Consider the following 72,089-nt stretch of genomic DNA (forward strand, 5'->3'; position numbering starts at 1 on the left):
AACTTGTGGGTATTACATTATAGACATTTGATATTAATGAATTAATATGTAAGCTAATTTTTACAACCATGATTTAATTATACCATACATTAGCAACATGTATACATTTAAAACAATGTAACAGTATATGTAGCTTGTGCATCTTTATATGTTATTAAATTTTCTCCTACAACACCAATTATATATCTACACATTGGTCAAATATTTGGATATACCATGAATTATTTAACCCATCTACTATTTTTACAAATGTAAATGGTTTGCAGCTTTTTGATATTATAAACAAGGCTAAAATATACATTTTAATGACAGTTTAGGATATATTTCTAGAAATGGAATTGAAGGGTATGTTGTATAAAATTTGAGACATATTTCTAAATTTTATAGCCTTTAAAAATGAGTAAAATTAATAATATAATCATAAATTGCATTTAGACAATGCATCAGAAATCTGGCCACAGATATGTTCTCTCTCTTGGTTTTGCCTCTGACCATTGATAGTGTTATGTGGATAAATTGTATAAAGTTGAAAGGAGTTATTAATAGTGCAGGATTATCATCCTTTGTTACAATACTTGAATCCTAATACTCAACCAGTTAACATGTAAACATATTCAATGGTACAAAATGTACTGCCTCCCAGGCACACCATTTTAGAATGGGGAATTCGTTCACCACATTCTTCCTTACTTATATACATTATCCTTTGTCTGGTCCTGTCTATTGTTTTGGGGACCAACAAAACAAGTTTATTTATCTTCTGCATAATAGATAAATTTATTTACTGGGGGTTTGGTTTCCCCTGCTTTTCTTCTTTTTTGTTTTGTTTTATTTTGTTTTTCTTTGCTTTGCTTAGTCTACCTTCATATAACATGATTTTAAGTCCTAACAGAGCCTGGTCACTTTTCCCTTTGCACACTGTTTTTTTTTTTTTTTTAAATATGGCACCTATAAATCAAAGCAATATTCCATGTATAAATTTATATTTATTTTATTGGTATAAACATCTAATTATTAAACTAGTTTAAACTAGTTTTGACTAACTATGATTTTTTAAAAATTTATGTATCTCTATTTGTATTCTGTGCCTATTTGACCTCTCTCTCTGTGACTCTCTCTCCCATTTTCTGCTCTGTTTTTCTTTGTAGCATGAACTATAAAGTCAGAGAACAGAAATATAAGAGTGAGTAGTTCAGTACAGGATATCCCAATTTTTAAGAAAAATGTTAATTTTTCTTGCCTACTTTATGTGAGATTGGACCACATTTGATGTACTATTTCCCGTAAATTGAAGATGTTACAACTGTAAATTTTTAAAGAAATATTAAATTATGTAATATCCCAATTAATCATATGATTTTAATATAGCAACAGATAATATACATAAATTGATGATTTTATCTGTAAATTCACCTGGACATTTACCCTGTGAAAAAGTCCCTGATTGACTGTTTCATGCTACCTCATTTCCATTCTGAGATTTGAATTTTTTCCATCTCATTTGGTCATTCAATAAATATTTACCTCAGTAAAGCAACTTCGTAACAGTTTTCTAGGTACTGGAAATGAATTAGTAAACAAAATGACTCAATATCCCTATACTTATGGAGCTTGCAACCTAGTAGGGAGAAATGGATAATAAACCAACAGTTGAAATCTGTAGTCTGTCATGTGGTGATAAAGACTTGGGAAGAAATTCAGCAGGGAAGAGCATTAGAAATGCAGAGTTCAGGATAAAATTGTTAATAGGGTGCTCAAATAAGACTTAGCTGTCGAGGTGTCATTTGTGTAAAAACCTGAAGGAAAGAGGAGGGAAATGAACCATACAAAGATCCAGCTAAACAGCATGGGCGTCTTAGGAAAGAGCCGGCACATAATCCACGAGGTAGGTGCCGCCTAGCAAGCAAGCCAGTAGGATTCTGGAGAGAATGTCGTGATCGATTAGAGAGGTAGATGACTAAAGAGTCACATTCCTGTAGGTGACTACCTGTAGGTCTTAGGCTTTTACTCTAAGTGACATCTAGGTGACATGGGAATCTATTGGGAGTTTGAGAAACAAAATGCCATTATTAGCCATATTTTTTTCAGCTTTATTGAGGTATAACTGACAAATAAAATTGTAAGATATGCAGTGTACAGCGTGATGATTTGATATATGTACATATTGTGAAAGGATTCCCTCTATCGGGTTAACACATCCGCTACCTCACATACTTACCTTTTTTTTTTTTTTTTTGATGAGTAGTCATATTTTTGAAGGAATGCTCTGACACTGTTGTCTTAAGAATAGGCTCTAGGTTGGCAAGGGTAGAAACTGATGCAGTAATAAAGTGTGGTGTTTTATTTTTGCAGCATTTCTATGCTTGGAAATCATCTTGCCAAGTATTACCCTATATTGCTACTTATTTATGGCTGCATAAAGTCCTTTTCCCCAATTACATCACATGGTATTCTGTGGTTTTCTTCAACTTTATAACTGATAAAAGGCATGGTCCCCTTGAAGAAAGTTAAATGACAAAGGTGAGTGGCAAGGTTATTGCAAAGAGGCTTCCTCTATGTTCTATAAGCTTTAATGAAGTTCTACAATGTCCTTCTGTAATGCACAAATATTATTAAGCCTATTTTGCAGAGGGTGAAAAGGAGGAAAGCCTAAAAGTAACCAATCCAAAAAGTTTCAAGATCAGAATTATTTTTCTCCATAAAAAATGTGCTCATACTTTTTTCACAGATAAAAACTATTTTTATCTGTGCCATTTATTTCTTATTATTTTCCCCGATATTCTGGTTTTGGCTTATAGACTTTCTCCTCCAGGAGAGAATTAGGATGTAGAGTCATATGAGGTGTTGAATTGAGCTCTGAAGTTCATCCATGGTAGGTGAACTGTTGGAGATTAAATGCTTACTGTCGCCGTCACTGCTGAGCACTCAGGATGTTTTAGCTTTTCTGGTTTCATTAAATCTGTAGTAAGAAAAGCATTTGGGCTATTGGCAAATTATTCATGCAGCCGAAGAAAGGATAAGGATGTGAAGAAACAAAATTAGTAGCAAACCAAGAGACTGTGAGGTGTCTCATTGTGAGAGGCAGTTGAAATGATATAAAAGACCCTTGGAAATCGCAGAACATTGATTTATTGTCAAGATTTTTTATGCATTGTACCAAAAATATTTTAAGCATGTCCTTCATATTCATATCTGTGCTCTGCACACAAGAGATGAAAAGACTGTCACGTAAGGTCGTAGATACAGCACAGCACAGAAGTCAGATCCCTTGTGTTTAAATGTAACCTCTGCTATTGAATAATTGTAGTCCCTTGTGAACTTGACTAAATCTCTCTGTCTCATTTCTTTAGCTATAAAGTGGGGATAATACTAATAACATCTACTTCATTTGGTTTTATAAGATATAAAAGAGACAATATACGTAACTAGAACATAATCAGTGCTCAGTAACGTTATGAGTGCTACTGTTATTGGTATTGTTATTATCTTCATATATAGCATGCCCTTGCTTCAAGAAGTTTACAGTCAACCCTGAATTTAAAAACTAAAGACTTTCAAAGTTAGTGTGACATATGTGGTTAAAATCATTAGCTCTGTAGAAGTTCAGAATAGAAGGGGATGAGTAATGGAGTACAATGACCAGAAGAGGATATAAAAGACTTAAATGAGACCTAAATCTTAAAGAGTGAATTTTATTAGAACTGTGGTAGATAGAATGCAGTCCAGGGAAAAATGGTAACTCATAGGCAGAAGGAATGTGAAAAAGCTGTGATGAGTTTGTACATTTTTTTAAGACAGGGAGAAAATAAGATCATATGTTAGACTATGAAGAGCTTAGACTATGAAGAGCACCAAAGGGTACATGGGTAACTTTGAAGATGAGAGACAACTAGAGACACCGGAAGCTTTTTAACAGAAAACTCACATAATGAGAAAAGTAAGATAGCATGGCATCAGGAGTACTGGAGAAATGAGTAATTGCAACTTGAGTAAATAGCTCTTAAATTGTCTCAAGAAAAGAGTTTCCAGGTATGAGGAGGGAACACTACAATGAAGGCAGAGGTACTAAAGATTAGAAATACTTGCAAATGGAATTCTCTACAGGCTATAATGACTGACAAATATAGAAAGGAGAGATCAAGGAAGACAGGGATGAGTGGGAGTGGCTCCAACATTTTAAACAAAAACATGCTAGAAAATATTGATAGAGACTGGGAAAATATGAGGAGTTACTGGAAGGAGGGGTAATAGAGTGTGTCATCCAGAAGAGTATGGAAACCCAGTTAACTATAATTAAAACCTATGAACCCCTAGTGAAATTTTTTTTTGCATTATCATATTAAGTAAAGAATTTGAAAAATAAGTATTTTAAAAATTCTCTATTTAAAGCAACTTTTCTTCTTTATCTATGTCTATGTATAAATTTAATAACCACCACAGATGCCTTCATACTCATATTACTATGCTCAGAGCTGACTTGGAGTTTTAGTGCTTTGTATCTAAATTGAATATCCAGACAAATGTTCCATTGGTACTTCAAACTCAGTACTTTGTGTTTTTTTTTTTTTAAATTCATGTTCATTGGTGTGATAGTGGTTAGTAAAGTTACATAGGTTTTAAGTGTACAATTCTGTAATATATCATCTATATATCACATTGTGTGCTCACCATCCAGTGTCATTTCTTCTTCCATCACCATATATTTGATAAACTCAGTACTTCTTAAAGTTTACTCATCAGTGTCCTCTTATTCTAAGCTCCATTTTCTTTGTATCATGAATGACACCATCACATTAGAAATCTGAGAGTCTTTCCTAGTTCTCCCCTTTTCACCTCATATCCAACTCATCTAGTTCAACTAACACTATTTGTCACATACATAAACTTGTCTCTATTGCTTTTTTCTTATAATTTTTAACTGGTCTCACTGATTTCCCATTAGCTGCCCTCTAATCCATTTTTCATATTGCAGTCCAAGTTGATATTTATGTAACAGGAAAACAAATTATGTAATATTTTTTCCTGAAAATTCTTCAGTAATTTGCCCTACCCTAACATGTTGTAATGTCTGGTTACCTTACCTTTATTAGATCTAGAGAGTAAAATAACAAGGTGAAGGCCATGCCTTTCTGTCATATTTCTAATATTTCTCCAAAACTAAACTTAGAATCTAGCACATATTATGTGCTCAGTAAGTACATATTAAATAAGTGAATGAAAAATAACAAATGCAAAATTATTCAAGTTAAAATGACCAAGTGTAAAAGAAATAAAATATATGTTGAAATAACCTTAATTGGAAGAAGAGCATTAGATGACCTCTAAATTTCCAATAAATTTGAATTGAACCAAAGATATTTGTAATAAATGAAAGGTAGAAGAAAACCATCTTACTAATGCACATAAAGTTTATTGTTTATCTCTTAAAAATCTAAATAGAAACAATTCTATTCAGTAGTTTGGACTGAAAAATAAAAATGAATCTATTTGAAGAATTGACATGGAAAACTAGTTTCACACTGTTATTTCATTACAATTATTGGTCGTTATCTCCACAGAGAATTGAAATAAATTTTTTATTTTTTCTGAAAATTAGTTCTCCCCTGTGGGGCCTCGAAACAAAAGTGCAGGTAGACGGAGCAGAGATAATGATTTACACTAAATGGATATAACCAGTTATGTTTTTCAAGTTTTTGAGCTTGCTCTTTACCATTTTTCTTAAAATGGTGGTTGATGTCTCCTCAGGGAAGGTAATGCTGATAATCAAGTTTGTTAGATGTGTATATAATTCAAGTTACTAGTCCTTCATCAGGGTTTTGAGGACCCTTCAGTGGAGGAAAGGTCATACGATTTTAAAGGTTAGACTTCATAAAATTTCTTTTGGTTACTCAGATATATTTTGTAGTTTCTTTTTGTTTCAGGATAAATTTGAAACAAATTTATCTCAAGTAGAGTGCTACTGTAAATACATCTAGAAATTTCTTTTTTATTGCCATGATATATACATTTTTAAAATGTCCTTTAAAATTCTCAAACTATATCTAATACATGTAGAACATATGAAAGATTTTAACATTTAAATTAATACTTAATTCATTAACAATGTTAAATGTAATATAATTATGAATCAAAATTTAAAAGCGTAATTTAGGACATGTCTTGAATTATTTAGAATTTTACTAAGATTTATTTAATGCGATTTTGTAAAATTAAGAATGAATGAATTCTATTTAAAGCTAATAAAAAAAATGCATGGAATTTCTCATGCAAGAGTAGTCCCTCACTTTATAAATTCAGCTGTACAACTTCAAAACCCATCTTTTGAGGTTGAAGAAAACATTAGCTTCAGACTTTTCGGCTCCACCCCATTTCCTCACAAATGTGGCTAGATTCTGGGAGACGTGAATAGTACCAATTAATTATTTAAGGTGTGTGTGGCATTAGTCTAGATATGTCAATAAAAGACAGGATTCCCTTGTTTCTGGGCATGATATTTATAGTACTTCACCACACTCAGGGAACCACTGACATTTCCTCTTCATTCGCACACCTGGGGTATGGGAAAGTCTGTGAGGCTGTTTATGGTAATAACTGTCTAAATGCACTACATTTGACTATCAGAAAATTCTACCTGGGAAAGGATTACAAGTATACCTGTACCATTTGTCACACAGCACTCTTTACCCTTCTACTTCTCCTCCCCCTTGACCAGCAAATCTTTATTTATAATGGGATTTTAGGTAGAGTGGCAAGCCCTATCAACTTCTCTTGTTTCTTTCAAATGTTTTTCTTTTCTAGAAATTGAATCCTCTTAGTTCCAGTAAGAGCTTATGAAACAAAAGTCACAGAAATGAAGCTTCTTTGAACTTTTCCCCATACAATATAGCTTCCTCTTGGCAAAAAACACAGAGCCCAGTCCTAATTATCTGTCATTATTGGAATAGAAACAGGGGACAGGACTGTAGAACATGAAGGTTATACATTGAGAGTAGGGGGGAGTAAAATGAATTGATATTCAGAAATGTTATGTGTGTCAAAATAAGATTGGGCTTAAATATATGTTAGATTACGCATGTACTTTTTGATTCAGCACGTTCTCTAAAACTCTATTTTTTAAAAAAACACTAGTGTCATTATTTTACATGTTTGTCCTTGTATTTTTGTAGGTAATAGTGTTTAAAATATTATGTTATGACAAAACTATCATTAGAGAAAATATTATGTAGGGAACTTAGTATGCATAAGAATTATTTTGACCATATTTAGTTTCATTCATTTAGAAGCAGAATCTTAAATCAATGATTTTCAATCTTGGAGATTTACCCTCCCATAGTATATCAGAATCTTTAGAGTTCATGTTTAAAAAGACATGCTTTAATGAAACATTGCTGGGCTTCCTGGGGATGCTTTGCCATCACAGTATTACTTTCCATTTCCTTATACTTCTCTTTTGAGGATCTCAGAGGCTCAAAACGTAATAAATAGAAATAATCTATATCCATATTTCTATCTATCTATCTATCTATCTATCTATCTATCTATCTATCTATCTATCTATCTATCTATCATCTATCTACCTACCTACCTGTCTATCATCTAACTAACTAGTTATCAATCATCTATCTACCTATCATCTATCTATCCATCGGTTTTTAAATAGGAAGCATTAGATGACCTGAGATAATTTATGGTTTTAATAGACAGAAGATCAACAGTTGTATGTTAAAATGATTCTATAAGATTAGAATAGCATAAATGAGTGGTCTCGTGGTGGAAAGAATGGTACTAACAAAAATTCCAGAAGTAGATGTAAAAAATACTGTTTCTTGTTTCTCATTTCTCTTTCAAATCATCTGAAATTAAAGGGGGAAAATACCAACTGTAATGTTTTACTTATTAGCAATAAAGCCAATTTGGCTTTTGACTGAAATTTAAATTAATAAACTTTCTAGACCAGGTTCCCTGCACACACATACGAGGTATGACAATTAAGTTCATGAACTTGTTGCTATGATGCCGCTCACCTTTTATTGATATCAGAGAGATTATTCATTATGAATTTGTACCAACTGGACAAACAGCTGACCAACTTTACTATTTGGAAGTGCTGAAAAGGCTGCATGAAAAAGTTAGAGGAAAACGACCTGAACTTTTCGATAATGGTTCATGATTCTTGCATCACGACAATGCACCAACTCACACGGCACTGTGAGGGAGTTTTTAGCCAGTAAACAAATAACTGCGTTGGAACACCCTCCTTACTCACCTGATCTGGCCCCCAATGACTTCTTTCTTTACCCGAAGGTAAAGGAAATATGAAAGGAAGACATTTTGATGACATTCACAACATCAAGGGTAATCCGATGACAGCTCTGATGGCCATTCCAGAAAAAGAGTTCCAAATTTGCTTTCAAGGGTGGACTAAGTGCTGGCGATGGTGCATAACTTCCCAAGGGGAATACTTCGAAGGTGACCATAATGATATTTAGCAATGAAGTACGTAGCACTTTCTCTAGGATGAGTTCACAAACTTAATTGTTCGACCTCATATACATACATACATAATGGAGAATTAAACCCAAGAGAAATAATTTTATTGTTATTTTATTATTTTCTCCTCTTTGATGTTTTTGAATTGATAATACTGTATTCATATACATATTTGCATTTATGTTTGCAAGTGAAAATGTCTCTATTTTTATGTTCTTAAACTGTCCATATCTAATTTGGGTACTGAGAACATATTAACCTTGTAAAATGAATTAATTCCTGTAACAAATTGTGTAATATGGAATTGATTTGCCCCTTTGCGATTTGGTGAAACTTCACTATAAAACTGTTCCTGCTGTGTTTTATTTGTTTAATTTGTAAGAGTTTGGCTGCAGAACAGGCAATTTTTAACTATCAATTTAATTTCCTCAAATAAGTTTATTCTATTACATTTTCTATTTATCCTGATAATTTGAAGGTTTATAAAATTTTCTGAGTTTTCATATTTGTTGTTTTAACTTGTTCATAAAATTCAGTTGTGATTTTTAAACCAATAGCATATCTACAGTTATGTTTATTTTTAATAGTCATAATATACCACACTGCATTGCTGTGGACATGAAGCAGTATTTCTGGAAGTTTACATTATGAAACTTTTCAAAGATTCAGCTCTGGGATTTGTTTATTATAACTAGTTTGTTTTTTTTCTGTATTTCATTTCTGCTAAATATTTTGCAATAAAAATGCATGTATAATAATTGTGCAATATAACTGATATGAATGTAAGTATGTCAGTATCATCTTGTAATTTGGTCTGATTTTGCTTGCTATAGAGTATATATATATACATACATATATATATATATATATGTATATATATATATACTAACTATAGCAATATATATGTATATGTGTGTATATATATATAGCTAGCTCAAAATTTCTGTCTTAAAAATATATCACAGATTTTTGTAATTTTTCCTATCTCTTTTTAATCAAATTTGAGATCTTTTGAAGGCAGGAATTAAATATTCCTATCCTTAGTGCTTAACATAATACATAAACATAGCATATTCTCAATATGTTTCTTGAAGTGAATGAATAACATTAATAAAGAAATTGTGTAAATTTTTCTTAAAAACACCCTTTCTGTGAGATTTTAAACAAATAATCTTGTATCTCCATCTCACATATGATGGGTAGTCCAAAGGTTTCCTCCCAATATCTGTAAATTGCCAATAGTTTATACTAGCCGGGTTAATTCTGGCTCTGATTTTTTGACTGATGAAATGTGAGCTATTCATATTTCAGCCCCGCTATTGTCTCTGGCATAAAGCCTAAAAATGCATGTTATACAGCCCTTCTTATTTTATTTGCTACTCTCACAACTATTCACACAATTCATTTATATTTGTGGCAGACTTTACTGAAAATTTAGGATAATGCAGTTTTTGCATATAGCAATACATAGAGCTTTAAATAAGTTAAAAAAAAAAATAGTAAAGCCCAACCCATATAACATCTACTCATCAGCCTAAGTGATTTATGCATTTTAGTTTATTTGATTCCCACAACAAACCCATGAGGTAGATATATAAAGACTTTTCTTTTTTTTCACATGAAGAAACTAAAACACAAAGTTAAAGCAGAGGTCACACAGTTAGTAACTGTCATCCTGGGATATAAAGTGTGCTTTTTATTAAAAGCTTTTGGAATATAGTCTGATTTTGCCACCATTTTGAATTTTTCACTGGTTGACTTTTCCCAATTTGGCAGCCTCCTGCCATGTTTTGTTACCCACTCTCCATTATTCTCCAGTCTCCTCTCTACTCTCTTCTCTCCCCAACCCTGAACATTTGTGCTGATTAAATAGAGAACTTCGCTGTCTCTTCTTTGTTCTATCTCCTTCCATACGTCAGAGGTTAAGTCTACACTGAACAGTAATTATAAATTTATTTCCTATACAAAAAAGATCCCCTGCCTATGAATATTTGAGCATTAGCTGTTAAAATACTTTTTTTTTTCTTCCACCTACAACACATGGGTATGACTCACATTTTATTCAAGACATAGTTAACTATATTGTAACAATATAGGTACCTGAAAAACATTTTTTTCTTTAACTTCCTGGGATTTTGGGAAATATGGTTGGTTAGAAATTGTGCCAGGTCTTTTATTTCCTAGATGTCCAATACACACACAAACTATTGAAATTACTTAAAGTAATATCCACATCCATTTATACTGCCATTGCCCAAATGAATATGAGGATTCTTTTTGTTTCAGCTGAATAACCTTACAGTTATTATCAACAAATTCTATCACATGTAGCATTAACAATCTTCAATTAAATATATTGAATAAAGGAATATGAGTTTTTAATACTGATACAAATATGTTGTTTATTGACCTGCGTGGAAGAATTTTGTTTGAAAATGTATGTACATATACATACTTAGGTTTTATGAGTACTAATGAGGTTCTACACTGAGACAAAAAAGGAAACCAGTTTGTTTACAGTATATTTCATAATAAGTAGGTCTAAACCATATGTGGTTGTTACTCTATGCTAAGTAGAAAGTACCTTCATTTGATCCAGAAATAGAAAAGAAAGAAAAAAAGAGAAAAAACCAAGAGGGGTGATTGGGAATAAGGCCAGAATATGACACTGAGCAAAGTGTGGATTTATACTTAATATTTCACAGTTTTATTTTTTGATGTGCTCTCCACATAAATGTTGACCTGACCCTCAAAATGACTGTATGATAGTATGACTAACTTAACATTCTCTTCATTCAGACAGTGCAGGTTAAGGTCTTAATGGGTATCCTTCCTTAGTTTCCCTCATGTTCATATGTATAGATATGTATAAGATATAAACCTATATAGATATAAACCTATTATACATATATTATAACTATATAGGTTTTTGTCATAATTTCTCTTTCAAAATGGGTTATTTTATACACATTTTTTTTTTTTTGCATTTTACTTCTTTTATAAGATCTTACAAAATCTGACCCATTCCTACCTCCAGTCTGTTAACTTGTAGAGCCCTAATTCATTCTTGTTAATAGCTGTATATTATTCCCTGGTGGACGTATAACACAATTTATTTAAGCATTTCTCTGTTACCGATCGTTCTCTTTCTTTCTTTCTCTCTTTCTCTCTCTCTCTCTCTCTCTCTCCCCCTCCCTCCCTCCCCCTCTCCCTCTCTCTCTCTCTCTCTCTCTCTCTCTCTCTCTCTCTCTCTCTCTCTCTCTCTCTCTCTTCCATTCTTTTTTTTGCCACAAGAGACAAATATGCTTGAACAAGTAAACTTTCAAACTAATGTGTTTATTTCTAAAAGATTTCTAGGAATAGATTCCTCTGTTGAAGGGGTAAGCATTGTTTTATTTAAAGGATGTTGCCAGAATGCTTTCCTAAAAGGATGTAAAAGTTAGTTTTTACCAAGTGTATAGTATGCCTTCCCCTAAATCATCAGCTACATGTATTTTAAGCTTTTTCCAAACTAAAAGGTGTAAAAAATTTTCATTATTTCAATTGCATTTCCCTTAATTCTAGTAAGTTTGTTCATTTTTTTTATGTTACTTCACCATTTGCTGTCCTGTAATTCAATATTCATGTGCATTGCACAATTTTACCTTGGATTACTTATCCATTTATAGACTATAATTTCTCATTTTATATTACATGGATCATACCTTTAACTGTCATTTTTGCTGAACATTTTTTCAAATCTATCATTTTTGTTGGCTTTGTATGGTATGTTTTACCACACAAAATCTTTTCGTGTTTACATGGGAAAATATGTCCTTTTTATTACATGGGTTTTGTGTTTTTAGCATTCTGAGTATGAATCACAGATTTTTGTTTTCTATTCTAATCTATATGGAATTGATTTTGTAAATGTTTTAAATAGTGCTACAATTTTACAGTCTTAAATGGATAGCCTATATCATTTTACTTCTAAATAAACTATCCTTTTCCCACGGAATTGAAATTTCACATTCGTCATATATTAGAATCTCATTTTGGGGGATCTATTCCAGTATTGTATAGTCAGTTCTACACATCACTGGTTTTAGAGCTAAGTTCTAATAAATGAAAAGGACACTAATCATTCGTTACTTTATTTCTTCACATTTTTGACTATCACCAGCATTTACTCTTCCATATGACTTTTAAGAAAAATGAATTCTGTTCAGAACAAAAGATATTTTAAATAGAATTGTTTTAAATTTGAACAGCATATCAAATTTAGTTGAATCATTATAATAATAATATAATTTTCACACCCAAGAAAATTATAAACATAGTATGCACTTTTCACTTGTTAAGACAAGATTTCTGTCAATAGAATTTATACCTTTCTTTATAGGGCCTACGCTCTTATTAAATTAAATCTTTAAATATTATGTTTTTTCACCATCATGAAAGCAGTATTCCCATTTTGCTTTTCAGTGCTAAATTTAGTATGCACTTCTAATTTTTCTTTGATTTATTGAGATGTAATTGTTTTATAACATTGTGTATGTTTAAGGTATACAACATGATTTGATACACATACATATTGCAAAATGACTACCAAAAAACCTTAATTTCCAACTTTGTTTTTTTTTTTTTGGGTGTGGTAAGAATATTTAAGATCCACTCTCTTAACAGCTTTCAAGTACATAATATAATACTATTAAATATATTCCCCATATAGATCCCCAGAACTTACGTATATTTAACTGGAAGTTTGTGTCCTTTGAGTAACATCTTCTGATTTCCCCAACCTCTAGCCCCTGGCAATCACCATCCTATTCTCTGTTTCTATGAGTTCAATGATTTTAGATTCCACATATAAGTTAAATCATACAGTATTTGTCTCTCTGTCTGAATTATGTCATGCAGTAAAATGACCACAAGGTCCATCCACGTTGTCACAAAAGCAGGATTTTCTTCTTTTTAATGGCTGAATAATGACCCATTGTGTGTGTGTGTGTGTGTGTGTGTGTACTACATCTTCTTTATCCATTCATGTGTAGATTGACACTTAGGTAGTTTTTATATCTTGGCTATTGTGAATAATGCTGCAATGAACACGAAAGTACAAATATCTCTTCAAGATGATGATTTCATTTCCTTTGGATATATACCCAGAAGTGAGGTTGCTGGATCATATGGTAGCTATATTTTTAATTTTTTCAGGACACTCCATACTGTTTCAAATACGTGTTTTTTCCTGAAAATAAGACCTAGCTGGACTATCAGCTCTAATACATCTTTTAGAGCAAAAAGTAATATAAAACCTTATAGTAAAATAAGACCGGGTGTTATATCATATGATATTATATTATATTATACCCTGTCTTATATTAATTTTTGCTCCAAAAGACGCATTTGCGCTGATGGTCTAGCTAGGTTTTATTTTTGGTGAAACAGCGTTGTGGCTACATCAACTTACATTCTCACCAACAGTGTATAAGGGTTCTCTTTTCTCCGTATCCTTGTCAGCATTTGTTATCTCTTTTCAATAATAGTCATTCTAACAAATGTAGGGTGATCTCATCGTGGTTTAGATTTGCATTTTCCTGATTATTAGTCATGTTGAGAATCCTTTCATGAACCTGTTGGCTATTAGTATGTCTTCTTTTGGAAAATGTTTATTTATGTCCTTTTCCCCTTTTAAAAATCAGATTGTTTTGGTTTTATTTAGCTATTTAGTTGTATATATTCCTTATATATTTTAGATATTAACCCCACATCAAATGTTTGTAAAATATTTTCTTCCATTACGAAGGTTGCCTTTTTATTTTGTTGATTTTTTCTTTCAAGTGAAGAATATTTTAGATTGACACATTCTCACTTGTTTATTTTTGCTTTTGTTGCTTATGTTTTTAGGGTCATATCCAACAAAATCAGTGTCTAGACAAACATCAAAAATCTTTTTCCTGATGTTTTCCTCTAGGAGTTTTGCAAGTTAAAATTTTTTCACTGCCTTGGTTAAAAGTATTTAATCCATTTTGAGTAATTATAATATTTGTGAGTGGTGTCATATAGGAGTTTAATTTTATTGTTTTGCATATAATTTCCGTTTTTCCCAATACCATTTGTTAGACTACCCTTCTCTGTTGAGTATTCTTTAGTCCCTTGTCAAATATTAGTTGAGTGTATATGCAAGGTTTTATTTCTGGACCCTTGATTCTGTTCCATTGGTCTATCTGTCTTTTATACCAGTACCATACTGTCTTGATTACCATAGATTTGTAATATACTGGGGGTGCCAAAAAATGTATACAAGTGGACACTTTGGTCAGCATTGCTCAAGCAGTAGTTCGTCATAATCAGAAGTGTCTGGACACTGATGGTAACCACTTTTGAGCCCCTCTTGTAATTGCAGAAGTCAAACGTGACTTGTATTCATCTTTTGTTATTGGTATATATTGAGTATTACAATTTTAATACAGTTTTTTCCCTTTTTTTAATGTGTATACATTTTCTTGGCACCCTCTGAAGTTTGAAATCAGGAAGTGTGATGTCTACACTGTGTCCTTCTTTCTAGGGATCTCATTGGCTATGTTTAGGATATTTTGTGGTTCCACACTAATTTTCAAATTTTTTTCTATTTCTGTGAAAAATGTAATTGTAATTTTGATAGGGATTGGAATGAGTCAGTGATGCCTTAGATAGTATGGACATTTTAACAATATTAATTATTTCAATCTATGAGCACAGAATATTTTTTATATATATGTGTGTTCATATTTTTCCCCCCATCAAATTGTTATAGTTTTCAGTGTACAGATTTTTCACTGCCTTGGGTAAATTTATTCCTAAGTATTTTATTGTTATTGATGTATTGTACATGAGATTGCCTTCTTTATTTCTTTTCCAGATATTTTGTTAGTATTTAGAAATGCAACTGATTTCTGTGTGTTGATGTTGTATCCTGCATGTTATTGAATTTATTACTTCTAACAGATTGTTTTGTGGAGTCTTTAGGATTTTCCATATATAAGAACATATCATCTGCAAACAGAGACCAGGTTACTTATTTCATTTTGATTTCTTTTTCTTGCCTGATTTCTCTGACTAGGGCTTCTAGTATTATGCTGAACGGGAGTGATCAGAGTGAACAACCTTGTCTTGTTCCTGATTTTAAAGAAAAAGCTTTAATCTTTCACTATTGAATATGATGTTTCCTGTGGTTTTACCAAAGAAGACTTTCATTATGTTGAGGTACATTTCTTTTATACACAGATTGTTGAAGTGTTTTGTCATGAATGGATGTTGACTTTGTCAAGTGCTTTTTCTGTATCTATTGAGATGATCATTTCATTTTTGTCTTTCATTCTCTTAACAGTGTATATTATAGTGATTAATTTGAATATGTTGAACCATCCTTGCACCTCATGGATCAATGTAACTTGATCATGATGTATGATGATTTTAATGTGCTGTTGAATTAGATTTTCTATATTTTATTGAGAATTATTGCATCTATGTATATTAGGAATATTGGCCTATAGTTTTCTTTTCATGTATTTTCCTTATCTGATTTTGGTACCAGTGTAATGTTGGCTTCGTAAAAGGAGTTTGGAAGTCTTCCCTCCACTTCAATTTTTTAGAAGAGTTTCAGAAGAATTGGTGTTAGTTCTTCTTTAAATGTTTGGTTGAGTTCACCACTGAAAGCATCTAGTCCTTGGTTTTTATATTAGCAGGGTTTTTGTTATGGATTCAATCTCCTTACTCATTATTCGTCTGTCCAGATTTTCTATTTCCTCATGATTCAGTCTTAGTAGTTTGTATTTTTCTTGGAATTTATCCATTTCTTCTAGGTTATCCAATTTGTTGACATATAATATTCCATTGTAGTCTCTTATCCTTTGTATTTCTGTGGTACCAATCACGATGTCTTCTCTTTTATTTCTAATTTTATATATTTGAATTTTTTCTCTTTTTTTTAGTCTAGCTAATGTTTTGTCAATTTTGTTTATCCTTTCAAAAACCAGCTTTAGCATTATTTACAATAGCTAATATATGGAAACAACCTACATGTCCATCAATGGATGTGGAGAAAAAGAAGTGATATATATATAAAATGCTAAAGCTGGTTTTTGAAAGGATGACAATTGTGTGAACTCATCCTGGAAAAAGTGCTACATACCTCATAGCTGAATATCACTATGGTCACTTTTGAAGTCCCTCCTTGGGAAGCTATGCACCTATACCAGCGCTTAGTCCACCCTTCAAAGCAATTTTGGAACTCTTTCTGGAATGACCATTAGAGCTGTCATTGTATAACCCTTGATGTCCTAAATGTCATCAAAATGTCTTCCTTCCAATATTACCAAAGAAGTTATTGGGGGCCAGCTCAGGTGAGTTATTTGTTTACTGGCTGGAAACTCCCTCACGTAAAGTGCCATGTGAGCTGGTGCATTGTTGTGATGCAAGAGCCATGAATTGTTGGCGAAAAGTTCAAGTTGTCTAACATTTTTTGCACAGGCTTTTCAGCACTTCCAAATAGTAAACTCGGTTAACTGTTTGTCCAGTTGGTACAAATTCATAATGAATAATCCCTCTGATAAAAGAAAAAAGTTAGCAACAAAATTTTGGCACCCTCTGTATATATACAATGGAAGACTAAGCTATAAAAAAGAAGAAATATTGTCATTTATGATAACATGGATGGATTGAGGGTATTATGCTTAGTATTACTAGTCAGACAGAAAAGGATAAAAACCACATCATGGATTTAACTCATGTGTACAATATAAAACAAATGAACAAACAAAACAAAAACTCATAGATATAGACAACAGATTGGTGGTTACCAGAGGGGAAAGGAGTTGACGGGAGAATGAAATGGGTAAAAGTGGTCAAATATGTGGTGATGAATGGAAACTAGACTTTTGGTGATGAGGACATTATAGTGTATATAGATATCAAATTATAATGTGCACCTGAAATGTGTATAATATTATTAACCAAGATTACCTCAATCAAAACAAAAAACAAAAATACAGCTATTAGTTTCAACAATTTTTTTTCTATTGTTTCTGTTGTTTTTCTGCTCTGATCTTTCTTTTCTTCCTTCTGCTATCATTGGACCAAGTTTGTTCTTTTTCTAGTCTCTTGAGGTTTAAAGTTGGTTGTTTACTTGAGATCTTTTTCTTAGTGAAGACATTTATCACATAAAACATCCCTCTTAGGAATGCTTTGGCCATATTCCGTAAATTTTGTATGTTGTGGTTTTGTTGTTATTTTAGATATTATTTGTTTTACTTTTTGATCTCTACTTTGACCCATTGGTTTTTCAGGAGAAAGTTTTAAACTTTTCTAAGTTTAACTTGTATGTACCTCCTTTGCTAAATTTTCTCATTGATTCAATCTAGTTGGATTTTTTTTTCTAACTACAATGTTTTCTCTGTGTTGTCTAGATTACAATGTCTATCCAGTTGTATAACTCACATTATTAAAAAGTCAAACTTTTGTATTTATCTAACATGCCCACCTTGATTGTATGTTATATTTCTAAATGACTTGAATCTATTTGTGAGCATCCTATTCTGTTCCATGGGTTTGTTTCTTCATGCAGAAAAACTGCACTATTTTAATATAGAGATTTTATTACATAATATCTGTTAGGATTAACTCCCTCACATTGTATTTGTCTCAGGAATTTTTATTGAAAGATGGTAAATTTGTAAATTAACTTAAGGGGAATTGATGCATTTGCAGTATTGAATCTTTCCATGAAGTTAAAAGTTTTACTCTTTATGCAATTCTACATTTTTGTATTTCTAAAATATTTTAAAGCATTCCTTAGAGGCTATATGCATTTTCAGGTTTATGAGACTCTATCTGTCTATCTATCTATCTAAAAGACACAATAAAATATGTACACATGCCCATGTGTGTATATACATAGGTTCTGTAGGCTGTGATAAGTGGACTCTTCTTCATTTTGTCTTTTCTTAGTTATATGTATAAATATATATACTTACATAAAATATATATCATCTGTTTTTATGTTTCAATATTAATTGTATATTCTGCTAATGAGCTAAATTATTTTACTTTAAGTAGTTTATTTATTCTCTGATATATTATATTTATACAATTATGTTCAAGTGCAAAACAAATACATTTTCCTTTCTGATTCTTGTTCCTCCAATAGATTTCACTTTTTTAATTGTGATGCTTTCTATCCCACAAATACAAAATAGTGTGGCAATAATGAACACTTACTTTCCTTCTGACTATAGCAGGAAAACTTTTATTTTTTTCCTTTTAAATACATTGTTGACTTTTGAGATTTATGTGTATTTTTTGTATTAAAGAAATATCCGTTTCTTCCAATTTTTCATAGTAATAGAAGTTGAATTTTCTCCAGTGGTTTTTTCAACATTTCTAAAGACAAGTGTGTGTATATGTATATATATATATATATATATATATACACACACACATATATATGTACATATATGTATATGTACATATATGTATATATACATATATATGTACATATATGTATATATGTATGTATGTATATACACATACATATATTTTTAAAATATGTATATTATATATTTATATACGCTTTATATATTTATATATACGCTTTATATATATTATATATATATTTCTCATTAGATTAATTAATATGACTAGCTATTGACAGATTTCTTAATAGCAAATCATGCTTGTTTTTCTGGATGAATCTCACATAATTGTAAGGTATTGTTTTAGAAAGTATATTTGATTCTATTTATTAATATTTTACTTGAGATAGTTGCAACAATATTAGTAAAAGAGATTAGACTACTTTTTGTACAATGTTTATCAAGTTTTTTTCATTAATGCTGTACTTGTTTCCTAAAAAATAATTTGTAGTTTTCCTTTTTTCTCTATACTCTTGGTAAGAATATTGAGTTATCACTCCTTAAAAAAGTTTGGTCACTTTAACTTGGAAATTACCAAGGCCTGATACTTAATTTTATATTATAGAAACTGATGTAAAACTCTACTTCTATGACAATTTTTTGTTTTGACTGTCTATTTCTAGTGTGTTAGTTTAGCAAAATTGTATTTTCCTAGAAAACTTCAATTTCATTAAAATTTTCAGCTATATTCATATAACAATGTGAAAATATTTTTTTTTTTATTTTTAAAATTTATCTTGGAGGGTTACTTTCTTTTTGCCATTTCTCATTTTTTGTATCTGTGCTTTCTCCCTTTTCTCTTTATTTGTGTTGAAATAGTTTGTTGATTTTGTCGATGCAATGGGTTTTCAATTGATTAGTTTTGCAAGTTTTATTTGTTTTCTAATTCAAGAATCTATTTATTTTACTCTTTCCTTACTTTGGCTCCTCCCTCTCCAGGAGAGATAATTGTTCTTTTTATTTTCTCTTTCATTTTGAAAAAAAGTTTTATTAATTTCTAATTTTGTTGCTGTCATAGATCAGGTGATCACAGATATATCTATATACCTACCTATCTATATCTATATCTATCTATCTATCTATCTATCTATCTATCTATCTATCTATATCACTGCCAACATACAATAGAGATAAGGTAGAGTCCATTGGGGAGGGTGTGACGTACAAACAGAGTAGCAGCATACATAGTCCTGTGAACTCTCATTTCATAGCATAGGCTGAGCATAGCTGTGCTGAAAGCACTGTGAACAAGGCTTTAGCAGCCTAGGCATCTTACTGAGAGGGCTCCAAGATCAAATATGAGCCCCACCGGACATTATTTTTGTGCCTTAGCCTAAGGCGGACGTAGGACGCCTATTTCTCTAAGTAATAAAGAATTGATAAAGTAACTTCTGGGCCCAGGGAAGAAGCTAGTAATTCTATATTCAAAGTTCCAAGGTCTTCATACCAAAGTTCCCAAGAAATAACCTTACATGCCAGAGATGTTGATATTGACCAATGGTTATGTCTCTGCACAAATATTCTCTGTCAAATTGACCAAATCTCTGCTAAGCCACCAAAAGGAGGAAAGAAATGAGCCTCTGATGCCATTCAAATGTTTCTCATGTAGTCAGAGAAAACTGTTACAATATTTACATATTTTGCAATTTATTAAAGTTTTCTTTGTCCCTGAACATGTTGTCAAATTTCACGTTCTTGAAAAGAAGGTTTATTTCTCACATTGGAATATAGAGTTCAATATGTACTTATAAAATCTACCTAATAATTTATGTCTAGATGTGAGACAAGTGCATTAAGATCTCTTTTTTTTTTTTTTTTTTGGTCTGTGTCTATTTTTCCTTTTGTTTACTTCATTTCTTTTTAATAAATATATAGCTAGTTTGGTACACTGATATTAATAATTGTAATATTCCATTGGTAACTATAGCCTTTAGAATCAAAAAAGTTTGTATTCTCTAATACTTCTGTATCATTTAATGTCTTTTGTTTGTTTGTTTGTTTATTTTTTAATCTTGTCTGCTGTGCTCTTTTCTAGTAGAACAGCAAGGAGTGGGTTCTGGTGAAAGGGCTGGGAATGAGCCAAAGTAGCTCTTTCAACTTTCTACTTTCATATTGTCTTTACAGTGAGAAAATCAAAACATGAAATCTTGTTGTTACCTCTTCTTTGTCTTTCACAGCTAAGTCAAATTTAAGAATATGTCTCCCTGCCTTCAGATGTGTGTTTTCTAGAGTCATTCAGGCCTTATTTTCCAAACCAATTCTTCCATTTTCAGATGTTTTCTTTTACTGTTACAGTAATTTCTGGGCTTTACCCTCCTGGGTTTCTCATACCTTAAAATCTGAACCTACTCTGTCTCCCACCCACGGTGGTTTAGCTCCGCTCAACGTGGTTCTTCTTTCCATAGCCCCGCTAGATTAGCTCAGGCCTATAGGATGAAGTATTTTCTGGATATTTCTGAAAACCATAGCACTATTTAATCTTCTTATGTTAAATAGTGAATGCTTTGTTGTTTTTTTGCCCTTTTTTGTCTGTTTGTTTGTTTGTTTGCCCTTATTTTCAATTTAGGGCTCATGAGAAAATAGCTCAGATTTGCCTGATGCCCTTTGACTCAATCAGGTTTCTACTTAAAGTTTATTTTTTTCCCCATTTGGGTTTTATTTTATTTATTTTTGACAATTTTATAGTTCCACAGCTCAGAGGGCCAGTCAGCTCTCCTTATCCCTACTACTCCTGCCAACAAACTGCTCATATTGTGCTGGTTTTGCTGTTGGTGGTTTGGCCATATAGCCTCCCTCTCCAAATCCTGAGGTTCATGGAGATGCCTTGTTTCCTAGTTTTCACTGAAGATATTATCTGTGGAATTTTTCTTTTGCTAGTCAGGTTGATCTTTTTTGACTTTTAAGAGGCATTTTGGGAAATTCCAAAATTATGCTGCCACAGTGATCCACCAACTACAATAAAAATGTTTTTGGCTTTGTAATTTTGGGAGATTTACAGTAGCAAAATAAGAGATTGTATTTTTCCCACACAATAGAGAAAGTTTCTGGGTTCTGTTCCATGCAATAATTTTGAAACTATACCTCCCATCCTCTTTCCCTTAAGTTGTTCAATATCATTAAAAGGAGTGTGCCATAGTCCTCATATTTTTTTCATGACTTTCATACTGTTTCATGTTCAGAGTCTTGTTCCTTACTTAATAGCTGGTTATTCTCCTTTTCTCCAGCCAAGTGAAAATTCCCTCTAATCCCTGATGATCTGTTGTTACAATTACCAGTGGTAGCATTTTTGAATCAGTGACGTTTCTTCATTTGAAAGCAAATGAATGTAAAGCCACCCAATTGCAAGCAAGATTTGGTTTATTAAAATGATAGTGAGAAAGCCGCTTAATTTCTTAAAAGAATAGAAAACTGTGCTTAGAAACTATGTAGCCAGGAGCGATGCCCCCAAATCACACAGATTTGTTCAGTGAAGACGGTTCTGCCAATGCACCTGGGGAGAGTTATTGTAGCGTGCCCTGCTGATATCACATTGGCACTAGAATCTGCTCCTAGAATCAATTCACTGGTACCTCTGAAAAGTGATTGCAAAGGGAAGTGCTACTGCTATCCATTGCCTACGAGGATCTTCATGGTCTTCTGACTCTATTGCTGGATTGGGCCATCTCACTGAGCCTATGATATATACTTATTTTGAGCTATAAGAAAAAAAAATCAAAATATTTTATTTTCAACTTCTTTAGTGGGAGATGGTTATTGCCTATCCCACTAAAAGTGGCAGTATATTCACATTTTGAGCAGAGAAGAATGAAGAATGCCTCTAGAACCATTACATTAATTTGCTTCTCCATATTCTAATTCATTAACAGAAACATGGACTCTATAAGGTCATTATATGTGGAGTGGCATTGAAAGAAGACTATGTGTTTCTATATGTGTTCATATATATATATATATGTGTATATATATGTATTTATATTTATTTGTTAATTATATTTTATGTTTAAAGACTATCAAAAGCAATATAAGATTATAAATAAACAAATTTAAATTATTTTGGAATACAAAATATCCATAACTCAAAGTACTTTTAAAAAACAAATTTAAATACATAAGATTTAACAATAACCAAAAATGCAATTATTAATATTTTCATTTTTCATATAGTTAGCACTACAATTTTTAAAAACCCAAAATATAAACTATTATGCCTCTGAAATGCAGAGAATATTAGCAGTCAGGATAGTTATGAAATTTAATACTAATGCTGCAAAGACACTCATTTTAAAGCTTAAAGTAGATATTTTTAAAATCCATTTCTAGAAATTTTCTCTAAATACGGTTACAATTTTTCTAGTTTGAAAGCCTTGATATTTTTTACTAGTGAAATATAATTATTTTCAAAACATGTCATAAATGTAATAAATTGGATTCAAAATAAAATGGGACAGCATTTGTCGTGGTTGTGGTTGTTTAGCCAATATTTGATTTCAGTAGCCCATTTTTTCCATAGTCTCTGTTTACTGATGTTATACTTCATTATGTACTCCAGGTCACAAGATGTCACTTAAACAAAATAAGTCCTAGTTGACTTCTTTTGCCGTTGTTCCAATTCCTCATCCTTATTCTCCTGTTGACTCAGGAAATGGAGAAACGGGCTCATAGGAGTTGTCACTTACTACACTAGTGTCATAACTGATTATTGTTAAATACTATTTTCTTCACTCATTTCTTTCACTTTGTTTCTTTACTGGTAGAGGTTATAAAAAAAATTGCCCATAGATCAGAACCAGTTGAACAGGAATGGAATAGGTCATTGGTTTAGGAACATTATCTTCAGAAAATCTGATAGCTTTTATTATATCCAGAGAGATAATCTATGTTCAGTAAGTGAAACAAGTGGCCAAATGACAGTTTAAAGTTTATCAGATTTGGTTAGGCATGTGAGTGTGTGTGTGTGTGTGTGTGTGTACGTGTACATATGCACATGTGTTTCCAGCACTAGAAAGGGCACTCTTGTCTTCAGACAGGTTACCCTCTGTAATGTAAAAGTACCACAGGCAATACACACTAGATTTGAATGTGTGTGTGTGCGTGTGTATAAATTAGATACCAAATTTCAAGTTATATTGTTAGATAATTGTATTTTTTTATCCACATTTTATCTCCCAGCCAAAAATTGTGTGTTTATATTATACAACGTCCAATAGATCTTGGGAAGATTAATCACAATAAATCTCAAAGTATTGAATATGGAGGAAATTTATCTATAATATCTGTTGCACTTCATTGTGTTTTGTAGTATATTTCTGACTTTGGAGTGGAAACATGATCTGTTCCAGTAATTAAATAAGATACACAGACTTAATTTATGATAAAAATACATTTATTTATAATTTTATATGTATATAACCCTAGTTATAGACACATGTTATAGACACATTAGTTATAGACACATTAAACTCCAATACATATAAATTTATAAATGAATTATATTTCATGACTTTACAAATCATTAGCCTTTAAACTCAATTTACATAAAATGATTCCCATGAGCACTTCCTTAAATTCAAAAAGGGGTTAGTAACTAAAATCAACTGATTTTTACTTACTAGAATCTAAGAAACTTCTTCAATGTGGGAGGTATCTGATCAATACTGATGTCAAATAGCATCTCAATAATCTGTTTTTTATTAAATGGTTTAACCTCTTGTGAATTTTTAGTCAACCCTAAGTCATAAAACAGGCCATATCAACTTGGATATTTTTCTAGCTGCTGTGAACATAGGAATCTTGCATATCCATAAATATACATATATAGATATATAAATATACAATCACAAATCACCAGGTCAGGACATAACCTCTTCTCACTCCTTAATAGCTATAGAAAAATCTTGATTGCAGACAAGTGTAAAAAGCAATTCACTGTTATGATATAATCAGATGATTCTATTGAATGATGGTAAAATATAGTCATACATAATAATATATTTTGTGTGTAGGCAAAAAGCAAAAGTATCTTTTTTTTCAGTAATATTTTACCCATTAGTGTTCCTACTACCAGGAGAGCATGTAAACGGTGTGTAGGATATCTGAAGTTCTCGTTGGTATCCCAATTTTATTCCCTAATAGAGGTTAGCATGCAGTACTTTACTCTTTATCAAATGGCAGAATGATAGAGTGAAAATAAACACATCGGTTATCCTTAGATTTCTATTTCCAATGAATCCCTACAAAAAAATAAAATAGAAGGCAGTTGCAGATTTTCATTTTACTTCATAGTTTTTCCAGGTAGTGTTCCATATTGCTAAAAGATTGCCAGAAAACCACACTGGCCTGATCTCCGCTCTTTGGACCTCAGAGATACCTTACCACTTTTGTCAAATTAATGCATCAGGAAATGCAAGTATCCTAACAGGAACAAAAGGCTAGCAGAGCAGATTTAACCTCAGGGCTGGCTATACAGGCAGGAGATACATGCAGTCACACACGGCTGCACGCTTAGACAGACACACCACACTCGGTCAGTGCTATGCTACTGCTATCTTGAAATTCTTAATAATTTTCCAACAAATGGCCTATATTTTTATATTGCATTGGACTTTGCAGATTAGGTAGCCAGTCCTGTTCAACCACTATAGAAAATCAGCAACCTTTACAGAGAGCCTTTAGTTGGTAAATTGCCACTTGATGGAAGTGTCACTTGTTGTGTCCTTATTCTTCATTTTCCTCTTGAGCCTTCCTTCATCCAAAAGACATTGAACCGCTCCTTTAAGCTGGAATTTTATAAACCCCATGACTGGTATATACATATGATGAGTGTTTATTGAAAGCTTGCCTAATCAAACTTAACTAATTTGTAAAGTTCAGAGGGCATTTATTATAAATGATAATTGTACTTTTATAGGCTTATTTTTAGCACCTTGAAATTATGGTAATAAAGTTTACATAAAATGTGCACATTTAATGAATAGATAGCAATAGATAGATATTTTTAAGAATGTACATGATAAAATGACAAATACCATTTCTGTTTTTTGAAACTATTTAAATGGAGGCAAAAGAATAACAAAACTAAAATTTTTAAATGAATATATATAACTTCTCCCATGTGGAGACTAAGAATGTGTGTGTGTGTGTGTGTGTGTGTGTGTGTGTGTGTGTGTGTGTGTCTGGATGTAATTCTTTAGTAGAACTCAGAATTTGAGGATATCATTCCTACTGGAAATTGTTTGATTGTTTCCTGTGAGTTTAAACAAGCAAAGTAAATATTCATAATCCTTACTATAGTCCCATTACAAAGGTTTCTTTCCCGGATTCCTTGAATCACAAATCCTCCTGAGGTTCCATCAACACATTTCTTTATGAACAAGTACCTTAATAGTCACATCAAAAATAAACAATTTTGAAGCAATTTTATATTTGATTTTCCTTGTTCAATTTTTTTTGTGTGTGTGTTACAGAAAAGTTAATCAACTCATTTGAAGATCAGTTTATCCAACCAATGGTAAACTTTGTTCAAATGAGTTGATCAATAGTATGTTTTCAGCTTATTGAGGTATAATTGACAAATAAAATTTTAAGATATTTAAAGTGTACCTCATAAAGATTTGACATGTGTATACATTGTGGAAAAGATCTTCTCATCTAGTTAATTAAAACATCCATCATCTCACATATTTATCTTGTTGTTGAGAACATTTAAGTTCTCCTCTCTTAGCAAATTTCAATTTTACAATACAGTGTTTTCAAATGTAGTCACCATGTTATACAATATATTCTAAGATCTTATTCATCTTATAGCCAAAAGTTTGTGTGCTCTTATCAACAACCTCTTCCAATTTCCCCAACTCCCAACCCCTGTCAATCACTTTTCTACTCTCTGTTTCTATGAGTTTCACTTTTGTTGTTGTTGTTTTTTTTTTTTAAAGATTCTACAGATAAGCAATACCATACAGCTTTCTGTCTTGGTTTTTTCACTTAGCATAATGCCCTCAAGGTCCATCCACATTGTTGCAAATGGCTATATTTCCCTCTTTCTTATGGCTGAAGAATATTCCATTTTATGTACATACAACATCTTCTTTATCCACTTATCTATAGATGGAAACTTAAGTTGTTTCCATATCTTGGCCATTGTGAATAATGGTGCAGTGTACATGGGAGTACCTATCTCTTGAAGATTCTGATTTCATTTTCTTTGGATATATACACAGAAGTGAGATTGCTAATTCATTTAATTGGTCCATTTTTAATATTTTCAGGAACCCCCCCCCCATACTGGTTTTATCAGTTTCCATTCCCACCAGCAGTGTACAAGGGTTCCCTTTTCTCCACCTCCTTGTCAGCATTTATTGCTTGTCTTTTTTATTATAGCTAATTATGGTCTTTCTAACAGATTTCAAGGGATCTCGTTGTTATTTTCATTTCCATTTTCCTAATGTGTTGAACATTTTGTGGTTGTTTTAACGTACCTGTCTTCTTTGAAAATATGGATTCAGGTACTCCGTCCATTACATAATTAAATTGTTTGGTTTTTTGCTGTCGAGTTATATGAATTCTTTATATATTTTGGCTATTAATCTTTTATCAGATATGTGATTTGTAAGTATTTTCTCCCATTCTAGAGTTTGCTTTTTCATTTTGTTGATGGTTTCTTTTGCTGTGCAGAAGCTTCTGAATTTGATGTAGTCCTGCTTGTTTCTTTTGGTATGTTGTCTTTGCTTTTGATGACAAATTAAAAAAAAAAAAATCATTGCCAAGACAGATATCAAGAAGCTTTTCTCTTATGTTTTTCTCTAGAATTTTTATGATTTCGAGTCTAATACATGGAGCCACTGTTTTTCTAGTATGTGTATTTCATTTAATTAAAAGTGAATATGTTATATATTAAGAAATTTAGAAGAAAACTCATAATATAATGGAACATATCTTTACACAGTTTCCTAATTATCCCTTTTATAGTTTCAGTCTTATGTAATAGGACTTGACAAAATAAATACCAGGAGGAAGTGCAGGAGGAGGAAAAAAAGAAAAAGAGAAAGAAAGAGAGAAAATAAAAAGACCAAAATCACTACCAGTCATTACATACACAAGTCGGCATGTCATTACAAAATTAATCTACATGTTAATTATTAATTTTCACTTCCTTTTAATTGTGTTCTTCTAAAATTGGTCATTATCAGATAAGGTTATAAAATAATCTTCATGAACGTTCCTTTATGTGAACTAATTTATAGGGAGTAATGCCCTTGAGACAAACTATATTTTCAATCATAATTTATTGAATTAAAAAAGGTTTCATTATGAGCATTAATTTTAATGTGAAATACAGGCACATGTATAATTTTATGATTTGCATACTTCTATAAAATTATTCATCTCTAAGGATTTTCAAAAATCACTTTACTTAATTCAGAGGAGATTGGGCATGACTATGTTTTCTGAAGAGTCATCTGGAACCATGCCAGTTAGGAAAATAATGGACAAATAATAGACAATTACTTCCCCTACACTGTTAAAACAACAACAACAACAACAAAAAAGCCACTCACTGTTATATAGTTATGTATTTTTATAGCACCTGGAATATTTTATATATTTACCCTAGAGGTCAAAATGTACACACACACACACACACACAAGATTTGGCAATTAAGTTCGAGAACTTGTTGCAACGATGTTGCTAACTTTTTTCATATCAGAGGGATTATTCATTATGAATTTGTACCAACTGGACAAACAGTTAACCAAGTTTACTATTTGGAAGTGCTGAAAAGTCTGCCTGAAAAAGTTAGATGAAAAAAACCTGAACTTTTCACCACAATTCATGGCTCTTGCATAACGACAATTTACCAGCTCACAAGGCACTGTCTGTGAGGGGGTTTTTAGCCAGTGAATAAATAACTGTATTGAGAACACCCTCTCTACTCACCTGATCTGGCCCCCAATGACTTCCTTCTTTATCTGAAGATGAAGGAAATATTGAAAGGAAGACACTTTGATGACATTCAGGACATCAAGGATAATCCAAGGACAGCTCTGATGGCCATTCCAGAAAAAGAGTTCCAAAATCACTCCGAAGGGTGGACTAGGCGTGTTGTCAGTGCATAGCTTCCCAAGGGGAGTACTTTGAAGATGACTGTAGTGATATTCAGCAATGAGGTATGTAGCACTTTCTCTAGGATGAGTTCGCAAACTTAGTTGCCCTAACTTGTGTGTGTGTGTGCATAAAATAAATAAATAAATACACACACACACACACACACACACACACACATATAATGAACATCTATATATAGATAGACAGATAGGTAGATAGATAGATAGATATCATCCTAGATGACTCTCTGATCCAAATGAGTCATAGGATTTCCTCTGCACCCTAGATTTCTAGAGAGACCAGTTTGATTCTTGAGAAAACAGCAAAACCACTACTGATAGGAAGTAGATCTCCCTCCATACATGAAGAAAGAAACGTAATGGGAAAGGGAGATTAGCATAGATTTACTTTATCATATCGCATACATACGACTATCAGGACCATAGAAAAAAATAAATGCAAATGAATTCAGGATAACACTGGATATACACATGAAGTCCTGTGTTCAGAGAAAAATCAGTTGCCACAAGTCTTTGATAAGAAGTCGACATAGAATTTAGATGCCCAAATATATTTCTGACTATAATTAATGAGTTAAATTTAGGGAAACCTATCCTCATTTTCAAAAGCCCCTAAAACTGAATAGAGCTTCATTCCCCGTAACTACAACAAATCAAACTTTTATATTACCACTGAAACTCAGTTTGGGTGACCTTACTTATTCTGCCAAAATCACAAAGATATGCTACAGTAAAAAGCTGGATATATATACATATGCATATATATGTACATGCATATACTTGCATATGTGTGTATAGATAGATAAATGATAGATAGATACATACATACATGATAAAAACATAGATAGATACATAGTTAGATGCATAGATGTAGGTAGGTAGATAGGTAAATAGATAGATATATAATTTTGTCATTTCGAACTTAAATGTACTCACCCTTTTCAAACCCCAATCCTAGCTCAATTTCTTCCTCTACACTGTTAAAACTAAAAAATAAACTTGTTATTAGTTATATATTTTTATAGTAACTGGAATAATTTATATATTTACACTAGAGGTCAAAAACTTTGCTTAGAGATAGAAGTATGCCTATATTAACACCTTGCATCTTTTCTTTCCACTCCAATTCTAACTTCAGTTTTCAATATCTAGCCCTTGGTGGCTTCATTTTATTAAACTGTTGAAAAATAAATAGAGATTAGTGTATTACTTAAGGCACTAATAAAATAATATAAGATAAATTAAGTCCAATGTATTATCAAGTAAATAAAATAGGAAAACAACAATACATCCTGACATTTTCATCTGAGAAACTAGCAGAATTTTCAAGAACCTCACCACCGGTAATTATTGTAATTCCTAGACGGTAGTTGTCGAAATTGCAACAAAAGAAGGTAGCTATATCTTATGCATGGCTTGTAACATATGTTCTCCAAAACTATTTTTAATTGGTAGTAAAACTTGGTTACCAATAGCAAATAACATTGCCCACAAAGAGTCTTTTCTTAGAAGTAGGAATTCATATCAGAGTAAAAGAGTATATTTCCTATGCCATTAAAAATAATCAACTAAAATGTGACTCATATATGCAACCAGGTTTTACCATGTATATTCATGAAGAAATCATACCTAATCATTAGAACATGTCATTAATGTTTGTAGAAATCATTAATTACCAGCCAGACCTGTCATCTAATATTGATTAATTGTTTATGTGCCTTTTGATTAAAGAGTCCTCCAAAAGAAAACTGATTAACTAGGTAGTAATTGAGTAAAGTTTAATTCTAAATTCTAAATATTGAATAAAGTTGCGATTTGCAAGCAATGACAAGTATGGAAAACTGTGCTTCTTGACTGAAGAGGTTAAGATATGTTTTAACGATTTGTCATAGTCAACCTTATGCCCTTGCCTTTGTGAAAGATCAGACATTCACAGCATTATTATTTTTCCATTTTTTATGTGATTGGAGGAAGAGGGGCAGAGAAGACAGAGAAAAAATGTGAAAACTTTATCCAAAATGCATCCAAAATCCAGAGTTCTACATACATATATATATAAATTTTCTGAATGGTTTTCTTAGGTATGGAGTAATGTGAAATTAATGGAATAGACTTAAGCCACACAAATTTCAAAACAGAGTAGAAAAAGGAGTAGTATGGTTTCCTAAAATAGGATGCAGATAAAGTTTCATCCAATAACTTTATTATCACAAAGGATTCATCTTTAAAAGCCCACTGAACAAATTGTACATCAAAAATAAAAGATTCAGTTAAGTAAGAAGCTATTATTGGAAATACACTGTATCTTCCAGTACTACTTTTGGAACCATGCCATTCCACAAAATTAAAAATAAAGTCATTATCCCTATATTCAAGAAGCTTAAATCTGGCTGGGCCAAATACAATAAATGTAATGAACTTAAATAAATTAGGGGCTTAAATAATTCAGATAATAATTTCAGAGAAGTGAATTAATATCAATACCAATACCAAATTTGGCACTGATACTGTCATTTGTTATTTAGGATAATTTTATTTCTTAGTGACAGGATGTCAAATACTTTCAAACCAATATGACACATGACAAATCCTAGTATGAGGTTCACATTAAGCTACATTTATGGAGGGATCTGATTTCTTTACATATTTGAGTACACTTGTACCTTAATAAGAATTAATAGTGAGGGAGATAATGAAGTTGTTGCTTTCAGTACTCACCTAATAAAATTAATTCTAACATTAATTTATTCAACAAATTTCAATACAAAGTGCTTACTATGAGCAGATATTGAAATTGGCTCTGGAGAGAAAGTAATGAACAAGACAGTTCATGATTTGTGAGGCACAGAGGCTAGTATCTTTTCAAGGACAGTGTTTGTATAAAGGCAACAAGTAGGTGAATTTATATATTTATTAGAAATAACCACTTTTGCTTTGGAGTTTGACTTGCCATAAAGGTACAGCTAAGAACTTGGAAATAAAGAGATAAACACTGCCCTATGAGCTAAAAGTTAATTCAATGTACTCAATTAGATAAAAGATCAGCAAAGTTATCTTAAAAATAAAGAATGGCTCCCAGGACTTCAAGACAAAACTGCAACCTGATTGAATATGTTCACAGATCAGGAAATAATTTTTCATTCAGAAGGACATTGTCAGTCTTGGAAGGAAGGGAAAGAGAAGACATTTGGAAAAACATTGTTAGTCCCCCTCCAGATGCTCTTTTGATCAGAAGAAAGTGTATTTCTTAAACAGTGGACATTTTCTTTAAAAACAGAATTAAGACCTAATGGTATCAGAGGGCTGTGCTTTAATACTTTGCACACCAATCGAATTTCTGAATATAATTTGTTTTCTTATGGGATCTGCTCTCAGAGAAAGGTGTGATCACACTGATAAAAGTATTATAGGCAATGTGTTGGTTGGAGTTCTCCTTGTAAAATTAGATATTGGTATCTGATTCTTATATATCAGTCTTTGACTTCAGTGAATGTGAGACTAACCCTGAAAGCCATCCATGCTCAGTATGCCGAAGCAATCAGTATTCTAAATCCGAAAACCTGAGAGCTGAATCATGACAAATTCAGTCAGGTAATAAATGCACGCTGTCAAAACATATGACCATCAAATGGCTTGCCCAAGCCACAATCCAGTTTAAGGGTGAATTGGTAATCATACATAACATTATTACTCTAAATTTTTATATTTCCTAATGTTTCAGGTTTCTGGGTGAGAAACAGAACTCCTGCTTCATGCAACAGGGTGCTCTTTTGAGATGTGCATGCTTAACTCAAGCCCCATGGCATAGAAGTTCTGACAATTAAGCCCGTGCCTAGTCCACCCTTCAAAGCAATTTTGGAACTCTTTTTCTGGAATAGCCATCAGAGCTGTCATCTTATTACCCTTGATGTACTGAATGTCACCAACATGTCTTCCTTTCAATATTTCCTTCATCTTTGAATAAAGAAAGAAGTCATTGGGGGCCAGATCAGGTGAGTAGGGAGGTTGTTCCAATGCAGTTATTTGTTCACTGGCTAAAAACTCCCTCACAGACAGTGCCTTGTGAGCTGGTGCATTGTCGTGATGCAAAAGCCATGAATTGTTGGTGACAAGTTTAGGTTGTCTAACTTTTCCAGGCAGCCTTTTCAGCATTTCCAAATAATAAACTTGGTTAACTGTTTGTTCAATACAAATTCATAATGAATAATCGCTCTGATATCAAAAAAAGTTAGCAACATCATTGTGACAAATTCTCGAACTTAATTGTCAGACCTCACATATTTGTACTCGTATATTGTACAAATGCTGTCTTAGGTTGTGGGCATTGCTCGTTTGAAAGTCTCTTTAACATGCTAGTTAACATTTTATAAACTGCACTGTGTTTGTTGGAAATGAACATGGGCAGAGTACTATGGAAAGACAGTTTTAGAAAAGAGACTGAAAACAAACATGTTTGCACGGCATGTAATATATCTTAGGACCTAATGAAACAGAATGATTCTAGTAAACCATTTCAAAAAACTGTGTTCAATAACAATAATTTGACTTGGAAGCTAAATATATGCCTCTCTCGTCCCAAATGTAGGACTCTTGAAAGCTTAACTCTTTATAAATATATTTCTCATTTACTTCTTTAATTCCAGAACCTCTCATGTGAACTTTTATTATGGCTATGGTTCTCAAAATTAGATGACAGAAACAAAAGAATGTCTTAAATATATATATATATATATATATATATATATATATATATACACACACACACACATATATATATATACACATATATGTGTGTGTGTATATATATATACATATATACACACACATATATATGATATTTTTTCATATATATATGATCTGGTATTATATTATATTATATTATATTAGCCAGTCTTATATTAAATTAAAATAAGACCGGGTCTTATATTAATTTTTGCTCCAAAAGACGCATTAGAGCTGATGGTCCTGCTAGGTCTTATTTTCGGGGAAACACAGTATATGTATATATGTATATATATATATATATATATATATATATATATATATGTCAAAAATAACAATAAAAAACCTTCTGTATGGGGGAGCGTTTCCCCTTTTTCAGTACTTTCAAGCATCTATTTTTCCATTTTTCAGTGTTTTTCCAAATAATTTTGATTTACCTTTCTCTCTGATTTTTTCCTTTTTTCTGATGACATTTCATCAGTCAAATTATCATGGCTAGAGTTGGTTCTCACAATCTTTAACTGAAAATTCCAGGAGGAAACTTGTTTTCAGCATTCATTCTATTGCTGTTTTAGTCATAAGAGCACTGGCAGAATGTTAACTAAACCAGAAATATCAAGCAGCTGTGTGTACAGATTAGCTCCTTCGTGGGGGTGAGGGCTGGGAGGAGGACAGATGACTCGAACTAAGTACAGATCCACTAGCTTTCTCCAGTGATTACCAGGGGGATTGTAAGGGCAGAAGGTTGACATTATATTCTTGGCCCACAGTAGTAGCGGTGGTATTACTAGTAGTACGAACAAATTGTGTATTGATTAAGAGTGCAAAAAATGTTTTCCCATGCATTTTCATCAATGAATAGGTCCAGACTATAAAATATAGTTAGTTTTTGGTAGAATGTGTTGGAAGAAAGGATAATGAACAAAAGGAGTGTCTCTATATTCTTATGTACCCTTTTTAACCATTCAACTATTAATCATTGAACAATCTTAATGTGCATCCCTAATGAGCACAAAGAACATCATTTTTAAAAGCCTGAAAAATGAATGAGCCACTGGGGCATAGCCATCATCCTAGCCATATGATAGGACATTTCTCAAAGCAAATAAGGGGGTCTAGACAGTGTGCAGAATCCAAGGTCATTCTGGCTCCATGTACCAAGTGAGATGCTGACTAGTATCTCTAGACTTGTCAGTCAGCCAAAGTTAAAATGAATCTTGGACAGCTTATCTTTTATTCAGATTAATTAGCTACTGAGTAACACAATGAAAATTAATTAGGAAAACAAAAGGTAAGATCATTCACAATGCTATCACTGAGAACTGCAAAGTCTCACTCTGTTGGACCAATAAAGCAGAACCTGTTGCCACAGGTTCAGGATAAGCTCTTGTTTGTGCTTTAGAATTATTTGTCACAGGCATTACATCAAAGTCACTGATTCCATCCTGGTGATCTCTGATTTCCTGTGAATAATTGTCAGTGTGTTTCTAAACAGTCCACAAAAACTTCACATAAGGTATTAGGTTGTGTTTCTTGGAGTTTTTAGGCAGTAATTTACTAAAAAACAAAAACAAATTAAAAATGGGTAATTCCCAAATATATGCTAAGTGACATAAAAATGTAAGAGTTGTGGTTATGATCACTAAAAATGTTGTCCTTTCATATTAATTTTCCATGAAAAATATAATATTTCTCCATAACCATTTTTAAAACACATTATACCATACAGTTTTCGTTATGTTTCCCTCACTATCATAATGAAGAGTGCGATGATAGATTTAGTTTGTAATTATTTATTTTGAATCCCTGAAAATTATCTCTAGAAATCTCAATTAGATGTACAGCTCTCACCTAATTCTGTATGAACATAGCTCAATTTAACAGATTCTATTAAGTTTCCAGGATAATTATGGTTCCCACAATATAACTACACACAGTAAAAGCTGTTGGACATGGAGCAGCCTGAAGCTGAACTCCCAGCAACAGTGTTTTAAATAACTTCCAGTGCTGTTTTCCATAATAAGGCCCACTAGTTGGCAGAACCCCTGGAAGCTATGCAAACAGCAACACATCTGTTCCCTAAGAGGCAAAATGCTCCATCTCAGCTGATATGTTCATTCTCTTTACCAGCAACGTTGTGAAAGAGCAAAGCCTGGAGCTGGCTAGAAGGAATTTTCCTTTATGGGCTTGCATATCCTTATAGGAGGAGAAAATTTGGGCAATGTCAAAGACAATAAGCCCTTGTACTCTGATTCGTGATACTTAGCGTGGAGCCTCCTTTCCACACTGGCAAAATCAAAGTGTATTCAACATTTTCTGTGTGTGAAGGCTTAAGACTGAATACAAGGTGAAGTCCACAGCAGGAAAGGAAAATTTTAAAGTTCATTAATTAGCTTGTTTAATGTATTATTTCCAGAGCTAATTATTCGTTTAAATAAGAAATTTGGCCTTGACTTTTAGTGCTTATGAATAAATACAATGTTTTTGCCTTTCACAAGCGTACTTAAATTTCATGGCATGTTTTTAACCAAGGAACAAAGTTCAGCTAAGACTTTCATGTAACGATACCTCTTCTAAGATATGATTTAACCTGAAGGAATAAATAATTAGCTTTTACATTAAAGAATGCAAGCTCCCTTAGAAATCTTATCATCTCAGTTTTACAAATATTACTTCTATACTGAAAACTTTCCAATTTGAATTTACAAACTTACTGCAGTGTTTCCCCAAAAATAAGACCAAACCAGAAAATCAGCCCTAGCATGATTTTTCAGGAAGGCGTCCCCTGAACGTAAGCCTTAATGCGTCTTTTGGAACAAAAATTAATACAAGACCTGGTCTTAGTTTTGGGGAAACACGGTATACTCCTGAGCGCCAATGCTTCATTTCCAACTACTTCCTGAATATTTAGATATTTTTCCAGCTATTGAAAATACAACAGATTTTTAGAAATCAAAGTTCTTTACTTTCCATCCCCAAAAAGTTTCCCTTCTTTCTCTTTCATGCATTGCTTTTTTGTTGTTGTTGTATTTGTACAGTACGTGTTTTAACAATACTCTCAGTCATTCAGATTAAAAAAAAAAAAATTCACTCTACCACATCCCTCTGTCCAGTCAATCCTATATGTTGCCATTATTCCTGCCTATTCTGAAGTTTCATTTCTTATCTTCTACGTATGTAGAGAAATCTTTCATATTGCTTTTCCCAACCAGTGTCCATCTTTCCAACCTGTCATGAGCAACACAGATTTCTAGTTCCCTATCCAGAGACTCTGCTACTTCCCATGCAAAGCATGGAGACTTGAACTCTGTTTCCAGAGCTCAACCTCTACAAAGAATCAGTGTGTGTTGTTGAACAAATATTAATATGGAGCAATTTATTCCATAACCTAGTCAATGACAGAGACTGACTATGCACTAGAACATAATACAAGCTTAACCGAAATGGCTTTTTTCCTTATGAAGCCTGTAGTCTGTTGGGAAATTTATCTGCATTCATATTCTTTCTTCACTCCTTCCTAGCTGGGTGACTGAACAAGTGACTTAACCTCTCTGTGTCTCAGTTGTCTCATTATAAAATAGTGGCTAATGAGGGGAAGAAATATTTGCTTTATTGGATTGAGGTAAGGATTAAATGAGGTAATATAGTCTATGTTCCTGGTCTAGGATATTTATTTTGAGTTTATTCAATGAAGATAAGTACAACTTCTTTCCAGTCTCTCCAGTTAGTTACATACCATATTTAGCAACTTATTCAACGCTGAAGGCTCATGCCAATTGTTGTCTCAAGACTAGCTTTTGCCCCCGACACAGCTAGTTGCACTTACTTTGATTTCTAAATCTCTATCAGGTCCCTTACCTTATTATTATAATTAATTTTATTATAGTTATTATTATTATTACCATATTTACTAACACTCCTTTCACCAGAATTGCTATGATTATTTATTAAAGACTTACTATGACCTAAGCCTTCTACTTATTTAATCCTGATGAGGAAGGTATAATATTATTCCCACTTTACAGATGAGAAAACTAAAGTTTGGGGATAGATGGGGGGTATTAAGTAGCTTAGTAGTTCCTGGACTGTCACTTAGCTAGTAAGTCATGAAATCAGGATTCAAATCTACTTCTGCTTGACTCTGAAACCCACATCGTTAGCCTCTGTGTTATGAGTCTTACTTATCACAGGCTTCTTACCCTGTCTTGAGCTTGTCTTAGCCAGCCAATTAGAAGATACATTTATTAATGTATTACACTTATTAATACATTTATCTAAAGCATAAATTATCTTCCCATCTCTGTAACATCCCCTCACCCAGGACTTTGCGTAGGAGAGGGGCTGAATGCATATTTAGTGGATGAATAATGTATGAATGAAGCAATGAAGTTAAATTTGCAGAATAGAAAATTGAGGGGGGATGTGAAGGAAAAGGAGATTTATCAGGTTTTCTGCGTGCATCATCCTCTCTAAGAAGCATAAGCAAAAGTGAAATGGAGGGAAAAAAGAGCTACGAACCATGATGAAGATGATTAAAGAGGGTACACAGCAGCTGTCAAAGCAAATATCAAGCCACATTAATAACTTTATAGCTCACCATGAGACTGTTTCAAATATTTCCAAGAAAACAATATCCTTGCTTTTGCACAGAGTAAGTGAGACTAATAATCAAGTGCAGATTGAAATATATATATATATTTTTTATCGGATACCTTAAGCTGCAGAATTTAAAAAAAAAATAAAAAGACTTTCAAACTAATGGAAAAAATACATGACTCAGAAGAAAATATTATTGCATTCCTGGTATTTCAAGTTGGGGGAGAGTTGATAAGAAACAAGATCTGCAACATTTGCCACCTATTATCTAAGTTGTTTGAATAGTCAGATAATATCCTCAAACTTCTGATGCTTATCCAAGTATAGCTATGTTGTGAGACTTAACAGTAAAATTCTTCAGCACTTCCCAGAATTGATTTTACAAGTATTTCTACCTGTCCAGTACATTGGAAAGATGATCTATATGAGTAAAATTGAGAATTTGAGATCAGATGCTAATTTCTGTTCTTAACATGAAATTATTTAAAATACTTTATATATTTAAGTGGCAGTTAATGTACATATAAGTCTCTTGTGTATTAGTTACAGATTATCTGCATGATTTCTTGACTACAGTGTTCAGTAAATCTGCTTATTTATTCATTTACACAGTTTTGCACTGAAATAAGTTGTTGTAAGTTTTGTGTTGTGACATCTGTGTGTCCCTGTATGCAGATAATGAGAGCTACAAAGGAAGCAGAAGATTTGGTTTCTTGTCTCATTAAGCTGACATTTACAAAGTTTATGGGAATTAGGAACAAAAAAGCAAACACTTTTAACTATATACTGATTTGGCGATGTGCAAAAAAAAAAAAAAAGATCATTGTTTTTCCAACTTCCACTGCCCTATTTGATTTTGGATAAAAAAGGTAGGTGGAGAGCAAGTTAAGAAAAAAGATGGGTAAAGATAGAAAAGGACAAAAAAAAGCTAAGCCAACTTGGAGTAAAATGCAAGGTACGTGGTGTGAAGATAACTATAGTAGGTAGTGGATGGTGGCTCCTGTGATTCTATAAATGGTAGAGCAAGTTGCAATATGTGTACTTTTATTTTTTGCCTAAAATATTCTTATTTATCTGGCCATTCCTTACACTTAATCTCAATCTAAATGTTTCCCTTTTTAGGAGAATGGCCCTAAATAAACTTTCTAAAAGGATCCACTTACAATCATCCAAACAAAGTTACCATCACATAATCAGTAATTGGTCTTGGTCTTTTCCACTAAAATATTTGTCTTGTAAAGTTTCCAACCTTGTCTATTGTGTTCATCTCTATATCTTTCAGGCCTTACACATAGTAGGTGCTCAGTAGGTGCTCAGTAAATTTTTGCTGAATGAATGAATGAACATTCTAGTTATTCTTTCCAAAACACTGTGTCTGTATATAACATTACTAGAATTATTATTTGTCTCTTAGACATTGTGAACCATATATTTACATGTTAGGATAAGATATTTATTTTTAACAACTGTATTTCTAAGGGCCCAAATCTCTTGGAATAGAACCACATAATATCTCACAACTATAAGATAGCTATCAAGTTTTTGTGGAATCTGTCTGTATAGTAGAGTTCTGTATATCAGTTGCACAACTCTCAAACAACATAGTAACTTGACCTTGAGTATACTATGTGTTATCCATTTGATCTTCCCCATAGGCGTTTGCTTTCCTAATGCTCAAATTTACAAAGAAAAACTCCTAAGTGTATAGAAGGTAAATTAGTAGTATGCTTAGAGAAGAAGACCTGGATTAGGTAAAAGAATAAAATATCTCACAACACAACTCTAAGTCAAACTAGTTTTGAAATCTGTAATTACTTCAATAACAAGTAAAGCAAATTGAACTTTGTAAGAAACACTTTTTTTCTGCAAGGACCAGTACTAAAAGACTGATGCTATTACTTAGGGAGTTTCTGAGATTGTCAAGCTTAAGATTCCAAACATTCGGTAGGCAAATAAAATTTTCAGTCTTTTGCCCACTAGCCAAGACCAAATGAGTTAAGGTAAACTGTGGCTTGCTCTCACTTTGCTGATCTAAATTGATAAACTGGACCTTCTAGCATAGGTAGACTTTCTCTTATCCCAGTGGCATTTCTTTCAACTTACATTTTTCTTGTTTTACAAAAAATGTAGTAGGAAATTGTTAATTAAATGGTTATTCAGTTATCTAAACTTAAGTTTATAATAAAATGTTAAAGTGCTAATACCTAGATCCTCAATCTTTCTAAAGTCAGATTCACAGTATTGACAGAATTCTTATTTATAACTTTATTTAAAACTATCATTCAAACATTTGAAATGTCCAGCTCTGGCCTCTAAAACAAGAATGGAGTAAAATGCTCACTTGTTGAGAGAACAAAAAAAGATTAGGAAAGTTTCTGTACAACAGAACAGTGGTTACCAAGAAGAGGAAGAGTTAGAGGCAGGATGAAGAGTGTAAAGGGGGTCAAATATATGGTGACAAGAGACTAGACTTTGGGTGTGAGCAGACAATGGATGATACTGATATTGTATTATAAAGTTCTGCACCTGAAACTTACATGTTATTAACCAATGTTGCCCCAATATACTTAATTAAAATAAAAAAAGAAACTTTCTGTTACTAAAAATATAAATAAGGGAATGAAAACATATTAATTTCTCTTCTTATTTTTTGGAGGATAGGAAGGTTATTTTGCATTTTATCAGTTAATTTCAGAATAAAGTAAACACAAATGTAGATCATAAAAATGTATAGTTTATATGTTTAAAATGGTTTATTCCTGAGTATACAGCTATCTAATGAATACATTTATGGTATATTTTAGGTAAATTGGATTAGTTGCAAGAAATAAATGGATTTGGAAATAGCACCTTATATGATATTTTATGCATAGACTTGAGAAAACCCAGATATATAGTGATGTTTTGTTTTATGTCTCAGTTAGAGAAAATTATGCCAGTTCAGAATAGCCAGACTACCTTTCTTTAGTCCCAGAATAAAATAAGAATTTAGGAAATATCCAAACTAGTATTAAAAACAACAACAACAACAACAAAATTTTCCCATTTACCACCTCTCTGATATCAAGGAGGGCTTTCTTACTGTTGTCATTAGTAATCACAGAGACTAATGTGTCCTTTACCTCCTTATCGCTTCCCCTTAAAATAACAGAAGCTCCAACATTAACCTCTGTGGACCATATTTGATTTACCTCTTTCCAGATACCAAAAATCCAGGGGATTTGTTTTATAAATCAGAGAGAGCTGCATGAAAATCCTATTCCTTCTGTTCATTCGGTGAGGGATGCCTAAAGCCACAGAATATGGGGATTATTAGATATACTTTTCTAAGGAGGAAATAGCAAGACAGAAATGGCCTGCCTGAAGTTACAGTTTATAGATTGGGAAAAGGCACAGACAATTAAAAGATGGAGCTACTTAGGGCAAATTACTTGCAATCAAGCTGCAGCTAAATGAGCTTCTTGATGAGGAAGCCAAATTTATGTTGTTTTTAAACCAGGGAGAAACATTAAAAAAGTTGAAAGGTGAGCAAAATGTTAGTACAATTGGATCTAGATAGGTTTATAAGAGAAGTTATGGAGGCAATTAAAACAATGCCTTCTGAAATGCGCATACACCAGCTCAAGCGTGTGCATGGATGCACACACACACACACACACACACACACTCACCCATACACACTCATACACAAAACACCTTACAATAGAAGACTATATGATTACACACACATTCATCCTCCATTTACATTTTTTGTAGATGCCCCTTCTCATTCGAAAAGTCCTGTGGCTTGAAAACTCAATCACAGAATATAATCATTTACCCCCTCAATCTGCAATTTACTACAGACATTTTATTTGAAAATGATGTATTGTTTAAACTCTAAACAACTGTGTTTTCACTTTGTTTCTCTCTGCCCTAAATTATCTCTTGGCAGCTCTTTGAGTTGATTTTGAAAGAATATATTTGATAATGAATTCAGAACTTACACAAAGCACAAAAGCTATGTAAAAGCTTCAAATGTGAAACATCACATTTCTTTCTTTGTTGCTTGATATATGTTTTTGCATTCAGGGCTGCGTGCATCAATTTCACTGAAAACAGGTTATTGTCTACATATATCTATCTGAATGGAATGACTTTTATGATTTTGTAATGTTGAAAAGTCATCAAGCTAGGCTATCCTTCATCCCGTTTCTGTTGCATTGGAATGTTAGGTATTACAACACAGGCAAAAGGTATCATGCCAATCCTTAGCAAGTAGAAGTATATATAGAAAGAGAAGTAGAAGTATATATAGAAAGAGAATTTTCTGCTGACATTTTGCCTTTTCTTGATTCTCTTATCCTTTCATGCATTAAATTTCGCATGAACAGAATCTGAAAAAAATTAGCAGCCTTTGTGTGAAATAGACAAAATAAGCTTTCTCCTTCAAATGATCTCCTTTAAGAAGTAAAATCTTTCTAATATTTAAGAATTTTAAAAGACAATATAAAAAAATGCCTATATTTAGAGCACCAAATATGAACGTGATTCTGCTGCTAACACGATTTTCTTAATTGAAATATAACATTGTCAGCAGTGTCCTGGCCAGTTCTGTCATTGAAAAACAGTCTAGGAAAATGTCCAAATGCCTGCAGTGATAGTGAAGAGGTCCAGCTACCTCTGATAGTGTTGTCCAGCTACCTCTCCCATTTAACAAAATGTAAAGAAACTAAATAGAAAATTCTCTATAATACATTGAGAAAAAATTTGGCCATGAAAATATGTTTGTATCTTTATTGTTCCTTTCCTGTAAATTGTAAATTTTCAATAAAATATTTTAAGCAGAATTAAATCAAATAGAGAACAAAAGGACACTTAAAACTAATGTTCTCTGAAATGATTAATAAAACTCATTAAGGATGGCTAAACTCATTAAGGAAAAAAATACACAAATAAACAAAATCAGAAATGAAAGAGGAGAAGTTACCACAGAAATCCAAAGGATCATACAAGAATACTATGAAGGACCATATGTCACCAAATTCAATAACCTAGAAGAAATGGACAAGTTCTTAGAAATATATAACCTTCCGAGACTGAATCACAACAACTGGAAAATCTAAATAGACCAATCAACCATAAGGAAATTGAAACAGTCACCAAAAACCTCTCCAAAAGCAAAAGTTCAGGACCAGATGGCTTCTCTAGTCAATTCTACCAAACATTCAAAGATGGTTTAATACCTGTCCTCCTCAAAATCTTCCAAAAAAATTGAAAAATAGCCAATACTTCCTAATCATTTTATGAGGCCAACATTACCCTGATACAAAAACTTGGTAAGGATAACATGAAAAATGAAAACTACAGACCAATATCTTTGATGAATACAGATGTTAAAAACTATCAAATTGAATACAATACACTAAAAAGATTATACATCACAATCAAGTGGGTTCATTCCAGCGGCACAAGGATGGTTGAACACCTTTGCAAATTGATCAATGTGATATACCATATAAACAAAATTAAGGATAAAAATCATTTAACCATTTAATCATATCAATAGATGCAGAAGCATTTGACATACACAACATCCATTTATGATTAAAACACATAATAAAGGACATATACAACAAACTCTCAGCTAATATCATACTTAATGATGAAAAACTAAAAGCTTTCTATGGTCAGAAAAAAGACAGTGATGTCCCCTCTCACCACTGTTATTCAACGTAATATTGGGAGTCCTGGCCAGAACAATCAGGCAAGAGAAAGAAATAAAATGCCTCCAAATTGGTAATGAAGAAGTCAAATTGTCACTTTTTGCAGATGGACATAATTTGTTATATAGAAAAACCCTAAAGATTCCACCAGAAACAATTTAAAAAAAATACAGTAAAGTTGCAGGATACAAAATCAATGTAAAAAAAATCCATTGTGTTCTTATATACTAACAATGAAACTTCAGAAAAAGAAATGAAGAAAAAAAAATTAAAAACCCTTTTGCAATTGCAACGAAAAAGAGTAAAATACCTAGGAATAAACTTATTAAATGGTATGAGGGACCTATACACTGAAAACTGTAAGACATTATTAAAAGGAATTGAAAAAGACGTGAGGAAATAGAAAGCTAGTCCATGTTTATGGATTGGATTCAACAACATAGTTAAAATGCCATATTACCCAAATATATACAAAGAGTTAATGCAATCTCCATGGAAATCCCAATGACTTTTTTTTAAAGAAATAGAACAAAAAAATATTAGGTTTATATGGAATCAGAAAAGATGCCAAATAACCAAAACAATCCTAAAAAAAAAAAAAAAAAAGAACCAGGATGGTGTATCACACTCCCTGACTTCAATTTATACCACAAAGCAAAAATAATCAAAACAGCATGGTATTGGCAGAAAAACAGACACACGGACCAATAGAATAGAATTGAGACCCAGAAATAAACCCACATACATATGGGCAATAACATTTGACAAAGGAGCCAAAAACATACAAAGGGGAAAAGAAAGCTTTTTTAATAAATTGTCCCGGGAAAATTGGAAAGCCATGTGCAATAAAATGAAACTAGGCTGCTATCTGTTACAATATACCAAAATTAATTCAAAATGGATCAAAGACCTAAACATAAGACCTGAAACAATAAATTGCATAGAAGAAAACACGGTTACTATAATAATGAGTGGGGAAAAGAGTGAGGAGGGACACACACTAGAGTGGGGCTAATGGATTTATTTATTTAGCAATATCTAATCAATGTATTTAGCAATATGCAATAGCAAAAGACAAAGTCAATTAACAGAATGTGCTAATGACTGAAAGTAAAGGTGGGTAAGACTAAACTATATACATTGATAACAATGTCATGTCAAAGGAGTACACATACATATAAGTTTAAGAGATCCCAACGTATGTTTACTATTGATCAAAAATCACTTCGCTAAATAACACAAATGACATCAGTAAGGAGTATCCAAAAGCAGTAATAAGCTTTATAGGATAGAAACTATTACAGTAGATGCCAAAAGCTCACCAAACTGGGAGAACAGCACTAGAAAAGTCATAAATCAAAACCTCGCCAGGTCTATAGCTGAGAGAAACTCAGACATCTCCCACACCGTTTGCTAGTTCCCAAGAATGCTGCTGCTGTTGGCATTGTTGTTGTTGTTGTTATTGTTGGAAGTTAGGAAGTCTTCTGATGCCAAATAACCAAAATGTTGTAAGTTCCCAAAGATACTAGAATGATGACAATTCACCAACAAAAGAAGTCTCTACTGTCCATTGAAGCAAGTTCCAATCTCTTACTCTGAAACAACCCAGTCCTGAAAAAGCAGTACTGAAACAGCAAATCTTCTGAATACCAATCTCTTGAAAGAGCAATCAATCAATATCAATATGCCACCTGAGGTCTGTCTTATATATCTCTTTGGATGCACCCCAGAGCCAAGTTTTGTGTTCCTGCCTCCCCTCTTAAGAAATAGCCAGTTTCGGAAGGGTTTGGCAGCTAATGATAAGAATGTTGCACATCCGAGTGATGAAAATAATACCTACTGTTCTCGCCTGGGACCATCAGCCCAAGGTCTTCCAAAGCTTGTGAACATACCTGTCATGTCATCCTGATATAACTTAGCTACTTCTCCACTTCATCTGCTTATGCGGGCAAAACAGACAGAAAGCAACATCATCTCATGTCTCCTCTGCCGGGAATAAGACAGAAGGGGGAACTGCAATCTCATCTTATGTCTCCCCTGCCCAGGAGAATGAAACCAAAGGGGGAATTTACTCAACCCCTGATCACAGCACAGAAATCATCTCACATGCAGGAACAGTAAAAAGCGAATAGACAGAGGTTAACACCAGCCAATGAAGGCAAATTTTCCTCAACGTCTTCCCTATAGTTACTAAACTTATGGACCTTGGGTTCAAAGAGGATTTTATGAATTTGACCACAAAGGCAAGGCAAGTAAAAGCAAAAATAAATGAATGGGACTATATCAAACTAAATAGCTTCTGCACAGCAAAAGAAACCATCAACAAAACAAACAGGCAACCAATCGAATGGGAGAAGACATTTGCAAACACCTCAGGTAAGAGGGTAATATCCTCTATACATAAAGAACTCATACAACTCAACCATAATAAAACAAACAATTCAGTTATAAAATGGGCAGAGGACCTGAACAGACACTTCTCCCAAGAAGACACACAAACAGCCAACAGATATATGAAAAAGTGCTCAAGTTCACCAGCAAATCAAAACCACAATGAGATACCACCTCGCACCTGTTAACATGGCTATTATAAATATGATAAGTAATATCAAGTTTTATAGAGGCTGTGGAGGAAAAGGAACCCTCATGCCCTGTGGGAATGTAAATTGGTACAGCCACTATGGAAAACAGTATGGAGGGGCCTCAAAAAAATTAAGAATAGGATTACCATACGACCCACCAATGCCTATTTTGAGTATCTACCAAAAAATTCTGAAAACATGTATCTGTAAAAGTATATGTATCCTTATGTTCATTGCAGCATTATTCACAGTGGCCAAGACATGTTAACAACCAAAGTGTCCTTCGATACATGATTTGATAAAGAAGATGTGGTACATATATCCAATTGAATATTACTTAACCATAAGAAAATATGAAATACTGCCAGTTGTGACAACATGGATGGATCTTGAGATTATCATGCTAAGTATAATAAGTTAGATAGAAGAAGTCGAGAACTCACTAATTCCACAGATGATTTCACTCATATGTGGAATATAAAACTGAAAGGAACAAATGAACAAGACATACAAAACTCATAGACACAGACAATAGTTTAGTGGTTACCACGGGGTAAGGGGTTGGAGGGTGGTAGAAGAGGGTAAAGCTGGTCAAATATATGGTGATGGAAAGAGAACTAACTCTGGGTGATGAACTCACAATGCAGTAAATAGATAATGTGTTATAGAATTGTACAGTTCTACGAAATGAAAGGGTTGAACTAAGTAATCACTGAGATTCTTAGAACTATGTGACTCTAACAATACTTCTATAACCCTGAGTTGTTTCAGCGTTGTTAAACTTCTTTTGGTTAGAGAGGAAAAAAAAAAACAAAAAAACTAAGAAAGTGAAAATCTTTGCCTTTTTTTTTTTTTTTTTTTTTTTTTTTTTTTTTTTTTTTTAAGCAGAACTGGGATCTATATCTATTTTCAGAGTAGTTTGCTCAGTGTCTAGTCCCTGGGGTCCTGGGTTAAATGTTGCAGACAGGATAATCTCATAGCAGTTTGACAAATTGCTTTTGTCTTCTGCAAAGAAACTCAATTTTAATTATCTAATTAATTATGTAAATCACTTACCTACTTCTGTGTGATAATTCATACAATTTCCAGGACTTCAAAATAAACAAACACAACATATATTATTGTTCACATTCTCTAGGTTGGCCAAGTGTTTTATCTGTTGGTTTCTCCCAGGCCCATTCAACTAGATAGACCAAAATGTCTTTATTCACTTGTCTGGAAGTTGGTGCTGACTGGTGGCTTTTCATTCACCAGTGTATGTTAGACTGGCTTTCTTACATCATAACAGTCTCAGGGCAGTATTATAAGAAGGCAAGTACAGAACCTCCTTAAGGCCTAACAAAATCTTAAGACCTAGGATCCAGCATTTACACACTGAGCTTCTGTTTCATTCTCTTAGCCAAAGCAGTTACATGTCCAGACGGAAGGAGTTTGAGAGGAAATCCCACCATTTGTTGGCAGGAACAGAAACATCATATCGCATAGGACATGAACACAAGAAGATATTATTCACTAGGAGCCATTTTATAACTCTCTACCACATTATGTAAAATTATTCATTTAATTTCTAACCTTCCCACTAGAATATCAGTATGTGTTGATGTGGACCATATATTTTTTAGTCTCAGCCATTATTTCCAGCATTTAATGTAGTCTTTTGCATGCTATAGGAATCTGTAAATATTTGTTGAATAAATAATGAAATGAATGAATCAATGTATAAATGGATGAATTCATCAAAAAATAACAAACATATTTCACAAACTTCTACCTGTTAAAATGAAGCTTTATCCACAGAAAAAGAGAGCTTTTTCTCTCCTTGACCCTACAGGAAAGTAGAAACCCCACAAACAGGGACTGAGTTTACTTAAATTTTATTGCGTATCAAAATGCTGCATTAGTTTTCTATTGCTGTTGTAACAAAAGACCACAGACTTAACAAATCAATGCAACATCAATGTATCACTTCACAGTTCTGTCAGTCAGAAATACAGCATGGCTCAACTGGGTTCTCGGCTCAGGTTTTCACAAAGCAGAAATCAAAATATTATCTGGCTGGGCTCTCATCTGTAGGATTTGGGGAAGAATCAACTTTCAGGATCAGTGAGGTTGGATAGAATTTAGTTCTTTGCAGTTGTAGGACTCACGCCCTTTTTTCTTGATGGCTGGTGCCTGGGAGTCGTCCTCAGCTCCTCCAGGCTGCCCACATTCCTTCTCATACATCCCCCTCCATCTTCAAGCCAGTGACTTTCCTAGAGTCTTTCTCATGTTCAAGACTGACTTTCTCTTCTGTCCTCAGCTTTGCTTCTGAATGCTTTGCTTTTAAGGATTTAGGCAATTACATTGGCCTACCTGGATAACCCGTGCTAATCTCCCTATCTGAAAGTCAATGGATTATTAACTTTAATTACATTTGCAAAGTCACTTTCAGCATGTAATACATTCACAGGTGTGATACCAGAGGCCAAAGGTCAGGGGTCCAAAACTGTGTCTGTCACAGATACTAAACAACAATATACTTTAAATTCTATGAGGCAAGGAGATGATTTGGGTAAAATAAAAACCTTATATATAGAACAGACCTGAATTAGTATCTGGACTCTGGAAATCACTAGCTATGCAATTATGGCTATTTTTTAATCTGAAAAATACAGATATTTGTGTCTGGTCTATTATATTGTTTTAATATTAATTTATACAGACTATATAAATAATATCGATCATATGTATATCAGCAAAAGAGACCTTTAAAATGTTAGATATTAAAGATTATGAAAGACAATGCAGAAAAAGAATAAAATCTAAAGACACTGAAGGAGTACTGTAAAATTATCTATTTGTTTATTCACTTGTTCAAAAATATTGAGAACTGGATTTTGGTGAAATTAATCCAAAACTCAACACGTAATCCTCAAGGAATTACCTTTCTCAAATGCATGGGATTTACCAGAATTTAGAAAAAGGTGATTTCAAAACTCGCAAACTGTGATGTTTACATTACATCTCATAATCCACTGAGACCAACTACTGTTACATATGTCCACTGCAATCTAACCTACTTATTGATCTCATGATTTCTGAAAATATTTATCACGCTGAATGAATTGAACCTAGGGTGTTATCTCAAAAAGGAAGGTTTGCATTCTAGAATACACAGAACAAACTGTGGTATGAAAACACAAAAGCAGATCCAGTGCTTATATAATTTGGATTACAGTGTTATGGGCTAATGTATGTCCTTCAAAATTCGTATCTTGAAATCTAAATCCTAGTACCTCAGGTCCTATTTGCAGATAAGGCCTTTAAAGAGGTAATTAAGTTAAAATGAGGCCCTCAGGGTTTTCCTTTATCCAATCTGATTGGAGTCCTTGTAAGAAGAGGAAATTAGACACGCAGAGAGGCACAAGGGAAGTGTACGCACAGAGGAAAGACAAGGTGAGGAGACAGTGAGAAGGTGGTGATCTGTAAGCCAAGGAGAAAGGTCTCAGAAGGAACCAAATCTGCCAACACCTTGTCTTGGACTTCCAGCCTTCAGAACTGTGAGAAAGTCAATTTCTATTGTTTAAGCCACGTAGCCTGCGGTATTTTGCTATGTCAGTCTTAGCAAGCTAATACATAAATAAAGGAACATTAAAAATAAACATCTAATGAATGATCAGTAGCAAAAATTTATCACAAAGTTCTATCCACAATTAGGTCTTTTACTAAAAAAGAATTTAAACATTAGGAAAATATTCCCATTGGTTAGTCATTACTTCATCATTATTTTAAATTTCCCAGTGTTAGAACGAGGAAAGCTAGATGATTAGATAGTTATATAATATAATAATTTTAATGGTTGAAAAAAGTGAAAAAACAATTTTGTTTATTTATTTACATAAAATTGGTCAGAATGAAAAAATAGTGGGACTTTTATTAACAAAACTACAGAAAAATGCTATAATGGTTGTTACATGTGATTAGCCACATGTGACAGTGGTTATTTATATATTTAGAGCAACATACTTTATAGTCAGCCTCTATTTGACAATGCATTTGTACTTATGATTCGTTCATTTAACTAATATGGATACGAGGTCTGACTATTGTGTTTCCGAACTGGTTGCAGCGATATTGCTAACCTTTTTTGATATCAGCGGAATTATTCATTATGAATTTGTACCAACTGGACAAACAGTTGACCAAGTTTACTCTTTGGAAGTGATGAAAAGGCTGCATGAATAAGTTAGACAACCTGAATTTCTTGCCAACAATTTATGGCTCTTGCATCAAGACAGTGCAGCAGCTCACAGGGCACTGTCTTTGAGGGAGTTTTTAGCCAGTAAGCAAATAACTGTATTGGAACACCCTCCTTACTCACCTGACCTGGCCCCCAGTGACTTCTTTCCCAATGATAAATGAAATATTGAAAAGAAGACATTTTGATGAAATTCAGGACATCAATGGTAATACAACGACAGCTCTGATGGTCAGTCCAGTAAAAGAGTTCCAAAATTGCTTTGAAGGGTGGACTAGGCGCTAGTGTTGTTGCATAGCTTCCCAAGGGGAGTACTTCGAAGGCGACCATAGTGATATTCAGCAATGAGGCATGTAGCAGTTTTCTAGGATGAGTTCACAAACTTAATTGTTGGACCTCATAAGTACCTACCAAGTGCCAGGTGCCTGTTTAGAAAACATTGATAGTAGTATAGATGATGGTCCTGATGCACTCATGCTTAAGAAGATGGAAATAAGCAAATAAACAAGATGCACTATAACAGTGTTAGTGATGAAGATAAACAGAATATGAGGGTGCTACTCTATATGTGATGATCAAGAAGGGACACTATGGTGGTAACACCTGGGCACAGGCTTGAATGAAGCATGAAAGTAAATCATTCAAATATTTAGGGAGAGAACTTTCCAGACACAGGGACCAGCATGTACAAGGGCCTTATGCCAGAAACATTCTAGACTTCTGTACAAGAAATAGCATAAAATATTACTCTGTCACAAAAAAAAAAAAAAAAGAGTAAAATCTTACCATTTGCAACAACATGGATGAACTAGAAGGGTATTATGATAAGTGAAATAAGTCAGACTGAGAAAGACAAATCCTTTATGATCTCAGATCTCACTTATATGTGGAATCTAAAGAACAGAATAAACGAACAAACAAAACAGAAATAGACTCATACATACAGAGAACAAACTGATGGTTGTCAGAGGGGAAGGGGATTGGGGGATGAATGGAAAAGATGAAAGGATTAGAGAGTACAGATTGGTAGTTACAAAATAATCATAGGGCTCTGAAGTACAGTATGGGGAATATAGCCAATAATGTAAAACTACGTATAGTGTCAGAAGGGTACTAGACTTATTGGGGGGGACTGAATCATAAATTATATAAATGCCTACCCACTACACTGTACACCTGAAATTAAAGTAATATAATATTGAATGTCAACTGTAATTTTTAAAAATATATAGTCATAGGATGTAAAGTACAGCAAAGGGAATATAGTCAATAATATTGTAAAAACTATATCTAGTCTCAGATCAGGGGATCATTTCATAAATTATATGAATATCTAATCACTATGTTGTTTTGCACATCTGAAATTAAAAAGAAAAAAGAAAAGAAATAGCAAAAGACAGTGGTTGCTTGAGAAGGTAGAAAGGAAAGTAGTAAATGAAATTGGTGAGATAATTTCAAGGACCACTTCCTGTAGGGCTGTGCAGGCAATGGCAAGAACTTTCGTTTTTTTGCTTGTTATGACAGAGGCTATTGGAAGTTTATAGGGGAATAACATGATCTGACCTGTGTTTTCAAAGGATTTATTGGGATACTGAGTGGAGAATATATTGGAAAGGAAAATATGGCTTAGAATAATGTAGTAGCCTAGTAGAGATTGGACTTGGGATATATTTTAAGCTAGAGCTATACTTAAAGAAATCAAATAATCGCATTGGATATGAATGATATTAATATATTTGGCCCGAGCAAGTAGGTGACTGGTGATGCCATTTATGAAATTGAAATCAATGAAGGAAGATACATTTGGAGAGAGAAATTAAGAATGTGTTTTTGGTCATATTAAAGTTTGAGAAAACTTTGAGTTGTTTAAGTATTAATGAATCAGCAATTTGAAATAGAGTCTGGAATCCAAGGAAATAAAGATTAAAAAACTGATTTGTTGGTATAGACAAGGTACTCAGAGCCATTAGAGTCAATGTGATGAAGTTTAAAAATAAAATTCCAAGGAACTCCAAATTTGGAGGATGGAAAGAGGAGGAGGAGCCAGAAAAGACAAAAAAGGAGAGATCAAGGAAGTAGATGGAATACTCGAAAATGTGGAGAATTGACAGCTAAGTGGAGGGGAAAACACTTTATCGAAAAGTGTTTCAATAAAGAGAAACTTACTGGCAAATTGGGTCAAGGACTATGGAGAGGCTGAGTTAGCTGAATACTGAACTTTTCTTAGAGAACATTTAATGTACTTGTAAGTACTAATGAAATTATTTCACTGAAGAGGAAATAATAGGGCAACATGTTTCACAGTTGTGCAGTGGCTTTCTCAGCTGCTCAAGCAACACACAATAAATTGAAGAATGGATAGGCACACAGCAACACTCAAGGCCGAATCTGGCCCACAAAAGAGCATTATGACATCTATCCAGGAAACACCCAGTGAAAAGTTAAAGAAGATACAGTGTTTTCATCAAGCCAATAGGTCTTTCTATCCCATAATTTTATTCTATGACTGGATTATCTAGGAAAATTATTTTTCCACCTTCAGGTCAGCAAAAATTTTGTTATCAAATGAGTAATTAGAATGTGTTTTAAAGAATGCCTTTTGTTTGCTTTCCACCGACTTAATCAGCTGGTAATGTTAAGAAGAAATCTGTTTTATGATCTATCATTTTTTTTTAGAGTTCTTTCCAATTTATGCCATGTTAGAATAATCAATGATTCATGATAAATTTTAAAATTTTGTGATTTTCACTTGCACAGAACGAATAAATTTTGTTTTTAATTGCTTGCTATTTTGCTGGTATTGCTGTTAAGAGCCTTCCATGCTGCAATAAGAAAACAGGAAAGAAAATTCAATTATCCATGAGTATAAATAAGTTTTCCATCAATTTGTCAAATCTATATAAACTTTAGTTATTTTTTTTTCAAAAAGAAAAGTATTTGAATCATCTGCATGAATCATAGGATGCTGTGTAAAATTTGACCAATTCACTGGATTCATTGAGTCAATATCTGCCCTAAGAATACAGGTGTGCTAACCTACTCTTCATGGTTAGAATTGTTATTGTTTGAGATTCTTGAAAGGCTTAATTCATGTAGGTCAGAACAGTCATTTACTTGGCAGATGGGGCATGCCTCTTATGTGATGAATTTACAATAAAACTGAAATTTATTTATTGTAATCCATGTTTTTATTGTTGGTGATGTAATCGCTCAAGTGAATAACTTACGCATCATTTTGGAACAGAATAGACTGTCATCTTCCATTTATTTAAGCCACTAATGCACCCTAAAATATATAGTATTTATCTAAGCAAAGTTGGGTGGCTTTAAAGGAAGCCATGATATTTTTGTGTGGATTATTTTAAAGAGGAGAATTCATAACTTTCTTCAGTGATCTCATAAACTCCAAAACCATGGTAATTTTTCTCCATGAAAGAAATAAATGATTTAATGCAATATCATTAATCCCTGAAAAGGAATTGTATTCATCAACAATGTTTGATCATTAACAATAAATTGCACACACCACTGCTTACTCTCAATACTAATCTGATATAATTGAATAGCTAACTCATTCAAACAGCAAAATAGTGGGTTTTTGTTTTTGTTTTGAGCAACAGCAAGAATAAGAAAAAGAATTGTTTGAGGAAAATAATTATAATATTTAAATACATCCTCTTATTTGATTCCTTACATATTTTTATAAGAAAATAAAACAGATTTTCTTCCTTATAAAAGGTTATATAATACCTGAGAAAGCTGTTGTGGATTGAAAATGAAAAAGAAGAGCAAAATTAGACAATAAATATATATATATTTTTTAAAGAAGGAGCAGCACTTGAAAAAATGGGGTGGTTTAGATATGTTGTTGCTAAAAAATACTTTTAGAGTAATATAAAGAATATAATAAAGAAGCCAGTGCATTAGCATATATGTAAAATATGAGAAAATGCATTTTAAATGTTATTTAAAAGTGATCGCTCTTAAAACATGAAGGTGGAAGCTTAATGTTTATATACATTGTGTTCTTGCTATTTACTTTATTCTGTCTAGCTCTGAAAGGAGAAGGTTAAAGTCACCTCTCTGAGTTTAAGCTCCAATGTTTTAATTGATTTCCTAAGTGCAATTTTATTACTTACTTTCACTTACTCCAAGTCAAGAATTTTGGGAAAAGGGAAGGGACTTTTAAACCCATTAATTACATTTAATAAGATACTTTAGACGCGAACAATGTTTCATAGTCCATAATAATTAAAGGTTGCCAGTAAATGTATTTGTGTTCCAACTAAAAGATGTAAATTTACTTCAAGCTCCTCTCTCAACCCATTGAATTTAGATATTTACAGATGATCTAAGTTTTATAGCCATTATGTTAAAAATAGAACAAGGACTTATGACTTCAGAGTTACACACTAATCATTTCAGAAGTAAGAGCTTTCTTTTTTCTGAAAATTCCCTTTTCATTTACTATTCTTTTATGTTACCCAATGCAGATACTTCGGAATCATGAATTGAATTAACTCTACTTCAAATCTAATTCAGGATGCTTTCTGACTTTCTAAATCTAAAATCAACGAAGTAGTATAATTTGGCCTTCTTTTCATATCATTCATATTTCACCAAAAACAGAAAGAAAAGGAAGCTTCTTATCTATCAACAAATAAGGTAATATTATGAAGCAGTATTACAAAAGTACATGCCAGAAATATGTAAAGTGAAGACTATTCTATCAATCCTAAAATGGAGTTTGAAGTCTCCATTTTACTACTTTTTTTAAAAAAGGAAGTCCAGGTATTTTTAATACCTATCACTAAATTATATATGTTTACAGAAAGAATTAGAGTATATTTCCAACAATATCAATAACCAAGTTTCTGTTAAAAAATAGGCTTATCTAGTTTGGGGACTAAAAGCTTATCTAGTTTGGGGACTAATATGGTTGCCATATTGGAGGCTGCCAATAGGTGGCAATATAACTTATAAAGACATTAAGAGAAAGAAAACTGTGGAAGAAAACATCTCTAAAAAAATTAACAATGTATTCTTGGTCAGAGAATCAAAGCAAACTGCAATTTTTGTTTAAAGATCTTCTTAAGAAAATCTTCTTGCGTTGCCTTCTAGAATTGTTTTTTGCTTGGATGGAATAGACCAAAATTTTTGAGTAAACAAAACATTCTAAAAAGTATATGTATCTACCAACTCAGATATTTTTAGTTAATACTTTTAATTAAAACAGATAAATTGACTTGATTTATTTTTATAATTGAATTGTTAAATCCACTGGACTTCTCACAGAATCAAATAAGGGCTAGGACTGCATCCCTCTTTAAATTATATTGATACTAAATTCTCACTTACATAAAAGTAATCAAATGACTCTATGAAGAACAGAGCACAGAAACTCACCAGAAAGTAAAAGTATCAAAGTAGCCAAAATACATGGTGCAAATTCAAACAAAGAACAACAAAAATTCTTATACTGGGTGCATGACTTATTTCCCACCTTTTTCCCCTACACACACACACACACATACACACACACACACACACTTAATATATTCTTGTTATTCTAGGATAATTTAGTGTAGAATAAAACAATACTTTACATCTTAGTGGTTTCTCTTGATACCACTGTATTAAAACCCACTAATGACTAACAATATTAGTAACTAGTGACTAACAATGATAGTGAATACATATATGTAATCTGTCATTTTAGAAAAAAAAATGTAAGTATTTGTCAGGATATTTTTAAAAAGGAGTTTCAATTTAAAATGACTGAAATAGAACTTTGGAAGATATTCAGGAAAAGAACTATTTTTTAGTATGCAGTAAGCAAAATGCTAATTGCCTTATATAAAAATTTTATCACCAAAACAAGCCTATATGGCATATTATTTTTAATCTTCATTTTATGAATGAGGAATATAGGCTCATAGAATTTAAGAAATGTATCACTGTGGGCACAGCTATGAAAGTGACATGTTGGGACTCAAAACAAACTTTACTCCAGTGATGTTGCTTCCACCACGGTGTGCCATTTTAATGATTTGAATATTAAATTATATAGAGTAGCACAAATTCTAGTATGAAGCACTAATGCACTTTGTCAAATCAGAGTTTTATTATCAATTTAACAAAAACATATTTCAATAGACAAGGAGAAAGTTCTACTCCATAGTTAAAGACTGTGCTACATATTTGTTCAAAGGATATGTGGAAGTCATTTGTTTCCAGGTTAATTAACCCAAAGGACATTTGTTCTAAATTTCCTTTTACAAAAAAATGCAGTTGTTGATTTTTAAATTTCCTGTCAGATTTTGGGGTGACATTTTTTTGTATTCCATTGTGACTGCTTCTATCTACCTTTCCTTTTGATCTAAATAATAATTTACTATGATCTAAATAACCAAATGGCCTAACTCACTGGAGTTTGTATCATAAAAAGATGGGATTTTTTTACTGAATGTCTATGTGGTTTGTTAAAAATGAAGTATATGAATTATAGTCCCTAGATTTCAGGGACTATTTTGTTGAGAGACATTTTGCTTTTTCCTTTTTTTCTGAATTCTCTATTATGTTTTGAACATTTGAGTATCCTTCAAAATGAGGATTTCCATTTATGTACTTTGTAACATGGAATATTTCTAATGTCTTACAACCATTTCTCAGATGGAATTCAGAAGTTAAAAATTACTAATATTAGATGTATTTTTACTTCAACTTTGGATTTTCAAGTTAAAAAGAATTTTTAACGTAAACAGTTTTAGGAACCAGTTAAAATTACTCAGAATTACTAGTTAAAACACTCCATACTAGTAAATAATTTTGTAAAGTTCTAAAATTCCTTCTTTTACTGAGTCCATACACATTCTGCTCTTACTGTCTAACTGAAACATATACTATCAACATAATAGAAATAAGAAATGAATAATTGTATAGGTATTTTTTTAAAATTCATGTTTTAAAGACAATAATTTGTGCATATATGGTACTTTCCACCAAAATTACTTTGGAAAAACTTTATAACACCCTCTCCTAAATCTTATCAATATCCCTTTTAGGAAGATGACAAACACTATTATTATATCAACAAGAAACAAGATGAATAGAACATACAAAGAAGAAAGTAAGATTTAGGGAAGATATTTCTAAATTGGCTGTATATCAATTAAAAATCCAAGTAAATACCTATATTACAAATATTCCAGAAGATCAGTCGAAGGCAATAACTTCTATAGAAAGAAGCTATATATAAACCATAGGTGCTACTCTCAACTCTTACATGTACTGTATCCCCTTAAATGTGAAAGCCAACAACTTCTCAGCTATCTTGTTCTGACAAGCTAATTGTTAATTATGTGATGTTCTATATGGTTTAGTAAATTTGTTTTGCTACCACAAATAACCATATTGACTTCTTACAACCACGTATGTTATTTAGAAGTTGTACTAATTCTTTTTAATAGAATTTTCAGCTTTAAAAGTGGTTTGCTGTGGTTCTTTTGTTGAGTAAATTAGACCAAATTCAAGTCCTAGGTCATATCTTTTTTACCACTGTTTTTTCCTACGTTGGAGAAATATAACTTTTCCGAAGCAGACTTATATAGAAAAAGAAAAGATAGGAAATAAAGTATTAGATTCTAGACCAGTTCTTCCTTTTCTTAGCTCTATTACTTTGGCCAAATAATTTAATCCTTCTGAGACCCACATTTCTAGTCTGGAAAATGAAGGGATTGGAGTAATTATAATTATCTCTAAGACCTCTTCTGGTTCTACAACACTCTGATTCTTTGTATAGGATTTCAAAGTAAGTCACTAACTTTACATTTCCTGGATATTCATTTTTAATCTGTTCTAAAATAGAATTGGTGTAGTATATATAGTTTCACAAAAATAAATTGGTAGACCTCTATTTGAGCGAATCACCTGGAGGGTTTTTTAAAAATAGTTATTCAAAAACTTTTATCTATAAAGATGCCGAGCAATTAATTATGGGTATAAAATAATTCTCTTTGTACTACCAATCTCATTATTAATAAAAATAAGAATGATGTTACAAATTAAGTATTCAGTTATGAACACTTATGACTCACATGAGTATTATATCTTATCCTTTACATTTTCTTTCTTTTTACAAGTTTTTTTTTTCTGATGCTTGTATAGACTAGCTGTTCCACCTAAGCCAATAATAATATTTTGTTTTAATTAACTAAATTGTATGACTCCCAGATCCAATTTTCTATGTATAAGGAGAATAAGAAATTATCTGACCTAGCATCACTTACCTTAAAAAAATCACTCTATCTAAATGAACATAGTACATTCCATTTGTATGCTATGGTCTTTGAGTGGTACACATTAAATATTTACAAAGAGGATATATGCAAATTTATTAATAATGCTTTGTCTTGTAAATCTCTTGACTATGTATGTTACTTGAACAAAAGATGTATATCACATGTGGTATATTTGGAAAACAAAACAAAACAAAACACTGATCTGTTTAAATCAGGGGGACCTTGGTTTCCTTCCAGTTTCTTAGTGTGTAGTATCTATGTGTACTTGGTCTAGGCACCTGAGATTTCATGTGTAAAATGAAGGACTAAATTATCCTTAAGTGTCTTGCCAGTTCCTATTTCTATATATATAATGGAAATTTTACTCTTCCACTCTTCTTACTTGGGGCAGTTCATATCATAAATCGTCCTGTTGTAGTAAAGGGAAAGAGAAAGAGTGAGAGTCACAGAGAGACACAGAGAAGTGTCACAGTTTTCTCACCTACTTTCCCTTTCATTCGCTAAAATTGGCCCAGTAAGGACAATTTACTGTTTTATTTCCTTTTCCTATTTTGGATCCAAAAACAGGCCAAGCAAAAATGTACAACAGTAAGATTCTTATCTTGGTTAAATTTAAATGGAAATCATTAGCCACTTAAAAAAACATATTCACTTAATAATCAAAATAATTGTACTATACATCAAAGGAAAACAAAAAGCAGATCTGTAGTGAATGATTGAATAGTGGACCACGACCCGTGAAGGTTGCCAGATTCTGACAGACAGAAAAAATATTCTGTCAAGTCCCCACGGGAACCAGCATCTTCAGAGTTCCGGTAAACATGGAAATGAACCCATAAAAATAATGATGTTTAATAATGAATCCCTCTATGTTCCCTAAGCATTCATGTTAAATTTCATAAGATGTTAAGTGCTTTGTAATTAATCTCAGAGTGTTTTTGCAACAAACCATTAGCCTGGATTCATAGAAGACATGAACAAACACAAGGAGAAATTGAACTCCATTGATTCCATGTCTTTAGAAGCAAAGCTGAGATTAGAACACAGCATCATATATTATTCTTCTAGATAAGAGAAAAAAAAGAAAAGAGAAAAAGAAACTCTACTATAACAAAAAGAGAAGAAAGCTTACATGGTGAACTTGTGAACATGTACCATGGTAGCTAAAAATAAACAAAATAAAACAACACCCCCCCCAAAAGAAAACAAAAACAAAAACAAAAAAGAGCGAGATAAAACAAATCAGCCAGAAGACATTTTGAGTTTTACACAATAAGTTCCTTCTTTAATTAGAGTAAAATAAGTAAATGGAAAGGGAGGTGTGTTGGGGGTGGGGTAAGGGTGTGGGAGTGAAGATTTGTGACAGAAAGGCAACAAAGAGTTTTAGCTTTGAATTTATGTCAAATGGAGATTTTTGTAGTAGCAGGGTTTTATTTTTTAATCTTATAATTTAAAAATGTGGAGTGCTTTCTTTTGCCTGTTTTTCTTATTAGATATCTTAAGTTTGCAGAGTCATGGCAAATCAGAAGTTTGAGGAGCTGTAGAATCAGAATACCTAGATTATTTTTTTTTAATTAAATTTAGACGTGACAATGGTTAGTAAACGTACATAGGTTTTAAGTGTGCAATTCTGTAATACATCATCTATATATTACATTCTAACTGGTGTGAGGTGCTATCTCATTGTGGTTTTTATTTGCATTTCTCTAATAGCTAGTGAAGTTGAGTACGTTTGTATGTCTTCTTGGGAGAAGTTTCTATTCATGTCCTTTGCCCGTTTTTTAATTGGACTGTTTGTCTTTTTGTTGTTGAGTTTTTTGAGTTCCTTATATAAGAATACCCAGATTTTTAATTATTAATGACTTAGGGAAATAATTTGGTTTCTCTGATTCCTGTTCTCCTTATCTCTTCTCTTCAAAATTCCTGCCTCCATCACAACTTTGACAAAAGGCATCAGCATGATGGCTATGTGAAATACATCATATGGCAGAAAGTATTAGACATGTGCAAAGTAGTTTTATTATCAGAGAGTCCTAAAGTTTGGTGATGATCTGATGTAGAGTCTGAATTTTCCAGATAATGACTATGAAGACCCACCTGTCATTGGATATGCAGATGTTTAAAGTATAGTTAACAATTCATAAGATGTGATACTGATTATACCTCTAATGAGGTGTTCTAATTTTAGGCTAATGATGACTCTTTTAGCCCTTAGGTATTTTCAACTTCTGTTTTAGGTTTCCCAAATACCAGAACTGACTTAAAATTAATTGCATGAAAATCAGTAAAATCTTTTTAGTTTATATGTGTTTTTAGTTTATGTTGATAGAGTGTTAGATAAATACCTCCTGCACCATGCAGTTATAGTCAATAGGTACACTTTTGTCCATTAAAAATTCAGAAGACACTGGCATGTGAGTTGTTTTTTTTTTAAACTTGCAAGGTAGAAATTACTATCTATTTTAATCTGGGATTTTTGAAATAAAAGTAGTGAATTGCCAGACTTTTTACACTGCTTCTTATCATGTCCACAAACAGAAAATGTGTCCCAATTACTTTTGTTAGACATTTAGAAATGATAAAGAAATACAATTTGAGTTTGCGTGGTTCTGTTTCTAGAATGACAGAAAATCACTACTGGAAAAGATGTGATTTAGCTTTACAAACTTCTAAAAACACTATTTAAAATGTCAGATTTTAAAAGAGCAGGGAGAAAACCTTATTTAGAGCACACCAAGAACCTGCATGCTCTTGTTCTCCCAGAGCCCAGCTCCACCCTGGAGAGATGATCCCACTAAAGTTTACAAAGTCATTCATACAAATGTTAATCAATGTGGGCAGTGTAATATATTTACATTGACTAGGTCAATACTTAGTTTTTATACAAACTTTTTTTGCAGTGCACATCCCAGAGATGTAAATAAGTAAATACTAATCATTTTACATTATTAAATTAATTTCAGCTCATATACCTTTTACCTCATTTTTATATCAAGTGGTAACTTTTAAAAATTCCTATTGCAATATTAATTACAGAGGCAGTAAATGATTCCATAGCTTTTTCAATGTATATATACTATGCTTATACATTTACACCCTTCATGTTAATGGTATTCAAAAATGGCCAGTGGTTTTTGATTTAAAAATAAATACAAATTAAGATTATTTGTAGGTAATGGAGTTTTTAATCTAAATTTCAGGTAATATAGATTTTTGTATATGTATATTATTAAAAAGTTATTCATAATCACTATCCTATTGTACAAGAGGAGAAAAGTAAAATAAATGACAAACAATACTGACCAGTCTACTGACAGCTCGTACTCTAAATGTAGAGATATTTTTTAAAATATATCCAGTATTGAATGATATTTTGTGCATGTGCAAGGTGTTAGGAATGCAGATGAACTGACGTACTTTAAACGAGTTCTATTACATTTAGAATAATTAATATACCTTGAAAAGGGAAGTAGTGTTTATTAAGCAACTATTGCCTTCCCCATTAATCTTGCTGCATTTCCTCTTATTGAGTCTACAAAATACTTTGGGCTTTTATAGGCTATGGTCTATGGAAAAAGATTACCACTACTTACTGAAGTTGTCATCACCAATGTCCTCACTGCTTCAACAGAGTATCTCCTAATCCAAGCCAAATTTTTCATCCTATTTTAATAAGGGAACAGAATTTCCAGGTCATTTCCCCACAGAGGAGACGGTCTCTGTAATTGCTTATATCTGCTGTAACGTTAGCATTGCCAGGGCTTCCACATGATTTTTCTTATGTATTAATTCTTCACTATTTATGGTTCAAGGTAGAGATACTAATTGTGGTCCTACATGAGGGAAAGGGATGGCATTACCTGCTCAAGCTGGGATCTCTCAGGGCATTGCTAACCCCCAGTGTTGTGGCCCAGAGCATAGCTCCTGTTACCACTACCATGGGCTCATTCTTCCCCTCATGTCTCTGCAGGAGTAGATACCTCAGGCTATGAAATGACCAGCTTTGGCCAAGGAAACCACACATAAACTTCTATAGTCATAAGGACCATAAAAGACATGGGAGTTCAAATTAAACAGGTAAAAGGTGAAATGATTGCATCAAGGGAAATGAAAAATGGAATTCATATATTTTTTAAAACTAAAGTTTATTGGGGTGACAATTGTTAGTAAAGTTACGTAGATTTCAGGTGTATAATTCTGTAATACATCATCTATATATCACATTGTGTGTTTACCAACTAGAGTCAGTTCTCCTTCCATCACCATATATTTGATCCCTTTTACCCTCATCTACCATCCCCATCCCAGAATTCATACTTTAAAAAACTGAAAAAAATAAAATAAAACATGAGAAGAGACCTGTGATTTAAAACAAAGCCAAGAAGGAAATATTAATTTAAAAACCACACATTATAAAGATGAGATAAGACAGTTTGGCTCACTGAGTTACACACTCTATCTTTTCCTAATTTTGTCAAGTTTATCTAATGTTATTTCAAAAATCTAAAGCCTACTATGTAATAACTCAGAAAGATTTTTTCTGTAAACTATATGCTGCCTGTTTGTTCTGAACCCAGTATGTTCCAAAGCAGGCTGATACAGTTATAGTAATACTCTTGCTTATTTTCAGTAGAAAATGGAAATACCAGTAAGGTCACTAACTGATCCCCTTAAAATTGTAAAATGTGAGGCGAGAATGTGTTATGATCAGAACACTCAATTTTCTGGCTTAGTGTAAGAAAACCCCAAGTTCCCTTAGTTCTAAATGGCTGTGATTAAGTTACTTATGCTCTCCTAGACACGCAAGCTTTCATAATTATTTCATAATGTTCTCTAGGTCCATCCATATCGTTGCAAATGGTAAAATTTCATTCTTCTTTAAGGCTGAGTAAACTCCATTGTATAAATGTATCACGGTTTCTTAATCCAGTCATCTATGGATGGGCATTTCAGTTGTTTCTATGTCTTGGCTATTGTGAATAGCACTGCAATAAACATAGGGATGCATATATTTTTTTTAATTCACGCTTTGGATTTCTCTGGATAGATACCTAAGAGTGGAATTGTTGGGTCATAAGACAGTTCCATGTCCAGTTTTTTGAGATACCTACATACAACTTTCCATAGTGGCTGCACCAATCTGCAATCCCACCAACAGTTCATGAGGGATCTCTTTTCTTCACATCCTCACCAGCACTTGATTTACAGAATAAATACTTTGAATGTATCCCCTTCAAATGGCAAGAATATCATAGATATCTACCAAAAATAATTACTTTTAAAGATTATTGGTGTTCAAAGAAAATTAGAAAGAATTAACATTTAGCTGATGCCAGAAAACAGGTGTTTTCCTACAGCCAAAAATATCTATGCCAAGATTTGGAAAAAAATAACCATACAAACTTTAAATATAAAAAATAGAATTGTCAAGTGTCTTGTACTGGGTCTCAGCCTATAAATAACCAGTGTAGTGGTTGGACCAGCCCTCGTGGTTCTTATTATGATTGCAGGATGCTCTCAGCAATAACCATAAGGAAATTTTGAAAAGATACAGTTTTATTACTTACAAAACCTGGAAATTACACAACATTTCTGGGGCCACACAGCAAGATTGTAGGTAAAATATAGAGAGAGCATATAGGCCTGGAGTTCTGCCTTTACCGGGTTTGACTGTAACAGGGTCTAAAGTTTTATGGGCTCACTCTTCACTGGTGAATTTAAAATACAAGAGCTAGAATTTAAAGCACAGAGGAAAAAACAAACAAGTAGCCCAAATGATCAGTTATTTAAATCGTTCAAGATTTCTAAAACAGAGGAGGTTCAGTGAGGGGAGGCAGCGTGGCTTTTTATCTAGTCTCATAGTTGTCAATGTGTTTATTCAAGATACATAGTCTTTGAAATGAATGCCCCCTCCACAATCAAAGCTTGTCAGGCAATAAACTTGGCAATACAATAAAGAAAAAAAAATATCAGGGCTTACACTACATCAGGAAATATGTAATTATTGAAACTTAAAACCCCAAGTCAAGATTAAACAAAAGGTTGAACAAATTTGTGTTCTACTATTAGGGAATTATATACTGAATTTGAATTAAAAAAAAAAATTTCCCAAACTGCAGCAGAGAAGGATAAGAATATTAATAAATAAAATGTGTGTGCATTTGTGTATGCATGTGTATGTGATAGAAAGAGAAAAAAATATAAAATGTATAGTATAAAAACCCTATAAGGAGATGATAGAGACAGTTCAGGACAGGCAACATTCAAACTAGTTATAAAAATATACCAAAGCTAATGAAAGACCTTAATCCACATATATTAAAGCTAGTAATTACCAAAAGTAACATAAGAAGAAAATATTGTTGTAAAAAGAGTGAAAACCAAAACATGAATGGTTTCAGTATTGAACATAAAATGTGAGAGGAAGCATAAAGGAATACTTTGAAAATGGTAGAAGGAAGGGGAGAATAAAGAAAAGAGAATAAGATGTGACCTGTTATCAAGACGTTTTATAAAGTTGGAAGAAGATCTTTGCAACAAACATAAATATGAAAGAATTATGTGTCAAAATTTATAATGGAATTCTTAAATCAATGAATAAATTGTGACTATCCCCCAAAAAAAACAAAAAAGTATTGCAATGAAGAGTAATGTGAATGGTCACTTAGCATATAAAAGCTGTCCAAGTTCAGTAGCATTCAGAAAAATGTAAATTAAGATGTAATGAAGATATAATTTTACACTCATCAGATTGGCAAAAATTAAGATGCCTGCAAATAGTAAGTGTTGGTGTGGCTGTGAGAAGGGGAAAACTTTAGACAGAGCTCATGGGAATTTAATTGGTATAATCACTACGAAAAACTGCAGCAAAGAAAGCATTATCTAGTAAAACTAAATTTGCCCATGTTCTATAGGTCAGAAGTTCCTCATTAAACATAGTGATTAAAGAGAGAATCTCACATGTGCACCTGGAGATATACAAGTGACTGTCAGGGCAGCATTATTTATAATAACAATGATAAAAACATGGGAAATTAAGAAAATATTTATCAGTAGGGTAAAGATAAGTGATTTGTAGTAGATTTACCTATAGAACGGTATATATCAGTGAAAATACCTAAATTAGAGGCATAAGCCAGCATAGATAGACCTTAAAAAATAAAGTAAGTAGCAGTACACTCTTGGCATAAAATTAAACCACATATTATTTAGGGATATCTATACATGTGAAAAATTACTTTTAAAAAAGTAGAAACAGATAAAAACAAAATGCAGAAAATAGCTTAATGAGGAAGATAATGGGACTGGAGGAATATTGTCACAGTATGAGTAATATTCTGTTCTATGTTGGGGGACAGCCTCAGGAATGTGTTTTATTATTATATTTTATTTTTATTTTATTATTTTCTTCATCCTTACATATATATTTTTTGATCAGCTATTAAATGATTTAAAAATGATTTGGAAGTATGCACATTAAGGGAGAATGGATTTTTATGGTAAACACAAAGAACACTTTAAAAATCTCAATGGCTACAAATTCAGGATCAATATGAAGAAATCGTTGAGGGTGCCAGTGATGTTGCTCGTCAGAGGAGCTTCTGCTTTCTGAATTCCATGTAACACTTCCTAATGTCAAGGGCAAATGTATCTGATTGAAGTCCCTCCTCCCTTCCATTCCACTGCCACTGTTGATGGTCTACCTAGGGTTGCCAGATAAAATTCAGGATGCCAAGTTCAATTTGAATTTCAGATGAACAATGATTTTTTTTCTTTTTTTCTTTTTTTTTTTAGTATTAAGTATGCCCCAAATATTTCGTGGGACTTACTTATAGTTAAGAAATGCTGCTTACCTGAATTTCAAACTTAACAGGGCATCCTGTATTTTTATTTTCTAAATCTAGCGTCGTAGACATGCCCCTTCCTTTCATTGCTGAAGGTACTATCTGCTATCCTTGAAGAACCTGCTTATTGCTAACTTGAATTCTTCTAATGTTTTACTCTCTCAGTGTTTAAGCTTTTTTTGTCTTCAGTATGTTTTGTTACAGCATTTAAAAAAAAATGATTTAGATATTTAATCTTTCAGCATGATGCCATAGAACAATGACAATGACCTACAGCAAATGGCACATCACACTATCCTCTTTCTGATTCTCTGTGAACCAAAAGCATGTGCCAGTCTCTTCTTCTTTTAGGGTAAATTCTTTCCCAGGAAGGTCCCAGAGCTCCCATGTAAAGAGAAGCATGGAAGGATTGGCCATAGCATTTGTGTAGCTATTCCCACACAATGTCTGAATCCTTGAATTAAATAAAACATGAGTTCAGTGCACGGCCCAAGTGAAATTGAATATTCAGTTGATAAAGAGCTCCAATTATCAATAGGAGTTTCACTGAGCAACTTCATCTGTGACTTGCAAGAAGTTGTTCTTTGCCAAGATTTAAATTGTCTGAGTTTCTACTCATTTTCTTTACCTTTTATACACATAGTGAATTAGACAAACAGCACAACAAACATTTTGTGATTTAAAGTTAAGTATACATTTTTATTCTAGTTTGATATTTCTCTAGATACAGATGAAATTTGCTCTATAGTAGGTCACTTGCGATTTTTTTCCCAAAGTGTTTTGAAACCAAGGTTTGAAAACAACAAATAACAAAGTATGCTAAATTGAGAAAAATTAATAACCCAGAAAATATTGAAGAAAAAAATAAAATCTTGTTGTTCCATAGAATTCTGCCTTCAGCTTTACTATGTCAATTTTGTGACTACATACCTAGTCAAACTTAAGTCCTTTACCTATTTATATTTATGTCCTTCAGCTAATATGTGAAATTATCAAGCAAAATAGAATAGCCCATATGCCTCGTCAATGAAAGAAGTACTTTGTTAGACCTAACTGAAAAATGTAGTAATATTTTTTGTATATTTAAAAATATAATTTAAATCTGTTTGTGTTCCTTAATTTTGTGCTTAAGAGTGGAGTATTGAATAATCTCATTAGATACTATGATTGCTATATCTTTCTGGGAAATCTATTATGATTTCAGAACTACATAATTATAGGATGACAAACGATTTTCTGTTGGACTTGTGGGTTTTGGCTTAGGGAGGAGTGAAAGAAAAACAATTTTCAGAAATATAAACACTGCTTCTGTCATAGATGTTTAATAACAGCTAATCAAGGGACTCAACCATGTTTTTGCTTTTGTAACTCAAAAAACACAGGTGGAGTGTATTCATATGAACTACTAAGAGGTACAAAATTCTTCTACATAAAAACTCAATTGGAATTATTAGAATCTATGTGCCTGATCTGTTCTACCCTAGTCAGAAAGCTTATAAAATATAGTTTAAAAGAATTACTAGACTGCTTGATAAGGAAAATGTATTAAACATATTGGCATTTGACAAGATGTTTTCATGAGATTAAAGCTCAAGTAAGGTCAGATGATATTTCAATTAGGTGTATTACAAACTGGCAATCAAAAAATGCTGGGTAGAGGATAAATTTCAGTCTATAATGGAGTTTCAGAGTCCTGCCCTTGAATATATTCTGTTCACTGTCAATAACATGGATGGAGAATGGTATCAATCAAGGGAAGAATGACTGAATATATGGTATGATAAAATTAGTTTCTAACAGCATCTTGATAAATAAGAATGGTGGGCCAAGTCTTGCAAGATGGCATGCAATACATTCTCATATCTTAAAAACACCCAAGTGCAGTAGAATAATACTGTAGAGATAAAAAGTAAAGAGATTCAATATAAATGTCAATTCCAAAAATGTTAATGCAATCACATTACATATCATTATAATACTATGACCTATGACTGAAGGAGGAAACGGACCTTAGTTGCTCAAATGCCTCCCATACTGATATATTCAGTTATGGCAGGAACATATAAAAATATTTATCTGGGTCACCAGAAATGTACTGTAAAGGATATCAGGGATGATTAAATTATACTAAAAATTTTACCTGAGAAAGAGGTAATTAGAGAAACTGAGAGTATCTAGTCAGGATTAAGAATTTTTTAAATTGAAGAACAGAAGATAAAATATCTGTTTACATACATTTGAAACACTCTAATACAAAAGAACTAGATATATTTATTTTTTTAATGTACAATGTTAATGAGTAGAAATAGAGCCAAAATGCAAATCTACACGGAGACAGATTTTTATTCAATATAAGAAAGAGATTAAAATCTAATTGGTTAATCTATATTTGGTTATCAATGTTTAAATAATTATTGTTTGAGATGCTGTAGAGATTTCAGATATGCAATGATAAAACGGGTAGGTGACATTTAAAATCACTTCAAGTTCTGACTTAATGATGGTAGGGTCATTATTTAACTAAGTTCCAATTTCATTTTATCTTGATCTTTTCTCAGCACTATATATATTTTTGTTGTATTATGTGTTTTTAACATTCACTCCAGTATAATAGGTATTCCAAGAAATTCCCAAATCATCTCATGAATATCAGATCCTTATTTATACATGATTCTGCCCTAGTAAATGTGCTGATACAAGGAAACATAACTTTTAGTCACCTAAGTGGTACTTTCCTGGATGACTATGCTATAGGTACTTATCATAGATAATGACAGAATATCTCAGGAAACAATAGACCAAGACTGAGAACAGAAGACCTTCAATGGAATGGCCACTGATTCTGGGTGGTGAACACACAATGGGATTTATAGATGATGCATTACAGAATTGTACACCTGAAACCTACATAACTTTACTAACAATTGTCACCCCCAATAAATTTTAATTTAAAAAAAAAAGGTAAAAAGACAATGAACCTAAAAGAGGGATGAGTAAAAATCCCACAAAATAATTTCATCAATGACAAAAAGTGCCATTAAAGAAAACATTATCAAAGAGTAAGAGGGGATTAACATTGTAAAAGGAAAAAAAAAAAAATCCAAGGGGAGAAAATATGGCACAAAAGCTAAATGCAGCTCACATCAAGTGACTACAGCATGTCCAAAAGCAACTGGATATGGGATAGTGATGAGAGACAATATGTTACATTGGAATTTGCATTAAAATTAAGACATTCATCGTAAAAGGAAAGAATTTTAAAGCAGAAAAGTAGCCCAGACAAAGGAAAAGGCAGTCCTGGGAATAGACAACAGGAGCTCCAACTACATGTGATACAGATAATGTGTCCTATAGATAATGGGAAACTGCACAAACATGAAAAGGAAAGACCCATCCACAGTCAAAGAGGAGGAAGGACAGGGTTGGGTACAAAAAGGGCAATGTGAGAACAGTGATAATAAAGAAAAGGGGAGGAAGATTGAGTGGGAAAGAGATTGAGGGAATTGATGAGATAGAAAGTGTTTATCAAGAATACAAAGAAAAATATCTGAGTCAGTGAATCTCTCTCTCTCTCTCTCTCTCTCTCTCTCTCTCTCTCTCTCTCTCTCTCTCTCTCTCTCACACACACACACACACACACACACACACACACACACACACACACACTATCTTGCATCATTTACCATCCCATTTAAACTGTATTCTGAACTCTGAATTATCGCAGATTACCTAGTTAAAATAGACAAAATCATCTTCTCATTATAATCAAGTCAAGTTCCATTGTGGTACCTTAAACTTGGGGAATGATTGCAACTCCCCAAGAAAGTTTGATGCTATAAATGAATGTAACTTATCTGTCAATCATTGAAACAAGTCTACAATTACTACTGTGTGTTTGTTGTTAACATGGGCTTCTACAGAAGTGTTGAAACACAAAGCAAATGTTTAGAAAAATGTGTGCCTGGAGCTTTCCTCCATGAATGTTTATAATATAGAGTGAAAGTCATTTTCTGCTTATAACTCTTTCACAGTGTTCTAGATATAGTTCAGAGTCTAACAACTAAACACGTAATTTTTAATACTTAAGCCCTCTGTTAAATAGCACATATATAAACAGCAACAAACAGAATTATAACATACCTTAGCCATGAGCTTAACAATATTGGCAAGAATATGGGTAAATAGGTGTTTGCTCACACTGCTGACAGGGAAATAATTGGTACAAATATTTTGGAGGACAATTTAGCATATAAAATTTTAAAATTAGAGATACTTAAATAGTCCAACTCAGCAATCCCTCTTTATAATATTCATTGTAGGGCAGACTATATTAGCAACATAAATAAAACAATCTACGTGTCAATCACAAAGGGATGAGTTCAGTAAATCATGATATATTTGTAAATGAAATAGTATACAGCCTTTCAAAGTGATGGAACTGAAACAAAGTTATTGCCGTGGAGTGGAGTGATGTCTATGATACGTATTAGAAATAAAATCAGGCTATGAAACAGTTTTACAAAATACATTTTCTTTGCAATTAAAGAGACAATGCACCTATGCTTACTGTATTTTCTGAACTCTTAAAAATGGTTGTCATATTTTTGTGATCAGAAAAAAGTATTTGTCATATACATTTTATAGAATATGAAAAAACCATCATAACTTGGTTTGTTGTGACAGAAAGAAAGAAATAATTTGAAGAGGGATACAGGCTATTTTAGATCAATTCTAAAATGGAAACCTAGGACTAACATGTGCTTTTAACTTTATAATGAGGAGTAGGAGTTAGAGTAGAACACATTCTGAAAGCAATAATGAGACCATATCCTCAGTGGCTTACACAAAGCCATGTTTTATAGAATGTAGCAAGGATGAACTGGGTACACATGGATACTATTTTAACTGTGTTACAATAAATGCTTAGAAATAAAGCTTGGAAAACTGTCAGAATTTATTAGTGGTTTTACTAACCAAATGTAGAAAACATATTCCAGATGTTAGGACAGGTTGAATATATTATCAGATTCCTTTACCCAAATTGCTGAGATATTTACT

This window comes from Rhinolophus ferrumequinum, chromosome 2 (genome assembly GCF_004115265.2).
Source record: "Rhinolophus ferrumequinum isolate MPI-CBG mRhiFer1 chromosome 2, mRhiFer1_v1.p, whole genome shotgun sequence".
Taxonomy (NCBI): domain Eukaryota; kingdom Metazoa; phylum Chordata; class Mammalia; order Chiroptera; family Rhinolophidae; genus Rhinolophus; species Rhinolophus ferrumequinum.